At 36.8% G+C, this 72,089-nt stretch overlaps 4 protein-coding genes and 1 pseudogene across 11 annotated transcripts; all 5 read right to left on the reverse strand.

Annotated features, from left to right (window-relative positions):
- Nucleotides 1–4,008: 4,008 nt before the first annotated feature.
- LOC104600115 (uncharacterized) lies at nt 4,009–24,014 on the reverse strand. 4 transcript variants are annotated; one of them, XR_002022789.2, is made up of 7 exons: nt 23,443–24,014; nt 8,601–8,725; nt 8,116–8,430; nt 7,717–7,886; nt 5,594–5,988; nt 4,867–5,013; nt 4,009–4,766 (listed from the first exon to the last, which is right to left on the reverse strand). XR_002022789.2 is itself a non-coding variant. In XM_088888358.1 (6 exons), exons 1-6 carry the CDS (start codon nt 23,800–23,802, stop codon nt 4,752–4,754), a joined length of 1,380 nt encoding a protein of 459 aa, XP_088744484.1. In that variant the 5' UTR covers nt 23,803–24,008; the 3' UTR covers nt 4,009–4,751. The 4 variants fall into 4 exon arrangements, 3 of the variants coding, with proteins under 3 accessions (XP_088744484.1, XP_010261257.1, XP_088744483.1); XM_088888358.1 differs by lacking the exon at nt 4,867–5,013 and having other exon boundaries at nt 23,443–24,008; XM_010262955.3 differs by lacking the exons at nt 4,009–4,766; nt 4,867–5,013 and adding an exon at nt 5,230–5,377 and having other exon boundaries at nt 23,443–24,009.
- A 3,495-nt stretch (nt 24,015–27,509) lies between these two features.
- On the reverse strand, nt 27,510–31,332 carry LOC104600113 (uncharacterized). 2 transcript variants are annotated; one of them, XM_010262953.2, is made up of 5 exons: nt 31,069–31,332; nt 29,749–30,675; nt 29,490–29,543; nt 29,163–29,344; nt 27,510–27,771 (listed from the first exon to the last, which is right to left on the reverse strand). In XM_010262953.2, the coding sequence occupies exons 2-5, from the start codon at nt 30,530–30,532 to the stop codon at nt 27,685–27,687; spliced, it is 1,107 nt and encodes a 368-aa protein (XP_010261255.1). In that variant the 5' UTR covers nt 30,533–30,675; nt 31,069–31,332; the 3' UTR covers nt 27,510–27,684. The 2 variants fall into 2 exon arrangements, with proteins under 2 accessions (XP_010261255.1, XP_010261254.1); XM_010262952.2 differs by having other exon boundaries at nt 29,749–30,682.
- A 27,462-nt stretch (nt 31,333–58,794) lies between these two features.
- Nucleotides 58,795–67,100, reverse strand: LOC104600112 (bZIP transcription factor, putative (DUF630 and DUF632)). 4 transcript variants are annotated; one of them, XM_010262947.3, is made up of 5 exons: nt 66,952–67,100; nt 65,105–66,304; nt 64,294–64,505; nt 59,912–60,135; nt 58,795–59,739 (listed from the first exon to the last, which is right to left on the reverse strand). In XM_010262947.3, exons 2-5 carry the CDS (start codon nt 66,177–66,179, stop codon nt 59,091–59,093), a joined length of 2,160 nt encoding a protein of 719 aa, XP_010261249.1. In that variant the 5' UTR covers nt 66,180–66,304; nt 66,952–67,100; the 3' UTR covers nt 58,795–59,090. The 4 variants fall into 4 exon arrangements, with proteins under 4 accessions (XP_010261249.1, XP_010261250.1, XP_010261248.1 ...); XM_010262948.3 differs by having other exon boundaries at nt 66,964–67,093; XM_010262946.3 differs by having other exon boundaries at nt 66,391–67,051.
- Nucleotides 67,101–68,856: 1,756 nt separating this feature from the next.
- Nucleotides 68,857–69,816, reverse strand: LOC104600184 (uncharacterized). Its single transcript, XM_010263020.3, has 2 exons — nt 69,804–69,816; nt 68,857–69,547 (listed from the first exon to the last, which is right to left on the reverse strand). Exons 1-2 carry the CDS (start codon nt 69,814–69,816, stop codon nt 69,009–69,011), a joined length of 552 nt encoding a protein of 183 aa, XP_010261322.2. The 3' UTR covers nt 68,857–69,008.
- A 620-nt stretch (nt 69,817–70,436) lies between these two features.
- LOC104600111 (protein translation factor SUI1 homolog pseudogene) lies at nt 70,437–71,142 on the reverse strand (annotated as a pseudogene).
- Nucleotides 71,143–72,089: the final 947 nt, after the last annotated feature.

Consider the following 72,089-nt stretch of genomic DNA (forward strand, 5'->3'; position numbering starts at 1 on the left):
CTTTGCTGAGGATCGACCACCTCGTCAACGCCACCACAGGGTACGAGTTACTGAGCTTCATGGATGCCTTCTCTGGAGACAATCAGATCAAGATGCATGCCGAGGACGAGGAGAAGACCTCATTTATCATTGAGCATGGCACCTACTGCTATAAGGTCATGCCCTTCGACCTCAAAAACATCGGAGCCACCTCAGACCCATGTGGATGACATGGTGGCCAAGAGCCTGAAAGCCGATCAGCTCACCTCAGACCTAGTTGAGACCTTTGCAACATTGAGGAAGTACAACATGAAGCTAAACCCCAACAAATATGCCTTCGGCGTCACCTAAGGCAAGTTCTTGGGATTCATGATCACACAGTGGAGAATTGAGGCCAACCTAGAGAAAATTCAGGCCATCCTTGACATGGAACCACCTCGGTCAATTAAAGAAACTCAAAAACTTACTGGCTGGGTGGCTGCCCTCAGCCAATTCATGTCAAAATTGGTTGACCGTTGTCTACCTTTCTTCCGAGCCATCAAGAAACTGAAAGACTTCCAGTGGACCGAAGATTGCCAACGTGCATTTGACGAGCTGAAGTCTTACCTCGCCTCGCCCCCTCTACGCACTCAGCCGCTTCTAGGTGACGTGTTGTCCCTATACCTCTCAACCAGAGACGAGGCTATCAATTATGTTCTGGTAAGAGAAGAAGATGGAGTACAAAAGCATATACTGTCAACAAAGTCCTCTACGATGCCGAGATCCGCTACCCCGAGGTGGAGAAGTTAGCCTTCACCCTAGTGGTTTTGACCAGGAAACTCAGGCCATACTTTCAAGCCCACAGCATCACAGTCTTGACTAGTCAACCCCTCAAGTCTGTCCTCTCCAAACTTGAGACCTCAGACCAGCTGACCAAATGGGCTATTAAGCTATCCAAATTCGACCTGCAGTACCAGTCGAGGCCTGCAATCAAAGCACAAGTCTTAATGGATTTCTTGGTGGAGTGCACATTCAACAGAGCCATCAGCCCGGTTCTCGTAGAGGATGAGGGACCCCGACCGACCTGGAAATTGTTCGTGGATGGATCCTCCAATGCTAAGGGAAGTGGAGCAGGCCTTGTACTCCTCGACTAAATGACAATGAAGTAGAGTATGCGTTGAGATTTGACTTCTTGGCCTCTAACAATTAAGCTAAGTATGAGGCCTTGCTCGCCAGATTACAACTTTCCAAAAACATCGGTGCCTAACATATTGAAGTCTTCAGCGACTCCTAGCTAGTGGTGAACCAAGTGAACGTTGAATACGAGGCCAAAGAACCCAACATGGCCAAGTACTTAGCCAAAATGCAAAACCTTGCCCACCACTTTCACCGCTTTGCCTTGACACAAGTCCCACGGGCCAAGAACATGAGAGCCAACGCCCTATCTAAATTGGCAAGCACATAAGGTCTAGCCCTCAACCACACTATCTGTATTGAGAAGCTAGCGTGACCCAGCATCAAAGAAGTTCAAGTGCTCCCAGTACAAGCTGACCCTTGTTGGATAGACCCCATCCTCGCCTACCTGCAACATGAGCAATTGCCCGCTGACAAAAATGAAGCAAGACGAGTTCGATAGCAGGCAGCCTACTACACTCTACTTAAAGGGAAGTTGTATAGAAGATCTTGCACTTTGCCCTACCTCCGATGCCTTCGTCAAGAAGAGGGCGAGTATGTGCTCTAAGAGATCCAATGAAGGCATTTGTGGCAACCACCTTGGAGGCGGAACCTTGGCCCAAAAAAATCACTAAGGCAAAGGTATTTTTGGCCAATAGTTCAGAAGGATGCAGCTAAGCTAGTGTAGAAGTGTGACCGATGCTAGAGACACTCCAACATCTCTCATCGGCCAACCACAACCCTCTCAACCCTTAACAGTCCATGGCCCTTCATGAAGTGGGGAATGGATCTCCTCAGCCCCTTCCCTCAAGCCATTGGGAACAGAAAGTACCTCATCATCGCCATTGATTACCTTACTAGGTGGGTCGAAGCCAATCCCTTAGCCACTATCATAGTGAAGATGATCTAAAATTTCTTTTGGAAGAATATCATTTGTTGCTTCGACATCCTCCACATTCTCGTTACTAACAACGGCAAGCAATTCGACAACGTCAGGTTTAGAGAATGGTGTGCCAGCTTCGGCATCAAGCAGCAGTACAACTCAGTAGACTACCCCCAATCCAACAGCTTAGCCGATGTCACCAATAGGACAATTTTGGATGGGCTGAAGATGAGGCTTAACAGAGCCAAAAGCCTCTGGACCGACAAGTTATACAACGACCTATGGGTTTATCGAACGACACCTCAGACCAACACGGTGAGGCCCTGTTCAACTTAACTTATAGCACTGAGGCCGTCATTCCAGTAGAGATTGGCCATCCAATGCTTTGAATTGAGGCGTACAATGAAGTTGAAAATGATGAAGAACTGAAAATCAACTTAGACCAATGCTCTTTCACATTTTTCACCGATGAAGTAAATAAATTACAAACTATAAAGGTGTTTTAGTAATATGCAAATTATAAAATGGGTTTTAATATATATGTGAAACTATTGGAGTGTCTAAGTAAATTATCTCTAATAGATTCAACTAATATACCAAAAAGACGTGATATCGGAAAAACTTATAACCAATCAACTGGTATCATAAAAGTGATAACCAATGAGATGATTATTTATCAAATTCATAGGGATTTTGATTGATCAAAGCCCTTAGGGTATGATGTCTTTTCAGCAGCATAGATTTTTAGTAAAAGTGACATTACACTATACAGTCATGAAAACATCTGGAGGAATTTACATCTTGTTTGCATTTCCGGAGAGGTTCCAAAGAGCGCTCCGAAGAGTAAGGATTGCCCACTAAATACAAAAAATAAAATTAAAAGCGAAAATATGCTCTTGTGGTCTTTGTTGGAAAGCAAACAAATAGGGTTTCCTTGTTTATATTTGCTAAGACTCTGGAATGTTTATATTCTTGCTCTACATGGTTGCCACAATGCCACCTCACGGTTGGTGACTCTGAAAAACACTGTCAGGTTACCCAACGTTCAAGATGTCAGATTTTTTTTTCCGAAGAAAACGCTAATGGTGTTGATCGATTCCTATGAAATCTTAGGGCCTGTTTGATTTGCAGGAATAGGGGTCTGGAATCGGAATCAAAATGGGCTATTCCGATTCCAACTGTTTAGTTGGGGAAATCAGAATCTCATTCTCATTTCTACTGGAATGGCATTCTTCCATTTGAGGGAATGGCCATTCCCTGCCCCTCCCTTGGGAATGAAATCCCATTCCTGCTGATTTTAGTTCACATTCTCATTCCTGTTTGAACCAAACAGACAATGGAAATGAACCTTTCTAATTCCAATTCTAGTGAATTTCGATTCCGATTCTGACTACCAACCAAACGGACCCTTACTCTTTATACGTCAGTTCTTTTTTTTTATTATTCAAATTGCCGACATTTCCTTGGGATTAAATAATATGACTCTACAAGATAGAGGTATCAGTTGGGAGTTGAGACTTGGAAAAATTTAGAAGCTTGCATCATCAAATCAATTTTAATATACCGTACTCAAGAACTAATTAATTGTTTGTTTTCTCTTTTTTTTTTATATGGATAAGAACGAATATAGTGTTATGATACCTAACTGCCATACTGAAAAATGAAATTAAATCCAACAGATGCCAAAAAGAAAAATTAAAAAACGATTTGCCACGAGGGAAAAAGGGGGTAAAAATGGGATTCTGAATCTAGTAACTTGCCAATAAGCCGGTGACACCTGATGGATTAAATTTATATGTCAAGAATCAGCTTCAGAAAACTACTCATTTGGTTAATGACAAATATCTGATCTGATATCTAAGATTCATTTCATATAGTTTTTAGGTAAAATTATAATTATCTCTGTGTTTTGAGGGAATGTGGCATCCACTAAGTTATAACAAACGATCATTTCATTACCCTTCCATCAATACCCATATGCACGCTATCAAATCATCCAAGCCATAGAAGTGATATATCAATCTCAAGTCTCAACCATATAGATGATGTACAAAAACCCACACTATCAAACCTGATATAACCTTATAGAATGAGAACCCATCAATCATTAGATTTGAGCAAGTTCGCAACAACATGATAATACTATATATATCGAGCCTTACCTTGAATGAGAAGCATTTAAGGTAAAAATCAGTGAATTAATGTTATCGGTCTCCCCCAATCAGACATGTAACTGCAATCCACCGACTTGTAGTTGCAATTGGACTCAAGAAACCCCATAAATTTTGAAAATTCAAAAGATCGAAAACCCAGTAATTGATGTGTTCGGATCTCCTACCCACAGGAGAATGGAAACTATAGCCACACATTATGAGCATCTCCCACACTTAGTATGTTGTCATTCATAGAGAGATGTTCCAAATGTACAACTGTGGTAGAGTTCTTGTGGGTAGGACCTATAGCCTCATTGGAGGCATCTCCCATACTTGCATGTTGTCATTTATAGGGAGATATTCCAGATTTGAGGTAAACAAAAATGCCACCAAAAACACTTGTTATCAGATGGCTAATCCGTATGGAGCTAGTACAAAGGATGGTGTAATGAGCTTGATGCGTCAAAATCAAATGGGTGTATCATACATACCCCTCAGAATTAGAAAAGGATCCATATCTTATTGATACCTTGGACCTTGTTTGAATCCGCAATTCTCACCAACACAAGAAAATACTGAGATCATCATTCCTTGAAACCCTGAAATGGACGTAAATTTTGTTTAACCCACAACGGATCCTTTCAGTACGTGCACTTGTGCAGATGTGCTATATAGGGAAGAAAAGCTCAGATCTCCTACCCACAAGCTGTTCCAACTTCAATACCCACAAATACTACAAGCGCACATTGGGAATATATCCCTCGTCATTCATGAGAGATGTTCCCAATACACGGCAGTGGTGTCTTGTGGAGATCCGGAGTGATGTAAATCTAATATATTTGAACACTGCAATGCAACAACAGAAGACATTACCCCAGTCTCTACCAAAAAGAAAAAGACATTACCCAGTACATTTTGGAACCCAATACTGTACTACTGCTGAGTGCAGTCCTAGTCCCTAATAACAGTCAGAACAGGTGGAAGAACCACAACCCTCTTCATCTTAATTCCAACCCTCCAATCACATTGAAATAATTTGCAGGGTATTTACCAAAAAAAAAATTGCAGGGTATGGAACATCATCAGACAATCTGTATTAGCAATCTCAAATTTGAAAAAACAAAAAAATTCTTGCCTACCCAAAATAAAATACAGGATCAGAACAAGGAACAAACTGGGACATCCGTCACTTTCTGCATCTTTGTGATTTCTTCCAACCAAATGACAAAAAAATAAGAAAAATCAAATAATTTTAAGAAAAGGAATAACAAAGAAAAGAACTAAGAGTACAAAACAAGTATTCCACCTAAACTGGAAGAAAACAAAGATTTTTTGGTAAATTTGGAAGAGTTCACCCCAGAAACAAAACGTATGAAATAAATTAGAAACTGTAACCGGATGAAAAGTGTCAGCTCATCACAGATACCTGAATGCTTCTCTGATTTATGTTAGTCTGGGAAAGCTTCAACCTGAGGGTCTCAACATCAATTGTTTGTCTCTCTTCATTTGTCAACCAGGAGGAGAGGCATAGATCAAGTAAATCCTTGTCACAGTTTGAAGTCAAACCACCCTTAAGAAATCTGATCTCCCCAAACTTCACAATCCTCTCTAGGTTTGAATCTGATGGTTCTTCAGCGAAACTCTGCAGTGTTTCCTTGATTGAACTGCACCAAATAGGGCGAGCCACCTTAAGGAACTCATGCAAAGCTAACACAGGAAGATTCACACTTCCCAAGTCAGACTCATCTTGACCTCTTCTACCATGGAAGTCAGATCCTCCAAGCTTCAAAAGTTCATAGGAGTCTGCCAAGTCACTGAATGCTGTGAACAAGACCAAAACCAAACAATTAGGGAAAAAAAAGATCATCCATCAGAAGGATGTAATACAATATGGTATCAACAATGTATGCACTCTAGTGAAGATGCTTTATGTAACATTTTTTTCTCTTTGGAAGGGAAAGCAGAAACTCCATCAGCTTATTTGCAGATCATTGTACTAATATTGTAGTAGGTGAAAGCAATATACCAGTCCAATATTGTTGATCATTTTAAATCATGTCAATGTTTCCCTTTGGTTTTCTACTTCTACCATACTATATACTAGAACTTGCAACTTCTACACCTTCAATCACTGGTTAAACCTATTTCTTTTCAATATTTTGAGTATCAACAACAACAATTCACAACTGCAACAATTCCAGAAAAAGGTCCAACCCTGCTTCACATTTGATTTGTTTCCTTCACCATGCCAGATAATTAACTTTTTTTTAAAAAAAAAAAAAAAAAAACGGTTTAAAGTGTCATTCCAAATCATGCCATAATGCAATCATTGTGGTACTATGATGGTCAGATATTATACTGTTTCCACATACATGGTAACTAATTGTTCAATATCATAATGTGTCATAACCTATTGTAGATTAGTTAACAATACTATAAAGATGCTACATAATGCCGCATATACAACTTTCCAATCCAACTTTGAGCTTGCTTGTCAACCTCCCCCCACGCCCACTTTCTTTTTTTTCCCCTTTCAAGTGAACTCTTTGCACCTTGTATAAAAGGTTACCAACACCAGAGATTTTAAGGATCACAGTAAATAAACCATAGGTGAGAATAGACAACTTGAAAATAGTGGTCACCCTTGTAATGGATAGAGAAGAATGACCTGACTCCAAGTACAAGAAGACAGGTTGACTACCTAGATAATAGCACCATTAAGAAGCAGATTGGTCTCAATGAGAACCCAAATTGTTTATTTTTCATCAATTAAACCATATTGTTTATTTTCCATTTGATTTCTTTTTCTGCATGATATGGTTAAAAAAAGTGCAAGCTTAAATACATGAAGTGAACCAATCAGATTTTTTTTCCAAACCATTACTTCTCAGTATATTATACTTGGAAGATAAACACATTGGCATTATTTAGCACAGGTAACTCATATCAGATTGATTGGTCAGTTGAACATGACATTGTGCATCTTATTACAAAAAAAAGAACATGGCATTGTACAGACCTTACTAGAAATTGATTTTAAGTGAAGTCCATATATTGAGTTTATTTTCCAATCATATGTAGCCACTGTATGTGGATTATTTGACTTTCAAGTCAAATTTGATTATATCATCTTAGAATTATATTCTAGAAGTGGCAAACTCTATTGTTTTAGGTACATATATGGATTAGAAATAGGATAGAATTACTTTTCTATATATTTAGCATGTAATTATTATCTATATTTAATTTTTTGACAAGTTTTCAAAAAGAAGAAATAATCTTACGATTTACTATATGGTTCATGATTCAATTCGATTAAACTTTCTCTATAATTTACAATACAATTACAATTTTCAGAACATTGCTTGGAGCCCAAATCGGTTATAGATCAATCACAAGAGTTAAAATCCACTTTGTCATGCATTAGACCGGATTCCCCTTTTTTGGCTTCTTGACCTGGGAGCCAAGGATTTAATGGGCAAAAGAAAAAAGAAGCTTTCTTTTCTGGATTGTGTTTTTTATCAGTATTTTCTGGATTGTGTTTCATACTTGCCAGTTTTCCATCACTTCTGTAAACTTCTATTCCATGAAGCCCTGCATCTTTCAGCCTCCTGATAACTGCAACAGGATTCTTCAAGGCCCAGGGATGAGCTAAAGCTGCCACACCTCCTGTCCGACATATCAGTTCCACTGCTTCCTCTGCAAGTAGTTCATTACCGCTGTATAATGAACAAAACGAAGTTCATATGTTATCAAAAATTCAATTCCAGAAACAGAACCATGTCAAAAGGCAGAATCAATCACTTTTTGCACTGTTCCACATTTCATCTTTTTTTTTTCTAATAACTTCCACAACTCCTTTTGAGTGTTCATGTCCCAGATGGCCAGTAGTTAGTGAATGGAGCATTGAAACCAAACTAAGATTTAGCTAGAGGCTTTGATTCTTACGTAGAGTAGGCAGGTCCACCATCATATAGATATCGGTTAAAGGCTTGCTTCAGATTCTCCACATGCCCTGCTTCAACCATGGCACGAGCCACATGCAATCTTCCAGGAGCTACTCCATTCCCGGCAATCCTGGCAACATGCTCCCATTTAAGAGGCATCTTGAGGTTGTTCAGCTTTGAAACTATATTCTTTGCACGGATATAACGCCCATCTCTTATGTTAGCCAAACAATTCTCTAGTTCTTCTAATTTTGTGGGCCCACAGCTGCTATAATATGCAAGGATGTGAACTGGTTCCTCAGATTCAGACTCTCCTCTGTTAGTGATTCATATCCACTTGCAATATTAGAAATCGTTTCCGAGAATTAACTGTGGTATTTAATGACAGTCCTAAATATTTGAAAATAATTCCACCACAAAAATATTTGAAAGTATAACTCAATAAAAAAATCCCTGTAACTCATAAAAATCTAGAAGCTCTATGACCTTGGAGAGAATATTGTACTAATTTCAACGCCTGGAATGATCCTGATGCCAAATTTGTGAGCAGCTTCTAGGGCTTCAGGGATGCCAGACATGGTATCATGATCAGTGAGAGCAAGTACCTTCACCTGTTCTGAACAGATTGAATTTATTAAATCGGGTTCCATAGTCAGCCTAATTAAATATCAGGGGAAGCACAAAGATAAGCAACAACAGTTGTTATAATCAAGGTGCACTATTTTATTTATTTAACACAAGCTTATCATTCAGAAAATTCAGAGTTATTTGAAATTGTTTAGCATGTTACTAAAATCTGATAAATCATAATGGCAGGTATGTAAAAGTATTCTGCATGTGACTCAAGTAGGAACAAGAATCTAATTACAAAATCATAAAAAGAAAAATCCTTTGACAAAAGAGGAAGATAAGACAAAAAATAGAGGGAATGCGTTACTATGGCCAAGCTATTGAAAACCACAATCATCCATTACTTGGATGTGGCTTCATATTGCTATATTGGAATTTAGCTTTTCTAAAGTCTATAAATACCAGAAACTGGGGTGGTTAAGAGAAATGTATTGATGAAATAAATGATACGACCTTAAAAAAGTAGTTTCAGACAATTAATGAATGTCTGCAGGCTCAACTTTTTATCACAAGGTCAACAACTCAACATCTATCTGTGTCTGTGTGGATGTTGGGCTACCTTTGAAGAAGTGCTTGAATCTGGGATAATGGGCTGAACTTGGTGCATTACTGCTTTTATAAATAGATATGATGAAGAAAGAGGGTTGTGTTCAATGCATATATTTGCCACTTCTGAATGGAAAGAAATGACAGAACCCTTGACAGCAAGTTTTTTTGAGTATTAATTCTCCCAACCCTCACTCAAAATCCCAAATGTTATTTTTTATTTTCAAATGCAAAGTGGATTGGACACAAGAAGTATCTTAAAAATTTACCATTGTGAAATATAGATAGGTAACTATATTTCACAATGTGAAGAAAGATGGTTATGATTGGTTGGCAGAAAGAGAGAATCTTTTCCAAGTAGAGGTTATCATGGACCAGGCCTGGGCCAGGCTTAGCATCTGTGATAAATGCTATAGCCTAGGGCCAGGCCTGGCCTGATTCCGGGCCTATGAATTTTATATACAAAATATTGAATACATATAATATTTTATACTATATGTCATATAATATGTTCATAAAAATTATTTTATACATTTTATAATATAAAATATCATACATAACATAAAATAACACATACAAATACGTATAATTAATATAAATATAAATATGTGTGAGATGGGCAGGACATGAACACAAAACCCAGGCCCCAGCCTAGAATTTCTGGGCTGGGCTTTGTGGGCCAGGCTGAAAATGATCACCCCTATTTCCAAGTCTTCTCATGACCGTGGTCTAATGTTCCATCTCATGCTAAGGCACTTTCCATAATTAATGTTTTACAAGGGTTACATGAAAGCATGGGAATAAAGAATTTATGGAAATAAGTTTTTCCACACCTCAATTTTCTGTGCAAGGTTCCATTCTCCCTTTCTTCTTGTCTATAGATCCAAGGATCAAAATTTCACAATGTATTGGCCCATATCGGCAAGTAAATGATACTCTAAATAAGGGTCTTTTGGGTTTTTGACCAGTTTCAGTGGGTAGCAAGCCTAAGACTGCACCCCTGACCAAATTCTGAAAAAAGAAAACTAAATAAAAAAAAAAGTTATGGTCAGTCAAAACACCCAATATGCAGGTTAGTGCATATTAGGTGTATTGATACTTTGAACCTTGTGTTGTGTTGATCCAGAATGAGGTCTACTGGTCGTACAGTCTCTATTATTCCCTTCACAAACTAGTACAGTTTATGATCATGGTTCACAATATCAACAATATTTGGCGATATATCCCTGAAATATCCCCATTTGCTGGGCGGCAATACAAAATCTTCCAGGAATCTTTTTTTTTTCCAAATATCCCCGATATTTTGCCAATATGTCAGCAATATTTCAGATATCGTTGATAGACTATATATTTAAAATTTAAAATTTAAGATTTCATTCAAACCATCATAATTTTTAAAAAATGGTTTCCTAAAACAACCAACAAGGAATTGATGATTAGATAAAGTAGACGATCAAGACTACAATCAGCCTTGAACCCTAATAGATTTCAGATTAGGAAAAGTAGAAGAAAAGCAAGAGAAAGAGAGAAAAGAGAGGAGAAGAACTGGAGAACACAAAGGTTTGAAAGAAAGGACAGATTCTGATAGATCTGCCGCCAACACTCTCTTAGTATTTATAGGTCATGTCCAGTACATAGAGAAAATGACAAATCTGCCCTCAGTACTTACATGACAAATAAAGCAAATAAAAACTGAAATAAATAACAAACTGATCACCAACTGATACTACCATGACTGAAACAAATAATTACGCATACTGCTTTACGAACACAGTGGGGACCATAGTTGTGGGGCCCACATCAGTGTTCTCTACACTCCCCCTCAAGTTGGGAATAGATATTTGTCATTCCCAACTTGGATAGGTCTGACTCTAACTTCTTCCTTGGTATAGCCTTGGTGAGGATATCTGCGAGCTGCATGTTGGATGTGATATACGGGAGACACACTTCTTGTGAGGAGACCCTCTCTCGCACAAAATGTCGATCAACTTCAATATGCTTAGTTCGGTCATGTTGCACCGGATTGTGGGTTATATTAATAGCCGCCTGATTATCACAATACAGCATCAAGGGCTTCTCATAATCAATACCCAACTCTTCAAGTAGTGATCTCAGCCATAGGATCTCAGCCACTCCATTGGCCATTGATTTGTATTTAGCTTCAGCACTAGAGCGGGAAACAACACTCTGTTTCTTACTCCTCCAAGAGACAAGGTTACCTCCCACAAGGGCACAATATCCAAAGGTGGACCTCCTGTCATCAGCACTCCCAGCCCAATCGGCATCTGTATAGACCTCCACCCTCATGTGATTATTGTTCTTGAACAGTATACCTCTACCCGGGCATCTCTTCAAGTATGCTAATATTCTCTCAACCGCAAGAAGATGAGTAGCTCAAGGGGAATGCATGTACTATCTAACAACACTAACTACATAACTGATATCTGGCCGAGTGAGGCAGAGATATAGGAGCTTTCCAACCAACCGTTGGAACATAACTTTGTCTTCAAGAGGCTCCCCGCCCTCTGCACTAATCTTATGATTCTGTTCAATGGGTGTATCAGCAGGCTTAACACCTAACTTTCCAGTTTCCGCCATCAGATCCAGAACATATTTTCTCTGAGAGATAAAGATCCCTTGTTTAGATCTAGCAACCTCAATACCCAAAAAGTACCGTAGTGTACCAAGATCTTTCACCTCAAACTCTTGATGGAGTTGTTTGAGGGACTCAATCTCACTACTATTATTTCCTGTCACTACAATATCATCCACATATACAGCAAGCAGGGTCAGAGAGGAGTCACCCGTTTAATGAACAGTGTGTGATCTGGTTGGGCCTGTACATAACCGAATTTTCCAAGGGCTAGAAACTAGGCTCTAGGTGACTGCTTCAAACCATACAATGCCTTGTTTAGTTGGCAAACCTTCTTACCTGTCTCTGTATCATAAAATCCAAGAGGCAACTGCATGTAGACCTCTTCCTGTAAGTCTCCATTCAGAAAAGCATTTTTAACATCCATCTGGAACAAGGGCCAAGAATGACTTGCTGCAAGGGATAACAGAACTCGGATGGTAGTCATCTTGGCTACTGGGGCAAAGGTCTCCAAGTAGTCTATACCATAAGTCTGGGTGAACCCCTTTGCAACCAGCCGGGCTTTGTACCTTTCAATGGAGCCATCAGCATTATGCTTCACAGTAAATACCCATCTACATCCAACTGGTTTCTTTCCTTTGGGTAGGTCAACTAACGCCCAAGTATTATTTTTCAACAGGGCATCCATTTCAACTTGCATTGCATCTTTCCACTCTGGAACTGATAAGGCTTCTTGCACTGTTCTTGGAATAGGGGCATTGGCAATGGAAGTGAGATAGGACCAGTAAGAGGGAGATAGGCGATCATAGGATAAAAACTAGGAAATGCAGTGAGCTGTAGATGTGGTGCAATGTCGTTTCCCTTTACGGACGGCAATAGGGAGGTCAAGGTCATCCGCAGGAGGGGAAGTGGCAACAGTGGAAGGTGTCTCAGTGGGCCCTGGAACTGTACTACCTGGATTTGGAGCCGTAGAAGGAACTGGAGCTGGCATGGACTGCCAATGACTGGGATCAACCTGCCTACATCGCCTGTGATAGACTCTCAACTCTTGATCCCTCTAATCACCCTCACCATTACAGCCTTCATCACCCAATGGAATAGGTAAAGGAACAGCCCCACTCCCACTGCGCTCCCCCTGAGGAAAGAGACCCAAATCCCCACTCTCACTACTCTCCCCCTGAGGAGAAACCCTAGGATAATAGGGTGTCTCCTCAAAGAAGGTGACATCCATGGAGACAAACTTCTTCCCTGAAACAAGATCATAGCAGCAATAACCCTTTTGAGTTTGTGCATAACCGAGGAAAATGCATTTGGAGGCCTTAGGTTCAAACTTGGAGTGATGGGGCCCGAGAAGCTGAACAAAATAGGTACAACCAAAGGTTTTAAGGGGAACGGTAAACAACTCCTCGTCTGGACTAGACTCACATGAGAAACCCTAGATAGGCTCTGATACCAAGTAGATGATCAAGACTACAATCAACCTTGAACCCTAATAGATTTCAGATTAGGAAAAGTAGAAGAAAAGCAAGAGAGAGAGAAAAGAGAGGAGAAGAACTGGAGAACACAAAGGTTTGAAAGAAATGACAGATTCTGATAGATCTGTCGCCACCACTCTCTTAGTATTTATAGGTTATGTTCAGTACATAGTGAAAAGGACAAATCTGCCCTCAGTACTTACATGACAAATAAAGCAAATAAAAATTGAAATAAATAACTGAAATAACAAACTGATCACCAACTGATACTACCATGACCGAAACAAATAATTATACATACTGCCCTACGAACACAGTGGGGACCACAGTTGTGGGGCCCACATCGGTGTTCTCTACAGATAATTGGATTACAACTTTGATAATGATTACTTACTGAGTCGCTATAGTTTAAAAGAAAAAGAAAAATGCATATAACTACAAAAGAGTATTCTCAATCTAATCAAAACATATAATAACAATAAAGACAAAAAATGGAAACAATTGACATATACAAGGAAGAGAAGATGGCCAAAGACCAAAAGGGAGACAAAGAGAAACATACATATTCTAGTCTCTTAATTTTTCCTATTTGATTTATATAGTTCTTTGCTATGGTTTTGAGCCTTAAATGTGCAATTAGATTTCTTCTAATGACCTCTTGAAGGTTTATTAACTAATTATATGTTTCTAGAAAACTTTTCTGATTTTTTAGATTTTCCAAATATCTTAGCCAAATTAGCAAAATATCTCCAAAATTTCTCCAACTCTACATGGCAAAATGTTCATTGATATCGAAATTACAAAACATGTTTGTGATGACACTTCTAATGAAAAGATGGGGTCAAGATTCGACCCTAGATCCATAGAAAACTTGGGCCTATCTAACATTAGGAGGATGTGTCTTTCAGAAAAATGGATAATGTAATTTGGGTTTATAATTGTCCACCTAAAGATTCTAATTCCACCAAGGCCTAAGTAAAGGCTATTCTAGAGGGCCTATCTCAAAAGGCCCCAATTGGTGTTGATTAAGGAAAGCTTTCTAATATTATTAGATGAGGTGAAAATTTTTGAAGAGGCCTTTGGAGGCTTCCCCACTTAAATGAGATCAAAATGCTTTAAGCTTCATATTCTAGAGATGGATTTCAGGGGACTTAGAACCAATTTGGCTTTATGCCAAGGAGATCAACCATGGATGCTATATTTATTTTGATACAATTGATAGAAAAGTTCAAAGAGAAGAAGAAAGAACCTCATATGGTGTTCATTGATCTAGAAAAGGCTTATGATAGAGTTCCTAGAGAGATAATATGGTGGGTATTGGAAAAGAAATATGATCAAAATAGGTACATAGACCTAATTAAGGATATCTATGAGGGGGCAACAACCAATGTTAGAACACCAATGGGAGAGACTTAAGATTTTACAATTACAATGGGTCTTTCACCAAGGTTCAGCACTTAGATCCTATCTATGTGCACTGGTCATAAATGAATTGACTAAAGATAATCAAGAAGAAACTTCATGGTGCATGTTGTTTGCACATGACATTATTTTAATTGATGAAACTAATGAAGGATTATATGCAAAATTAAGCTTATGGACAAATGCCTTAAAAGTAAGAGATTTTAAAATAAGTAGGACTAAACAAAGTATAGGAGATGCAAGTTTAGTAATAATAGGAATGTAAATCAGGATATGCTTAGGATTGGCAACCAAGAGATAACTCAATGTGACCATTTCCAGTACCTTGGTTCAATAATTCATAACAAGAGAGAGATTGAGGAGGATGTCACCCAAAGAATTAGATCAAGTTGGGCAAAATGGAGGGGTGCATTTGGACTTTTGTGTGATAGGTGAATATCACTTGGATTAAAGGGGAAAATTCTATAAATAGTTGTAAGGCAAGCTATGTTGTATCAGAGTGCTTGGCAAAACAAGTCCAAAAAATGAATGTAATAGAAATGTGAATGCTAGGGTAGATGAGTGAAAAAAACTAAAAAGGATAGGATCAGGAATGAACTCATCCATAGGAACCTAGGAGTAGCTCCAATAGGTGATAAAATGAGAGAAAGTAGACTAAGATGGTTTGGTAACATGCACAGAAGACCACCAACAATTCAAATTAGAAGAAGTGATTTGTAAAAAGTGGAAGAGGCTAAAAGAGTTTGGGGTAGACCAAAAAGAACATGGGTAGTAGTAAAAAATGATTTAAGCACTAATAATTTAACAATGGATATGACTTTAAATACAATAGGTTGGCAATACAGGATTCATGTAGCCAACCCCATATAATTGGGATAAGGCATGGATGATGATGATGATGATGATGATGGATTTTAGGGGACTTAACACACTTTTCAGGACTCAATCAATAGTTTTTTTCCCTTTTCTTATTGAAGTCCTTTCAATGTTTTCTTGTACCTATTCTATACTATTAACACAACTTTTTTTTTTTTTTGTGTGTGTGTGTGTGACTGTTCCACAAGATAGACAGACGTGTATACGACATAGAGCATCCATAGTAGCAATGAGGAAAGCATTTCCAAATTATAACATCTAGAAAAGGTTATTGGGCCATCCTAAAACAATTACAACAAAAAAAGATGGACCAAGAGAGTAAAATTTAACTAGGCCTATCAATATAGGGAGTTTAACTGGAAACAATACGGAGTTATTGAATATTATAAGGAGTGTATCATTTCATACTAACTAGAAAGAGTCTAGAGAGAAATACATTAATGGTTATTATCTTTGGTACACAGGAATGCATTAACAATAATAAAAACAGGGTAACAATTACCATAGGTTTTTGAGGATAAGATGCCAAGAGAAAAAAAAAATGCCATTAGTATAGATGAACCTCAAGTAAGGTTTGTTGATTGCAGACAAATGCAATTCAAACTTTTTCCAATGGATAATTTAGGGACAAATTAATTGATGAAACAGAATTAAATTTATAAAAAAATAAATAAAACTATGACGAATCATACAGCTTAGTCTGTTAAAAGAATAGCAAAGTTTCTTGAAGAATCTAAAGGAAAAAGTGATACGAATTAATGCAACAATTGGTTACTCTACCTGTAACCATCCATTTCTATGTCAAAAGGAGTTCAATCACCTCTAATTTAGTAGTCCAGATGCCATTCAGTTACTTACCCAAAATTAGACCAAGATCACAATTCTCAGATCTGTTTTGGGAGTATTACAAGAAAAAAAAATATAGCAAATGTGAAGTTGAATTTTGAGGGAGTAATCCAGGACCTGCTGGTATAGGAGGGGTTTTGTGAGATATGGAAGGTAAACTTATAGAATTGCGTTCTGGCCCAGTGGGGTTGTGGGGTTCTCTCAAAGCAGAAGTGTTTGCAGCTTTACAAGGAGCAAAGATTGCTAATGAATTGAATATAGCCAATGTGGTGATTGAAGGGGACTTAAAATTGGTGGTGGGTTGGCTAAAGGATCAATAGGTGCTACAAGGGTGAGATGAAAAAACTCAAATGGATCACCAAGAACATGAACTTGAGAATTCAATGGGTGAGGAGATTGGCAAATAGGTTAGCAGATACTCTAGCCAAGCAAAGGGTGAATAGGTCTTGTTTGTTTTGGGCTCATTAGTAATGTTTTTGTTTTTACAGAGAGGTAGCATCCCATGCCTCTCTAAGGGATGCTTGTAATGTTTATACTTTCAGACTTAATAAAATTTGAAGTCATTTATTAAAAAAAGAAAAAAAAATATGGAGCATATATGTGTAAAAGGAAAATCAACATTGTTGGGTATTCAAATTACACCATTTCTTGGTGTAGTGGTAAAATCTCAGGCTGTCAAACATGAAAACGTGGGTTTAAGTCTGAAATCACAATTCTCAGATCTGTTTTGCGAGAGTTGCAAGAAAAAAAATATATGGAGAGCATATATGTGTCAAAAAATCAACATTGTTGGGTACTTGGGTATTTAAATTACACCTTTTTTTTTATCAATAACACCATTACTTGGTGTAATGGTAAAATCTCAGGCTGTCAAGCATGAAAACAAGGGTTCGAGTCTGAGAGCAGCCACTTTGTGCAAAAGGTGCCAAAAGTTAGGACTGCATCCAGTCCACCACTCCCAAACACCCCAGATTTCCGGGACCAACATTGGGTAATGGTCTTACCGTTAACAGCCAATATTTTATTATTGGTGAAGTAAATAATACAATATATACACTATAGAGTACAGTGTCAAACACCCCTTCTTTTGATATGCTAGACTCTACCACCTAACCCTGTTCTTAGCAATTACAGCAAGCACATGGAGAATGGAGAATGCCACCCAAAACAACAGAGCCCCGTTCACCCCAAGTTTGGCCATTGTGCCAAACTGTCAACTAAACAATTCACTGATCTCTGAACCCAATTAAGGGTGATTTACAATTCATTGCCAGGAATTTAACATCCATCATGATGTGTGGGTATTGCCACAACCTTGGTTGTTGATCTTTAGCCTCTATAGTATCCATCATGCTAGGCATTACTAGTCTACTACCTGAGAAGCTCCTTCAACCACCATATTTCTGAAATTAGAGATCCACTGAGCCTCAATCCCCTATGACAGCTAGCAATTCAGTTTTTGCTGAGTCTCCAATGTATATGGACCCTAACAATAAGACAAGTATGTAGTGTTGCATGGATCTCCTAAATGGATTATGTGTCCATGTTGGACCTATGTCAGACCATGACACTTCATAGGTTCCTTCAGGGACAATTCTACAAAATATTTTCCTTAACTGTTTTAACAGAAGTGATACTAATTTACAAAATTTGGAAACAGCCTCTCTGTATGTGCAGGGGCAAGGCTGTGTACGTCTGTCCCTCCCCAGACCCCACATTGGCAGGAACCGCGTGCACTGGGCTGCCCTTATATTAATTTAAAAAATGGATGTTTTTCCCTATGAAACATTGTCAAGTAAGAAATAACCATTTAAACCTTTTTCAGAGCTATACAAGGTTAGAATTCAAAAAGAGATAGATTACTTTAATAGTTAATGCTTTCCTATAAATGTGTCCATAAGTCCTTGTTTTTCATCTTGCAATATTAGACTCAGAAACATTGGATTTTGATTCACAAGTCCATGTCCATGCAACACTACTGGCATGACTCCATAATTCCTTTTCCTCCCAAGCTCACCATAAGGTAGCTGCTCTTGTGCACCTCCATAAGTCCATATTATCTTCCCACTTCTCTTTATAAGATGTAGAAAGAATCCTTAAAGAGACTTTCACAATCTCCTAGAGGAGCCCATCTGTAACAATAGAGAGAGAGAGAGAGAGAAGACATTCCCAAATGCTAGATATAGACAGGTAGGTTATTAATACGAAGGTTGATTCATAGCTTGCATTAAAAAGAAAGCACTTTGAGGAGACAAAAGCTATTAGGTAGCTAGGTCTTCTCTTTTAAAGGGTCTTACAAGTGTTAATTTTCAAGTGAAATATCCTCAAAAAAAAAAACCTAGTTTTAGGTGGAACTAGCCCATTCCAAATATTTACTGCAAAAGTCTATGTAGTGATAGGGTGAAAAGAGAGAAGGCCTTAAAAAGAAAACACAAAAGAACAGGATCAAGGAATATTTTCCTAAGTCGCAGTTACCTAAGTTTCAATAGTAAACTTATTATGTTTCCATCATAGTTTTCAAGGCGCCTAGGCAATGCAGGGCGACACTAGGGTGCCTAGTCGCGTAGGCGACACCTAAGCAATAAAAACTTTATAATATAAAAATCTAACTTTTGGCTAGTTCCCTAGTTTTATATACCATTCAGCATGTATATTAATTGAAAAAAAATAGCAATTCTCTTTATTAAGAACATTAAATTTCCTGTAAAAAAGTGGCAAATCATCACATCTAAAAGATAAAAAATATTTTACATATATTAATTTAATTATTTTCAAAAATAATACTGCTATAATAAGGATTTAATAGAGAATTTCATATCAATTAGCAGCTAAAGAAGGTCAACTTTATATGATAAATATTCAAGATGGAAAGTAAAATAGAAAAAATAAGGGTGGAATTTTTGTTTTATTTGATTAGAGAGAGATAATAGAAAAAAAAAGAACCTCTTTATAATTCTATTCTTTCTTTCTTTCCTCTTTCTTTCTTTCTTTTTTTCTTTCTTTTTCTCTCCTCAAAACCCTTTGATCTTTTAAATTTCAATAGTAAAACATTTTTTTTATCAGCAAAGGAGAATTTTATTTGAAATTAGAGTTAAAAAGTTTTACAACTTTGTTTATGGGGTTAGAGCTCCCACACTATTACATATTTCTGTCCCTCTTTACAATGCAGTCCAAAACAATTGGTGCCTCAAAGCCCCTTGTTTAGCAAGATAATCAGCTAACTCATTTGCACTCCTTCTAACCCATTTAAATTCAGCCTCTACCTCCCTTGTGACCTTTTCCACTTCCCTTATCACTTGTTTGAAAGTCCACGGAGTAGTTCTATTGTTTTTATCCCAAGAGATGATCACCTTGGATCCCCCTTCAACCTCAACATGCCTCATCTCTAGTTGCTTAGCAATCTTCAATCCTTGTAGCAAAGCCATTAACTCAGCTTTTAGAAAATTGCCCATGCCGATAGGTCCAGAGAACAATGCTAATATTCTCCTTTTAGAATTTCTGATTACTCCCCTGATGGTAATAGGATTAAACTGAATTCTGATGGAAGCTTCTTTGGAATTTCAATAGTAAAACATTAAAACAAAGTCTATTGATATATATAGCATATAATAAAATGTATTAACACATACATTAATAAGATACAACAATATAAATGATATTATAAAAGGCGCCCGCCTTGTCATTTTTGTCGCCTAGGCAGGCGCCTAGTTGCCAAAAGTCAAGGTGCTTGGGCAAGGCGCCCAGCCAAGGGCACCTAGTCGCCTAGGCAACGCCTTGACAACTATGGTTTCCATCTTTAAGTGCTTCAGAATTTCTTTTTATGTCAAGGGAGAAAGTAGATAGTGTATTGTTGTGAATCAAAATAGGAACCTAAGGATGCATCGTAGTTTTGTTTCTAGCATCCTATGCTTGTCTTACTTTGTGTTTTACTTTTTTCAATTTTCAGTCCTAATTGGAGTCTAATTAGGAGATGTTCAGGTTTTTTCTTATCAAATCTAGTTTCAGTCCAACTAGAGTTTTGCGCAGTTGTTAGTAGTCAAAATACAACCATAGAGTGTTTTACACCTCAGTCTTCTAGGCTTATGTGTCTGTACAATTGATAATGATGAAAGTTCAATAATAAAAAGGAAAAGCATATATATATATAGAGAGAGAGACAGAGAGTAAAAAAACACCAATGAGAAGAATAGTGACATCAATAAATCAACCCAATAGAATAACTGTCTGTACTCCTTTACATGTAAGACCTTTGCCCAAAACAGATAAGATCCATGACTCTGACCAACAAATCATAAATGAATGCCCACTACCCCAAGACACAAAAATGAATACACAACAGCACTAACATACACACACACACACATCATTGGGGCCATTGCATAATGCAACAGTAAAATCAAAGAACTTAGGTTCAAGTATGCAAGCTGCCACTTTTTGGAAACAAATGCTAGAGGTTTGGTCCATATCCACTTCGCCTCTTGCAAGAAACCAGATAGCTGGAACCAGCATTGTGAGTAATGGCCCTTTTCAAAGATAGACCTGCAATGCTCAGATCTGTGTACATATGCATACAAGTGTTGTTTTCAATGAAGACAATATGTCAGCTAGTTTCTTTTCATAATTCAAAGTTTGAGTGGATTTTTTCAGAATTGTTGGAGTATTCTAGACTGTACCAATCAGTCCAAAAGTTGCCCACTTTTCAGAAACCCAATTGGCTCAATTTTGAGGTTTAACTGTTGATTTTTTTTTTTTTTTGGGGGGGGGGGGGCTTTTTTTAATTTGGTCACATCCTTCAACTTTTATGGTTTTTTTTAGCGCAAACATTTGGGTTTTGTTTATATCTTAACTTGGATCTCAGCTGGAAGTTTAACAACTCAACTTGGATGACATTCTTGGATCACCATATAGGAGTTTTTTGGGTTATGCAACAAGAGCTCAAAGATCCTTGAAACACCTAGTTTTCATATACTAGCTAATATAGAGAATTTCTCTAAGACTGCTGAGAAATTTCATTAGTTTCTAGCCACAATTTAGGACTATTTTGATCAGTCCAAAGAATACTACTCTTTTGGAACTCAACAGGTAGCAAGTTCTGTTTGTGCCATTGATCTGAAGGCATTCTTGGGAATTTAGACAAAACACCAGAGTTTTTTGCATCTGAATATTGATCTCAGGTTGTATGTCATCCAGTCAGTCCGATTTATATTTTGGGTCAACAAGTATATACTTATTTCATGAAGACTTGTACAAGTGTTTAAAAGCAACTCAACTATAATGTTTTTTTATGGTTCCACATCACCTACCTGTTGCTTTAAAATGGCTTTAAGGATTACAACAATGAGGATGCCTTTGGTGGCCCTCATAAAGAAAATTATGAGGTTCATCTCAATATTTTATTTAACCATTTAGAGAAGTTCAGCAAAACAGCAAGGAGGAAGTCTTAACTAGAGCTCTCTTGTGGTATCTATTCAAGGTCAGGGTTGTATTTGTTTACTTTTTTTTTCTTGAGTAAACAAAACATTTTCATTAGTTATGTACAAGAAGGACCCCGGCCTAGTGCACCACCTTCTACACTGAAAAGAACATGACAGTTAAATATGAAAACCCTGATTTTAAGATTATTAAAGCCCTCCAGCTTCAAAGCCCAAAGTCCACTTATCCAAACAATTGTCCTTGGTTCTAAACCTAAGCTTTATCTCTTCGATATGCTTGAACAAAATCTTATAGTCAAAAAGTAAAACAGTGCTAATCAATGAGAGGCAGATCCACACAGCACTGGTATAAGAGGAGAAAATCCTCAAAGCAGAGGTCTCCAGGGAAAAAGGAAACAAATTATACAAGTGGTTCATCTTCTGTCTTACACATAACACATCTGTTCGGAATCAGAATGCCCCTATGGTTTAAATGATCAATCATGACTCATGAACACTTTATTCAAGACCAACCAAATGCAGCCTCATTCTTGGAGGAACACACAACCCCAAATACAATCAGCCTCAACTGAAAACTCTTCTCTATATAGGATCAGTAATTGATAACAGTATTGCAAATTATAAGGCGCTAATTCAATCTCTTCTTGCACAATCGCCCTACTACATCACAGGTCTTAATTACTAGATCAAATGTAGAACCAGTTTTTTCTTTTAAGAGGTTTAAAACCAGAGGTACTCCATCCAAAGTCCCGGTAAGTAAATTCAGACGCACAGAACCTTGTAACCCCCCCCCCAACACACAGGTCTTAATTACTAGATCAAATGTAGAACCAGTTTTTCTTTAAGAGGTTTAAAACCAGAGGTACTCCATCCAAAGTCCCGGTAAGTAAATTCAGACGCACAGAACCTTGTAACCCCCCCCCCCCAACACACACACAACCAAGAACACAAAAAAGAAACATACATCCACACACAGTACTACAAAATAAATAAACAAAGCACAAAAAAAAGAATTAAAAAAAGATCTCCACAGCCATAGCAATGAACAGCATACACTTAAGAAACAATAACAAACAGAGAAAGGAATACCTAATATGATCACCACTCAGCAACTTGAGATAACTAATAAGTAAAAACAACATAAACACCAAATCTATATATTGGAATTATCGACCAGGTATCCATTCATAACAACATAAAGAAGAAATACGAACGCAGAAAACATAGCAAAAAGCAATGAAAGCCTACTTCAAAAGCAATACTGAGAGCCCAAAGTAAAAGCAAAGAAAATGCCAAACAACAAAAATGGAGTGAACCATTTGAGATGCCAAATAAGATAGCTAAAATAACCCACAATCTTCGTGAGTAAAGAAAATCCATGTCAGATATTCATTCAACTAGACCAAAATAACAAACAAGACATAATACCAATCCGGAAGCAAAATCTACCTAGTATACTCACTCAAGGACAACAACCATAGAAAATAAAGCCAGAAAGAATAACTCACCCCATTTCTATGAGCTCTTTCAACGAGTACCGAAGGAGACAAGAACCCATCACTACAAATCGAATGAGAATGCAGTTCAAACACCACCTTATCAGAAAACTTAGTATGACTCTGCACCCCAAAATCATCAACAGAAGATGCAGTAGAAGCCGAATTAGAATCTAGAAAAACCCATTCGTTCACATATCTGGCAGCGAGAATCTGTTCCACAGTCATCTTCTTCCTTTTACCGCCACTCTTCTTCTTCTTCGTTTTCTTTTTAGTCATGCTTCCTCCAATAGCATTAATACTGCAACTCTTATTGATATTATCGTTATCGCTACCGTTATTGTTACTGTTAAGAGAGCAACCGTCGCCCATGTCCACACCCCACCCCACCTGGGGTGTCAAGTTTTCCGAGAGAAGATCAAAGCAAACCAAAGCCTGCAAAGCTATAGTGTTCTATCAATCTTCTTTGCCTTTGCATTCCTTTAGGGTATATATTATATAACAGAGCTAAACGATTACCTCGTCCGCTCGTCGAGGCCTCTCTCTCTCTCTCTTATAACTTATAAGCGCAACTTCTCCCCTATTTATCCTCTATAATATCGTCTACCGACAAATTCGATACATTATCTCTCGATTTATACAGTAAGGATCTTCTTCCATCATCACACCGACAGCTGAAAAAGGGTACTAGCAATTTGGAATTGGATAGGTGCCTGTTGCTTTTTACAAGTCTGCATTTATCATCAGGTGTTCTTTCTTTTTTCAGTAACTATTAGGTCATCCGTGGGTGAGTCAAAAGAAAAAAAAATAGTTGTCTGACGTGGACTAATGAGTATCACGTATTTGTAAACTTAGGCCCAATTGGAGGTTTATCAATCACCCAAAAGGCCAAAAACCTAGTAAGCCTGTCCTGTTTTTTGTAAAAATTTGGCCGACAGAATCATCCATATTCTTGTTACGTGGCTAACAGGATGTGCTGCTCACTGCTCAATTCTCATGTTGGGCATGATCCTCCAGCTCCAGGCTAACGGTTTGAATTTTGCCACGTCACATCACGAGTGAGGCTCTCTCGTTTTCCCTTCTTTCCTCTCCTCTTTAGCTTCCCCCCTACTTCCTTTTCTTTGGTCCTTTGCATCGGGATCTTCTTTATCTTGTCTTCTTTTGGTCTTTGGTTTAATCTGCGGTAGATCCGATTTTTGTTGACAGTAATACCGAAGTGGGTCTCTTTTTTTTCTTGATCTTTCTCGTTCTCTTTTTTTTTCACTGAGGTTGATTTGTAGAGGACAGAGAGAGACAAGGTGAATGGTTCTCGCCAGACTGACGAGTCTGAGCCCTGAGGAGGAGAGAGGGTTTCACATTTGTTGCTGCCTCTTGGAAGCATTTGAAGGGTGCAAAGGAGATGTTTCAATGGCGCATTCTCAGCCTTCGAGTAAAATGCATTTAAAGTTTTAAACCCAAAAACTTGGTTTATGAGTTATGACAGGAGAGAGGAGAGAGAGAGCATGGTGAAAATTTTTTTCATGTGTGAATAGACTACAACAGATTCACGTTTTGTTTGGTGGTGTTGTTGACATTCAGATACAATTATCCGAAGTAGACTAGTGTTGACAAACAAAGGAAAAATAAGATATGGGCAAGAGTCCATAAAGATGGCAAGCTCCAAATGGAGTCCTTGGGTGATGATGAACCAGTTTCAAACTCAGGAACATAAGTATGTCTGTCATGTAGACGACAATTGGAAGACGATTGAACAGTCACCATCTTACTGAATCTGAAAGAAAAAGAAATGAAAAACAAAACAACAGTCTTCAATCTTCAGTCCCTATCTTGTAATGTGGACAAGGAAGGCTTACAGAACCATTATTGCCGGGCGTTGCCAGGGTAAATGTAACAGTGATTAGGCACAGATAAAGTGGGGTCAGCTCAAACTGAAAATGATGTTCCCAAACTCATCTTTATGGCAATCTGTGGATAATGCAGACCCAGTCCCCACCTTACTCTTCCATGAATTTCAAAAATCCCGAGTGCAAGATGGTACTGGTACCCTAGTAGGGTAGGGCTACACCACCATTGTGCTCAGCTTGCATGAGCACACAGACTGAGTTCCATTCTGTGGCTCACTAGTCACTAGTGAGAGCCAAAAGCCCCAATCGTAAGCATTAGTTGCATCTGACTATCTGTCCAGGCTTCCCTTTTGAGAGGAAAAAAAAAAGAGAGATGCTCAGAAGTCAGACCCACATTTTGCATATAATTTTTCTTTCTGCAAAAGAAAGTTTTTATTTTCATGAAGAGGGGTAGAGCTCCCACAGATGCTCTATGATGCATCAGCTGTTTAGAATACAGAAATCGATTCTCCTGTGCCAGAGTTAATGGCTTCCCATGTAGCCGTGGCTCTTAGCAACATCGATTATTGTGTGCCATGAAAATCTCTCTCCCTCTTGTTTCAGTCTTCCACCATACTCTGAAAAGAAACAGATTGCCCATGCCTTCAAAAAACGATAATTGTTTTTTCATGTAAATAAAAAAAAAAAAAAATGATTGTGGTTGAGTTCCATACTTCCATTGTTTACTCTCTTTCCAAAGTATCAACCTGCCCAAATAAAAGCCCCCCTCCCCCCAATGTTAAACGAATTAAAGGCTTGATGCATCAAATAGGAGCATTTCTCGGTCAGTCACAAATTTGTCAGCTTCCAATCTAGGGATCAGAAACTAAAGAAATGACAAATGGCATGTGGTTGACGTAGTGTAAACCATAATTGCTAACCTATATCATGGAAAAGAGTATCCACACTGCATCTACCACAGCAGGGTAATTGATAGATCACTCTAGATACTGCATCATCCTCTATTCAATTCTTCAAGTGAATCGTCTTGGAGTTGGAGTTACAAATATTCACTTTGTCAAACTCGATCAATGAGAAACTTTATGAATATAAATAATATCTGCTCCATCTATACTTCATGCGTAAATTTGAAACTTCAACTTGTACTATAAATTTTCCAATTGATTGAGATATGTATCACCTGCCCTTCTAGAAATAAATGTTTTTTTATTGTTTGTATACAAAACTTAATACATCATCATTTACCAACTGAAACATGAACATTCAGCATACATGATGCATCGGTAGTTCAGTACACTCCTGTATGGCTTCATAGTAATAATATTGACTAGATGATCAAGGTTCGAGTACCAGTCTCAGAGTCATAAAACATAGCCACCAAGAAATGGTCGTGCAAAAAAGAAAAAAAATAGATGAGCATTACATATCAAAAAAAAAAAACATAGATGAGCATCAATCCAATAAAACTCTCATACTTTGAACCTTGCCTATGATGCCAACAGATAAACTGGTTTATCTAGACATCTGGTCATGTATTTGCAGAACTTAACACTCAGCTATTTAGCATACCAATATACTGCACCAACACCAAGTACCAACCATCCCAAGTGCTACTATATATGAAACTGCAGTATCTCACTAAATGCTACAGTTGCCTGGGTTGATGGTGTTACTTTTAGGGTTTTCTCTTTTTTTTTATTTTAGAATCATATTTGTTGACCAAGTTGTTTCACTTCCTTAAAAAGAATGTTGTCCCTACGACACTACCCATGAATGATAGGCCTAATGATTAATAGTTTATACTTCAGAATGGGATCAAACTTTTCAGTTTTGCAGACAGATAAAGACCTCGAACATAACAGGCCCCAACTACCAAGATGCTAATTTTGGTGGTTATTCAGTCCAGTCCATCCCTCCCAAGACTCCAGATGACCTTTTAAAAATTTCTAATTGGTAACTGATCAACTCAAAGAGCACAGGTACAACGGACTAAGTTACAACTATGGAAGGGAAACATCTAGCTCCTCAACCAGGTAGACCATGAGGATAATCGATGACTCGTATCTGCAAGGTACCTACCATTTCTAGCCTCCTTGGGCATGGCTCAATCTAAAGCCCAGTCCCATGGTACAGAATCCAAACTATGATCCCAAGACCCTTGTAGTTGCAGCTAGAGAACCAATATAAATATTATCACAACCCATCCAAAATACTGAATCAGAGAAGATTGTAGACTTCAACCAATCAATATCAGTTATTATTAGTACTAAACATTTGTTGCAAATGTTTCACAAAAATAAAGAAACTGGTACAACCATAAACAATCTTTTGAACTTTTAATCAGGCATCCTTGTACATTATATATCATACGATCCAACTTTCAAATCCCCACCCCAAACATCATAAGTATTCATTTCTGAGAGGGCATCCCATTAATCATCTCCAGATCTGTCTTGCAACTCCCTCTCAAATCTTTTAACGTGAGAAGACTTGATTGCTGCCATGCAAAATTGAAAGACTTCATCAAGGATAACACAAAATAACCATAATGAAAAGATAAAGAATGCAACAATTTCCAGATTTCATCCAATTAATGTGTGATCAAGCCAAGTTGAGTCAAGTATTGTGCTACTCGAGCTCAACTCAACTCAAGCTTGATCGAGTTTTAATTTTTCTACTCAAACTCAACTCCAGTTGATACTCACAAGCTACTCAAGCCTATTATAAGTAAATTAAAGGGGCAGCCAAATGCACGAGGTTCCCACTAGAGCTGCTAACAGATTGGACCGGATTCAGTAAAAGGTATATCTGATCTGATCCAATCTGTTGAGAAATCCAGCTGATCCAAATCCAATAAGAACCCATTGGATTTTCAAGAGCATGATTCAAATTCAAATATCTTATCAGATATCCGATCTGATTAGACATGTAATAGAAAAATAAAAATAAATAAAAACTGGATATACCTCAATATGATCCACCACGATCCAATCTGATCCATTAGTTATGAAATATTATATATTATTTATTATTTACATATTATATAGTGTGCGATCATGGTGGATCATATTATATTATATCAATATGTAAATAATAAATAATATATAATATTTCATAACTAACGGATCAGATCGGATTGTGGTGGATCATATCGGGGTATATCCAAATTCAATATGTTGCCTAAACAGATTGACTTTTCCGATTTGATCCAATTTGTTAGGACCAAGGGAGGTATCCAAATTCAACTCTTATCAGATCAAATTTGATCTGATCCAATCTGTTGAGAAATCCCCCTGCACAAGTGCACATATAGAGAGGTTGTTTCTAAGATTTGAACCCTAGTCACCCATGTCACAATGGAGCAACCCCACTATTGTACCAAGGCCCACCCTCAATTATAAATAAATTAATATTAAATATAAATAAAAATATATTAGGAAACTAAATTATAAATTTATTTACTTGTATTATAAATACATTAATATTTATTTATATTATAAATTAAAATATTAAAAAACTAATATTTTATTATAAGCTCAATTAGACTTGTGAGCCGGTTGAGCCAAGTATTGTGAAGCTCGAACTCAATTCAACTACTCTATTCAAGTTGAGCTCAACTTGAACTCGGTTATATTCAAGTCAAGCTCAAGTATTTACTGAGACAAGCTCAAGCAGCTTGTGAGTAGCATGGCTGCTTACATCCCTAATTACCCTCAAGCTTAGCCCACTTAGACTCCTAATTACCCACTCATACTCCAAAACAAATCAACTAGTGCAATAATTTCTATATTTATCAAATTGGACATCTGATATAAAGAATGCATCCCCACTTTGAAAAACCGTGAGAATTGAAAGCATGGAATATAGGACAGAGGGTGTGAGACTCACAAGCTGGCTGCTTTCACGAACAAGAATATTCTCCGTATGAAGAAACAAAGATCTCCACTGGCCCATGAGATCAAATTCTAATTTGTTTGATTTGTCATGGTTTCCTTCATTTTTGTCTGCTTCAAACTGATACCAACTTTTATCTACCAATAATTTAACTTCTTTCCTGGTTCTCTTCAAGGCTAGTAGAGAAATGATACAATCACTAGTCAATTTTTAATTGAACAAAAGACTAGAAAAAAAAAAAACACTCATCAATAAACCATTTATTGAAGCAAAATAAAGCAATGACCAACTTAATTTCAATAATATGTTGGGTGAGCTTACCAGCTAGCCGACCCTTGATATCCTGATAATGGAGGTCCGACAAAATATACGCAGCTGGTTACAATAATACAAAATGTCTATATCCTTTCAGATAAATTAGAAACAAGGAAGCAGACTTACTTTAAAAAATAAAATCACACATTACCTTTACTTCTTTACATGTAAACTAATAACTCCTACACTCAAGACGTGCCTAATTCAAGTATAAACATAATCAAGCATAAGAGGAAGAGATCAATTAAGAAGGAAATGAGGATACCTTTAAGACAGAAAGAACAAGCGCAAGATTTCAGTGAGTCTACATCCACGCTAGCATTAGAGCCACCATTACCATTAAAACCTGTGCGCTTCTCTGGCTCAAACTCCATAGAAGCTGATGAGCCAAAGAAACCAGAAACTTCTAATGACTCATGAGCATCAGCCATCTGTTCCTCACTGCTTTGATGATCACGAGGATCTAGTGCTTCGTTAATAGGAGTTCTTCCAACGGCAGTTTCCTTAACACCAACACTAACCAATTCTTTGCCATCTTGGCTCTCTCCTTGAAATAGTGATGCTAAGCCGCCAACATTGCCAAATTGTCCAGAGCCTGTAGGCAATGAAGCACTAGAAATACAGCCGTCTCTTGGCTCATTGTCTTTTTCCATAATTCTGTGCATCGTTGCATCACCACTTACACTGCGCAGATCACCATTGAACAGACTCGACGTATCCTTGATTTCACTGCGGATTCTTGAGTTACCAGAAGCAATGTTATCCTTTGAAGAATCATTAGCCTTCAACAAAAGCAAACCCTTCCCACGAACATCGTCAGCATATTCACGTTTGCATTTCCCTTTTACTAGATTCTCCACTCCCAGACAAACCTGTTTGGCAAACTCAGAATCCCCCATTTTGTCTTCCACCTTTCTGTGAAACCCAATTGAATTCTGGAGCCCAGAACTTCCCGAAATTGACAAGAATCCCCTTTTCCCATGCTGATTGGTTACATCAGCTAAAACGGGACGCTTTTTAATCAATCCATCAATGGTATCTCTATTCATCACCAATTCTTGGGGACTAACTCCAATCAGCTTCAAAGCGGATGCTCAAAAATACGGTTAGCTCCCAAATGCCGTATTGATGTTCCAATTCAACAACTTTTGACTCCCACCGAAAGGGGGAGGGAGGGAGAGAGAGAGAGAACCTAAACTCTAACAATAATTCACAGTAACTTCAAGCTAATAATACAGGAAAAAAAATGTGTATATATAAATAGCATCCAAAAATCGACGCTTCCACTGAATCAGGTGTATAAAATATTAAAAAGAAATTGATCGACCCTGTTTCTTCTTTTACTTCCCTAAACTAATCCCACAAAACAATGACGGGTCGATTCAAAACTTCGAATTAAAAGAACACCAAAAAAATAACAAAATCAACTAAACAAAATAATTCACAATCAAACATAAATGAAGTCCGTGAGGGGAATAGATAGGTAAAACCAGGAATGCGTGAAACCCTTGAGACAAGAAAAAAATATATATGAAACCGAAGACGTCGTAGACATTTTGAGACAAATAGTATGCAAATCACTGACCTTGAACATGAAGAAAACGAAAACTTCGGATGTTTTCCTATCTGAAGCCTCAAGTGATGGGAGAAATTGAGCTTGAATACGCGATACCATCAATCAAATACCAGGCGGGAACTACACAAATTTGGACTTTCTGAACCGCGTTTTGAATTTGTTGGCGCGAATCAGGTTATTACGCTTATCGCTTACGCTGTTACGCACAAAACTGGAGAGATAGCCCAGACGAAGAAATCAGCCCCCACAACGTCCCACAGCACATCCCCGCCGTCTATTGACAACATTTCACGATGATAATACCAACAATGATGATGTCATCATCGGAGATGCCGATGCGCTGTGGGACGTTGTGGCGGAGAATCTTGTGGGAGCTGATTCGGTCTCATCCAGTTCATGGGCCGGGTAGCCCGATGGCCCGACTCGCACCTTGGTCGGGCTTGGTCATGCAATTAGGCCCAAGGGCCTGACCTCGGGTCTAACATAGTAAGTCCGACTGTATTTCAGGCCGGGCTCGGGATTTGTCAAAAAAGCCTGGCCCGACTCAATATTATATATTTTATAAAATGCATAATATGTATTTTATATATTATATAAAATATATAAATAATATAATATTGAAATATATATATATATATTTATAATTTAAATATATATACATTTTTTTTATTTTTTTCTTTATAAATCTCTCTCTCTCTCTCTCTCTCTCTCTCTCTCTCTCTCTCTCTCTCTCTCTCTCTCTCTCTCTCTCTATATATATATATATATATATATATATATATATCTCTATTTAGCCGCTTCAGCAATAGTAACAGCATGGGCTAAATTTCGGGCTTGGGCCCAAGCCTGGGCTTCGAGCTTTTTATGAGGGTCAGGCTTGGGCTCGGGCCTTAGGAAAATTTGTTAATAGAGTGAAAGCCCGGCCCAGCCCATGAACAGGTCTACTCTCATCAGATAGAGGATGGGAATCCCTCCCCTTTCCCTCGTGAAGTATCAATCAAAGTAGACCTGGCAATTGGGTTGGTGGGTCGGGTTTGGGTTGGGTCAAGGTACTTCGGGTTGATTTTGGGTCGGATTGAATTTCGAGTTGGGTTGTCAAATGCTAGACCCTAACCTTAAATGTTCAGATTAGGGTTGACCCATGGGTCAATTTGGGTCATTCCACAAAATAATTGAAATTTAAAAAATAAAGAAAAATTACATGAAAATTGTCAAAATTAAAAGAATTAACCTTAAAATTCCAAATATAAAATAAAAAACTTGAACATTTAACAATTTAAAGAGTAAACAATAGAAAGTAAAGACTAAATAGAAAAAATTAAAGAATGGAAACTTCTAACAATGCATAAATAATCCCAATTAGACTTGACAATCGGGTCAGTGGGTTGACCCATGACCCAACCCAATTTTTTGGATTGGGTCAAGTCGGGTCATTTTCACATTCAGGTAGCTAATATATGAGACCCTAACCCTGTTTTTTCGGGTTGGGTTGGGTCGAGTTTGCGGGTTAAGTCAACTTTTTGCCAGGTCTAGATCAAAGTTATTAACAATGGGACTATGGGACATTGGTCCCGCTCAAATAGGGGTGGCAATTTTTCCCATCCCCAACGGCTGCTCGGGATCCCCAACCCAACAAGGTTGAGTATGGGGGTATTTTGGCGAGGTCAGGGTTGGGATGGGGCTATCCCTTAATCCCTAATCGGGTTCGAGGATGGGGAGGGGAATGCAATCCCCACCCCGCCCCGACCCCAATTAATATATATATATATATAATTATATAATATAATATATAATACTATATATTATTTATATAATATTTACATTATAATATTATTATATTATATATTATTCATTTTTTTTGTAAAAGATTAAAACTTAAAAACAAAAACTAATACTATTCATTCTTAAAAACACTCGCCCAGAGAGAGAACCCTAAACCCTAGTTATTCACTTCTTCTTCTTCCTTTGTCTTCGTCGTCAACGTTGTTGCCACTCGCTCATCAGACATCGGATGTCTATTGTTCGTTGCCGACTACCACTCGACAGAGGATAGAGAGACTCGAAGAAGAAAGAACTGAAAACTAAAACCCAATTCTTCAATCTTCCTTTATTTATCGTCATCGACCTCAACTTGCAACAGTCCTCCCTCTCTCTCTCTCCCCCCCCTCCCCCGACTCTCTCACTCTCTTTCTCTCATCAGTCTTCGGGCCCCCAATCCCCATCCCCAAATAGTCACATTGGGAATTCAGGTCTCCAACAAGGAGTTCATCCCTGTCGAGGTTGGGGATGGAGGAGAATTCCTTTCCCTGATGGGGATGGGGTGATTTGGGGGTCCGGTTGGGGATGGGGAATGTAATCCCCGCCCTAAACCCATCTCATTGCCACTCCTACGCTCAAAGATGGGGCCCAACATGTGATGTGTCACATCTTAAAATAATTGGGCAAAATAAAAAAAATCTCCCCTGAAGTTTCTGACAATCATAAAAACCTCCCCTATAGTTTTATTTGAACAAATACCTCCCCTAAACTTTTGAGAAACTCAACAAAAACCTCCCTTCCATCACTGTCCCAAATGGAAAATATAAAATTGATGCACCAGTTTTTTTAAATACCCATTCTACCCTTTTATAAAATATTTTACATACAAAATTACTGAAATAACCCCATTTTAACTCAGCAACCCCCCCTTTAACGATCATCTCAATGGTTTTACATACAAAATTACTAAAATATGTATTCTGTTGAGTTAAAATGGGATTATTTCAGTAATTTTGTATGTAAAACAATTTATAAAAAGGTATAATGGATATTTGAAAAAAAAAAACTGGTGCATCAATCTAACATTTTCCATCTGGGATAGTGGCAGAAGTGAGGCATGTATTGAGTTTCTGAGAAGTTCAGGGGAAGTATTTGTTAAAATAAAACTATAGGACATTTATGATTGTTAGAAACTTCAGGGGAGATTTTTTTTTATTTTACCCAAAATAATTAATAAAATGAAGTAAAAAAAGGTAAAGTCAAACGGTTCAGACTTGTCGGATTCAAACCAACGACCTAAGGATAACTAATAGGATATCCCCACTACAATCCTTCGCTCTACCAACTGAGCAGTATGAGATAAGGTTGGAGTTGGAGTAAAAGTTCACAAGATAACCCTTTAAATGAATGGAAGAGATATTTTCCCCTCGAGTAAAATCTAGAGAGCATAGCACTTCTTTTCGCCACATCTACTATTTTAAAAAGTACAAATAGCCTCGAGAATATTTCTGAAATTTTTTAAGGATAAAAGTTGCCCCTTCATATTTAAATTTATTGATGAAAAATGAGGGCAAATAAGGTAATGAGTTATTGATATTAAATGAGTTGAAAATAAGTAATTTTAAGATATTCAATGCATTCAATTACCCCTCATTAAATCCAACATTTAAGGAATTAACTTACATTCACCTTCATTAAATCATATATTTAAAACATTTTTGTTTCTTCTATCAATAAATTATATTAATTAAATCCATATATAATAAATTAATCATTCAAATAACATAAAAACTTACACTTTTAAAAACTACTTAGGAAAAAAAATAGTGTTTTCATCTAGGTGGTGGTAAGAAATTAAACCATTTTGGGTCAAATGGGTTAATTCATGTCGCCACAATTAAATAATAAAATGCAAAAATATAAAAATATAAAAATAAAAAATAATTGGGGACATTTGAGCATCATATAATTGACATATTAAACAATAATAAGTATGATAAATAATGAATATTTTTATTAATGATGGAAATTAAATGTAAAATTTAAAACTAATTGGATATATTCTCTCATTAAACCCTATATTCAATATTTTTTTTTTCATCATTAAATTCTATTGATTAAAGACACAACATTAATTTGAATAGTATAAAAATAAAAATTTTGAAACTCATGTTTATCAAATACTTTTTAACAATATGAAACTCATGTTTTTCAAGGAGTAAATTTCTAAAACCTCCCCTGAAGTTTTTGACCATTGCTGAAAACCTCCCCTAAAGTTGGGTAATTGCAGTCACCCTTCTGAACATTGTATCGCAATTGCAAGTAGACCCCTTCTCTTATAATCCTCAAACAAGAGGCACGAAAATGTTCAAAATAACCATGTAGTTAATTTGACTAAAATGCTTATTTTTCAAATTTTCCCTTCACATCAATCCCTACCCCAAACCCTTCTCATCTTTTTTCTGAAACTGATTTATTTTATAAATTTTCCCTTCATATGAATCCCTCAAAGTTGCAATTTAATTTTCTTTTGGTTCATAAAGTTTGTATTGTTTGTTATGCAAAAAACAACCTCAATAGTAACTATATGGGTATTTTGGACATTTGAATGCCTCTTGTTAGAGGATTGTAAGAGAGGGGGTCTACTTGCAACTATATTAGAAAGTTCAAGGAGGTGATTGTAATTACCAAACTTCAAGGGATATTTCAACAGTGGTCAAAAAGTTTAGGGGAGGTTTCAACAATTCATCGTCTTTTAAAATTAATCCAATTCAACCATCCCGGTTAATTAGGTGACTCCATGATATCATAATTAATAATAAAATATTTAAAATAATAACAAATTCACAAAAAAAAGATGTATAAAAATTGGCCATTTATCTGGAATTTTATTAATCATATTAAAGAAAAATAAGTGTCATAAACAATAATTGTTTTTATTGATAATGGAAATGAAATACAAATTCAAAATCAATCAAAAAAAATGAAATTGATTTTCTATTTGGTCCGGGTCAATAATTCAACTCTTAGGTCAAATGTGTCAATATTTGATGTCATAATTAAATAATAAAAAAATAAAAAATAAAAATACATAAATTTTGCAAAAAAAAACATTTGAGCACATCTCTAATAATTGTATATTCATTTTATAGAATAAAAACAAGCTCCATAAATAAGAATTACTTTTATACACATGAAAATATAAAAAATGTAATTTGGATTTAGTCCCTTTTTAACTATGAGGCCGAAACATGTAATTACAACTATTATTTTTCATCTAATTCAAATCTCTCTCATTAAGTCATATATTTAAGGTGCTAACACCCATATGATGGAACGAGATGCCGATTCCCATTCTTGAGGGAATAGCCATTCTAGGCTTCCCCTCGGGAATGGGATTGGGATTCCTATACGAGAGTCTATCGAGATACAAGAAATAAAGGACTCATGACAAAAGGCCCCCCAAACCCTAATGTTAATAAAATAATAAATTAATAGTAATCAAAATAGTATTACTATATTAATAATAAAATAATAAAATATTAATATAATATAATTAAAGTAATAATAATAAAAATAAGTACATAATTAAACAATAAAATGTTATGAAAGTAATAATAAGATGATGATGATGGTGATAATAATAACAATAATAATAATAATAATAATATATTAGTAAAACATTTATAAAACAATCATACTATAATAAAATATTAATAAATCAATAAGAAAATAAGAATAATAGATAATAATATAATAAATTATAAATAAAATGTAATAATAAAAAAATTATTCAAGTAATAATAACACAATGATATTTTAATTAAATATTCATAAATTAATGATAAATACTAATAAAGTAATAAAAACAAAGTAATAATAAAAAGTTAAAATATTATTTATTAAATAATAAGAAATTAATTATAAAACAATAATCAAAAGGATAAAAATTAATAAACTAATAAGAAAGTAATAATAAAATGTAATAAATTCATAAATTAATAATAAATACTAAGGTGTTAATTATTAAATACTGATAAAATAATAATAACAAAATGCTAATAAAATAACAATTATATATTCATAAAATATTAATAAATTAATAAGAAAATAATAAATAGACTAATAAAATTACTTCCGGTCATGTCCACAAATCAAACGGACCCTAAATCTCATTTTTCCAACATTGAACCAAAAAATGAAATTGTCATTTTGTCTAGGTAGTAGATAAGCAATTCAACCATCTGGGTCGAATGGGTCAAGCCATTATGTCATAATTAAATAATAAAAATTAAAGAAAGACAAAAGTGCAAAGTATATAAAAAATACATAACATTTGTAGAAAACATTTCGAATATCTCTAATATAGAATTATTTTATAGACATAATACTATTCTCTTTGGGACAAAATATTTGAATGTATATTATTATCTTCATCATCTAAAATTGTCACGTCCAAAGCACATGCACATTTATTAGTCACTATCAAAAGAATCTATTGGAATATATCATATTTTTCATTTATGGAATTTCTTGTTCTACCAAAAAAAAAATTATGGAATTTCTTAGATTAGTGAACAAATGACTATGGATCTATACATAAATCCAATTCCTTGATAACTTTCCACGTGTCCACTCATAACTCAATGCATGGTAATTTTGAAAATTTATGACAATTTCTATTGCCTTTAATTAAAGGATGGGAGATCACATGGGCGCCCCCAGGCACATCTCATCGTGCATTGGGAACATCTCCCATACCTATCACGGAGAGATTATCGCAAGACAAAAGTCAACCAAAAAAGTGGATTGAGCAGCTACATCGTGCTTACATGAGGATACTTTTGTCCATTTTTTATCAACTTGTTTTTATATATATAAACAAAAGCTATAATAGAGCTGCTCATACACTAACATATCTTGCATGCAAAGGTCAACTTAGGAGAATATATAATTCAGCCTTATATTCACATGTACAGTTAGCTCGAGTGACAATTTGGTCCCTAAACTTTCAAGATGTGACAATCCAGTACCCAAACTTTTAAAATGTGATAATCTAGTACCTGCCGTTAATCAATCGTTAGGTGACATTTAAAAAGTTAAAAATGCCCTAAGATTGCCATCTATTTCTCTTTATTGACCATCCAAACATTGACAATAAAATGAGCAATCCTAAATTCTAGATTATTCTAAACAGTCACCAACTTTTTTAAATAGAAGAGGTTAGGATTTGAGATTGTTCAATTTTTTTGTCAACATTTGGATGGTTGATAAAGAGAATTAGATGGCACTCAAAGGGCATTTTTGACTTTTCAAATGTCACTTAACAACTTATTAACGGACTGGTTAACGACAGGTAGTAGATTGTCGCATTTTGAAAGATTGGGTACTTGATTGTCGCATTTTAAAGTTCGAGGACCAAATTATCACTCGAGCCCAAGTATAAGGTACTAATCGGAAAATTTCCCTTATCTTTAGCTACGTAATGAAATGGCTATAAGGGTGTTAATGGACCGGTTTTGGATTGGACCCCGTCCAATCAAAAATTAATTTGGATGGATTGGACAAACCAACAAAACATATTAGATTGGACGAATCGGGTCCTAAATATTTATTAAATTGGATTGGAGTTGGTCTATTAGTAACAAATTTATATGAGAAATTATCTAAAACTCACCATGACTTTTCAGCATTTCTCTTAAACTCACTACAACTTTTCAAAACATCTAAAATTCACCATGTCATTAAGTTTTTATTTTCCAAAACTCACCTTACGTTAGTGCACCGTTAGTGTTTCTTAACATAAGTGTACACGTTAGCATAAATAACAATTTTTATGACCAATTCACCCTTGAATAGCGAGTTAGAGGAAAAAGGGTCTTTTTCATTTTTCAATTTTCTGTTTTTTTTTTTTTACATTTTTAGTGTTTTCTTATAATTTCTAATGCTTTTTTTAATTTCTGTTTTTTTTTTACATTTTTCTATTTTCTACCATCTATAAAATTTCCTGTATTTTTTGTTATTTATTTGTAATTTCTGTGTTTTTCTATAATTTTTGGTGTTTTGTCTACAATTTTATTCTCTGATTTTGTTTTTTAATTTCTATAGTTTATATAATTTGAAAATATTTTTTTTAATTTTGTGTGCAATTTCTATAATTTTTTTTTATATTTTTTTTTTGTAATTTCTGTGTTTTTATATGCATTTGATATTTGAAAATATTTTTTGAACTTTTTCCTTTTTTTTCATGTCTAAATATTAAAATATATGTATATATTTTATATTTTTTTATGAAGGTTAAAATGTTTATATATTAACAGCCGTTAGTCTCTTTAACGCCAAGTTAGTGACATGGTGAGTTTTAGAGATTTGAAAAGTTGTGGTGAGTTTAAGAGAAATATTGATAACTCGTGATGATTTTTTGACAATTTCCCAATTTATATTAGATTGAATTGGATTAAGCCAATATCTGGTCCATTGATATAAGATAAGAATATATGTGTCAATGAACCCGGTTTGGCTTGAAACCAATCTAAATCAAAATAAATTTGAACAAATTGGACGGTCCAGACATTGAATTGGACCGATCCAAATTGGTCCAAGACATTCATTGGATTGAATTGGACATGAGTCCATTCACCTAAGTGGCTGCTTTTCTTTTGATTTCCAATCTGCCCCCATCCCCTAGCCTGGCGCCCCAAATATGTCCCACACAATAGAAACCCACTATATATCCTCTCAGACGAATGCCCCCTTTAGATCGTGCGGAGTTAATGGAACAGCTGTTAACTCCAAAATTTTCACCCAGAAGACGAGGATAAATTTCTTAAACTTCAGTTATAGTTTAGTTAATTGATTAAATGTACCGTTACTGTTTGAAAATTAACTATTGTTTGTAACAATTGACTAAGGATAAATTTCTTAAATTTCATTCTCTTCGTTGAAGCTGCCAATCCGAACAACCTCCAGCAAATTGCTGACGGCTCAGAGGACAAGTATTCCTTGTGGAGATTGAAAAAACCTTGGTGACTGACGAGGGTCTATCTTAAGTCGTGTATGCTTATCCTGCACGAGGCGGCGGTGGATCGAAAGAGGAGCCATTCGTGAAGGCCAATGGTGAGCCGGTGGAGTGTTCTCATTTGACACGAGTCCACTCATGCTACGGAGACAAGCTAGAGACGAACGAGCTAATGGTGAGCCGGTGGAGTGTTCTCTCACTTTGTTCCGCCACTGCCACTGCAATACATCTCTCTCCACCACTCGCTGATCAAACACCACTGCCACTGCCGATTAGAGAGGATCAGAGAGATTTTCACCTTGTATTCAAGGCCCTGTACCTAAAACACCACCGCCTGGTATTACTAGAATGGGTGAAAATCTCTTGTCCGATGTCTCCCAATTGAACGATCATCGCATATGGGGTTACAACACAGAGAAGACCGATGTCATCACTGGCGATTCTCAGCCCTGTTCAACGTCATGAGTTGCAATCGATTCGCAGGGTCCACCAACGATTCTTAGCTTGTTCAATGTCACGAATTACAGTCATAGCAGTGGAAGCAGGGTCCACAAGGGTTGGTCATAGTTTGGGGTTTCTAGAGCCAATATAGCCGCAGCAATTGCCAACGCTTCCGCAAGACTCAATGCAGTCATGGAAGCACAACTCTTTTGGGGTTTCTAACGGCCGATGGGTTTTGCAGCAAATCGGAATATCTATATTAACCTACACACCCTCGAATGTCATCTGGTGGGCATCGTATTCCGTTGCTCAGAGACTCATCTGTGGTGGAATTCATTGCTATTTCTATAAAAAAGATGAGAAAAAACAGAGAGGGTATGGGCAGCAGCAACAGTGGCATCTTCCGACTGGATACGACGACAATAGTGGCAGTTCAGGAGGTGAGCACAGCCATGGCAGACATCAACATGGTGGAATTTCACCTCTGCCACTGGGAACGAATCTACTTCAACAGCATCCTATATCGGTCCATCAATTTGTAGCTCTCAGACATCCTTCTCCAAGCTATTCTCCTTATCACAGAAGTCCTCTGGGATTAGAAAAATTTTACCCTGTTTCATTTTAAAATTTTGAAAGAAATTTCTCTCTACTCTCTCTTTCTCTCCCCTCCTCTTTCACTACCTCTGTTCTGCCACCGCCGCTGCAAGTTACAGCAGTGGATTTGGTATTTCTCCTTCTTTCGCGCCTTTACCGTTGGTCGAGCACTTTTAAATTTTAGAATACCCACAAGGGCCCTAACACGTCAGCGATCATTCATCTTTTCCATCGTTCCAAACAACAGCCAATTCTCTGGCCACGATATCGTCTTCATCTTCACACACACCGGCGGAATCAATGGCACTTTTCAACATCTCGGCTTCGTCAACCATACCAACAGCGGCAACCGCAATACTCACTTGTTCAGCATCGAATTTGATGTGACCAAAAATCAAGAGTTCAACGATATCAATGATAATCACATCGACATTGACGATAATTCGCTCACACCGAAGACTGTCGAGCCGACCGGTTAATGGGGTGACCCGGTGAAAACAGGTCAAAGAGTATTTTTTGAAACGGAGGTGAGAAGGGTATTAATAGAACTTCGATAAATAAATTAGTCACATGATAATATGATATCATATATATCGAAAAATTAACAATATTAACGGTAAGGTAAGACTTAGTCGATTGTGAGAAACAGTTAAATCATAATGATAGTTTAAGAAATTTATCCAAAACGAAAATGTTTCCCCATTCAGCTATTCCCGCTCATACTCGCCTCTCTCGACCTGCTTTGTGACTTTGTGTAACCCTGACCCTGCACCTCTTCATCCAAGCTTGGCAAAAAATCCGGCATTGGCAATCGTTCCGGAAGATATATCGGAGATACTCCCCGTTTCTTGTTGGGCCCAGCCCATTATGCGATATTGATCCATATTATAATCCACTCTCCTTCAGCCAACTGTTTTTTTTTTCGAAAAAAAGAAAAACAAAAACTAGGGTTAGATCTTTTTTGCGCGCGGCGTGTTGAAGAGAGAGAGGAAAAGAGAGAAATCGAAATACTGTGCAGATTTTTCAGTGCGCAGAGTTCATCAAACGACTGGAACTTTTCGATCCATCGTCCGATTGAGCAGAAATTTGAACAATAAGTGGATGACGCATTTTTCTTCATTCTGAACGGTCGGATCTTTGATCGGAGCTCTGAATCGCCGGTTATTTGAGGTCGAATAGAAGCAAATCGTAGTTGTTCGGGAAAAGAAAACATATCGCGGCTGTCTTCATCAATTATTCTGATCAAGGGTCATTTGTGGTTCGATTTGGCTGAAATTTGGTGGGATTGTTCGAAATTCACAGACCTACGATCGGAACGGTGGAGATCTGATTTGGTGTAGTGAAGGTGTTCATGTTGTGGCCTGAACAGTAGCCGCGTTTGTGAGTTTTTCTGACTGTTATTTTCACCGCTTTTGGTATTCTCGTTTGTATGTTTGAGAATCTGTATTTGCTCTAAGTTTGTGAGCATATTGTGGTATTTGAGTTGCTGTAATTGTTACCTCAAGTTATTAGTGGAGATTTTTGGTTGGGTCTCCTTGGCCCCGTGGTTTTTTTATCCTTCGCATTGGAGGGGTTTTCCACGTTAAATATCCTGTGTCTCTCTTTGCTTGGCTTATGATTGTTTTTGTTGATATCTTGTTTGGAATTGTGATAGATGAATATCTACAAGTTTTTATTTTTGGGAGAGAAATAGTTTGTGGATAAACTTTGTTTCTTCCCAACAAAGTGGTATCAGAGCCAGGTTATTTGTTTGTGGATTTGTTTGATTGCATGATGGAGCCTAATTATTGTAGAATGATTAGTTTGAATGGCACCAATTACCACAAGTGGAGAGGAAAAATGAAGGATCTACTATTTGTGAAAAAGTTACATTTACCAGTTTTTTCTACTCAAAAACCTGAAAATAAATCTGATGAAGAATGGGCTTTTGAGCATGAGATGGTTTGTGGCTTTATTCAACAATGGGTAGATGATAATGTTTTGAATCATATTGCTAATGATTCACATGCCAGAACCTTGTGGGATAAGCTTGAGACTTTGTATGCCTCTAAATCTGGGAACAATAAATTATTTCTGTTGAAACAGGCTATGAATTTGAGGTACAAGGAAGGTACTCCTATTTCTGATCACATAAGTGAATTTCAGGGGTGCTTTGATCAATTGTCCGACATGGGTATAAAATTTGAAGGTGAAATTTTGGGACTTTGGTTGCTTAATACTCTACCTGACTCTTGGGAAAATTTGCACGTGACTTTGTCTAGTTCTGCTCCTGGTGGTGTAGTGACCTTGGAATATGTAAAAGCTGATGTTTTGAATGAAGAAGTCAGACGACGAACTCAACAAGCATCATCTTCTCAATCAGAGGTTTTGATTACTGAAAACAGGGGGATAAGCAATGATAAAGACCGAGGACAAGGTAACAGAGGTAAAAGTAAGGCTATAAGCAAATCAAGGTCTAAGTACAAAAACCTTGAATGCAACTATTGTGGTAAAAAGGGACATATCAAAAGATTTTGTTTTCAGCTGAAGAAGGACAATAAAGGTAACAAAGATAAGCAACAAAATAAAGATAATGACAATGATGATCGTGTTGCCACCACCACTATAGGTGATCTTGTGATTGTCTGTGATGAGAATTTGATTAATGTTGCTTGTGATGAGACAAGTTGGGTTGTTGACAGTGGTGCCTGTTTTCATGTTACATCGAGAAAGGATTTTTTCACATCTTATACTCCAGGTGATTATGGGGTTTTAAAGATGGGTAATAATGGTTTGTCAAAGGTGATTGGCATTGGCACTATTTGTCTAAAAACAAGTAATGGGACTGAATTGATTTTGAAAAATGTCAGACATGCACCAGACATTTGTTTGCATCTGATTTCTACCAGTGTTCTTGATGATGATGGTTATGTTAGTACCTTTGGTAATGGACAATGGAAACTCTCGAAAGGTTCTTTGGTTGTGGCACGTGGAAAGAAGTGTTCTAGTCTGTACTGGACCAAGACTTCAGTTTCCATTGATTGTGTGAATGCAGTTGAGTGTGATAACTCATCAGTGTTATGGCACAAAAGACTAAGCCACATCAGTGAGAAGGGACTTGATTGTTTGGCGAGGAAGAATCTACTTTCAGGTTTGAAAGGTGCAAGGTTAGAAAAGTGTGCTCATTGCTTGGCTGGGAAACAAAATAGAGTGTCTTTCAAGGGCCATCCTCCCTCTAGGAAATCAGAGTTGCTTGAGTTGGTGCATTCAGATCTCTGTGGTCCGATGAAGACAAAAACATTTGGTGGTGCATTTTATTTTGTTACTTTTATTGATGATCATTCAAGGAAACTTTGGGTTTATGTCTTGAAGAGTAAAGACCAGGTACTTGGTGTCTTTAAGCAGTTTCAGGCTTATGTTGAGAGGGAAACAGGGAAGAAACTGAAATGTATTCGCACTGATAATGGTGGTGAATATTGTGGACCATTTGATGAGTATTACAGGCAGCAGGGCATTAGACACCAGAAGACGCCCCCTAAGACTCCTCAGCTTAATGGTCTGTCAGAGAGGATGAACAGGACGTTGATGGATAGAGTTAGATGTTTGCTTTCAGAAGCAAAGTTGCCTGGATCTTTTTGGGGTGAAGCTTTATATACTGCTGCACATGTTATTAATTTATCTCCTGTTGTTGCTTTGCAAGCTGATGTTCCTGACAAGGTGTGGTACGGAAAGGATGTATCTTATGACCACTTACATATCTTTGGCTGTAAAATATTTGTGCATGTGCCAAAAGATGAAATGTCCAAATTAGATGTCAAGACAAGACAATATATCTTCATTGGCTATGGTCACGATGAATTTGGCTATAGATTGTACGATCCAAGTCATGATGTTATTTTTATGGAGGATCAGACCATTGAGGATATTGATAAGGCGGAGAAATCAAAGTCTTTAAGTACTGATGGATTGGTTGATCTTAATCCAGTTCCTGAGACATACGCCCAGTGTAGCTGAGTTTGGTAATCATGATAATGGCCAGAATCATATTAATGATGATTTGGTTGAAGATAATGATGATGATATTGATGTTTCTACCAGTGGTGCTATTGGTGAACCTGTTGCCCCACTTAGAAGGTTTTCTAGACAGCATATTCCCTTTACTCGCTATTCGCCTAATGAATATGTGTTTCTCACTGATGGGGGAGAACCTGATTGCTACAAAGAGGCTATGGAGTCTAAGCACAAGAAAGAATGGGTTGCCGCTATGAATGATGAGATGAAATCTTTGGTTGACAACCATAATTTTGAGCTGGTCAACTTGCCTAAGGACAGGAAAGCTTTGCAAAATCGGTGGGTTTACAGGTTAAAGACTGGTGAGAATACTTCTAATCCACGATACAAAGCTAGATTAGTTGTCAAAGGCTATCGTCAGAAAAAGGGAATCGACTTTGAGGAGATTTTCTCGCCTGTTGTCAAAATGTCTTCTATCCGAGTTGTTCTTGGTTTGGCAGCCAGTCTTGATTTAGAGGTTGAGCAGATGGATGTCAAAACTGCTTTCCTTCACGGTGATTTTGAGGAGGAAATTTACATGGAGCAACCAGAAGGTTTCGTGGTGAAGGGTAAAGAAGATTATGTCTGCAGATTGAAGAAAAGTCTATATGGGTTGAAACAAGCCCCGAGACAATGGTACAAGAAGTTTGAGTTTGTTATGATCCAGCAGGGATTCAAGAAGACAACCTCAGACCATTGTGTTTTTGTGCAGAAGTTTTCTGATAATGACTTCATCATTTTACTGTTCTATGTCGATGACATGATGATTGTTGGTCATAACTGTTCTAGAATTGACAGGTTGAAAAATGAGCTTAGTAAGTCTTTTGCAATGAAAGACTTGGGACCAGCAAGACATATACTTGGCATGCAGATTACTCGTGACAGAGAGGCCAAGAAGTTGTGGTTATTTCAAGAGAAATATATTGAGAAAATACTTCAGCGGTTTCATATGGATAAGGCTAAAGTGGTAAGTACACCTCTTGCTTTACACTTTAAGCTTAGTACTAGACAAGCTCCTTCTAGTGATAAAGAAAAAAGAGAAATGCAACGTATTCCTTATGCATCTGCAGTAGGAAGTTTAATGTATGCAATGGTTTGCACAAGGCCTGATATAACTCATGCAGTTGGTGTTGTTAGTCGTTTTCTATCCAATCCAGGTAGAGAACATTGGACTGCTGTGAAGTGGATATTGAGATATCTCCGTGGTACTTCTAGTTTAAAACTCTGTTTTGGAATTGGGAAACCTATTCTTTGTAGTTTTACAGATTCAGACATGGCTGGGGATGTTGATTCTAGAAAGTCTACTTTTGGTTATTTGATTACCTTTGCAGGGGGAGCTGTGGCCTGGCAGTCTAGGTTGCAGAAGTGTGTTGCATTGTCTACGACTGAGGCTGAGTTCATCGCTATTACTGAAGCATGTAAGGAGTTGCTGTGGATGAAAAAGTTTGTGCACAAACTTGGTTTCACTCAAAAGAGGTATGTCTTATATTGTGATAGTCAGAGTGCTATTCATCTTGGTAAGAATCCAACATTTCATAATAGATCGAAGCATATTGATGTAAGATATCATTGGATTCGAGATGTTTTGAACTCCAAGTTGATTGAACTTGAAAAGATTCACACTAACAAAAATGCTGCTGACATGATGACAAAAGTGGTGCCTCGAGAGAAGCTTGAACTATGTGCCGGAGTAGCCGGCCTTAAATTTGCATAGTTGCCTTTTTTGAAGTGTCTCCCTTCTCTCATGGGCTGGAGGGGGAGAATTGTTGGGCCCAGCCCATTATGGGATATTGACCCATATTATAGCCCACTCTCCTTTAGCCAACTGTTTTTTTTTCAAAAAAAAAAAGAAACAAAAACTAGGGTTAGATCTTTTTTGCGCGCGGTGTGTTGAAGAGAGAGAGGAAAAGAGAGAAATCGAAATACTGTACAGATTTCTCAGTGCGCAGAGCTCATCAAACGGCCGGAACTTTTTGATCCACCGTCCGATCGAGCAGAAATTTGGACAGTAAGTGGATGACTCATTTTTCTTCATTCTGAACGGTCGGATCTTTGATCGGAGCTCTGAATCGCCGGTTATTTTAGGTCGAATAGAAGCAACTCGTAGTTGTTTGGGAAAAGAAAACATTTCGCGGCAGTCTTCATCAATTACTCAGATCAAGGGTCATTTGTGGTTCGATTTGGCTGAAATTTGGTGGGATTGTTCGAAACTCACAGACCTATGATCGGAACGGTGGAGATCTGATTTGGTATCGTGAAGGTCTCCATGTTGTGGCCTAAACAGTAGCCGCGTTTGTGAGTTTTTTTGACTGCTATTTTCACCGCTTTTGGTATTCTCGTTTGTATGTTTGAGAATCTGTATTTGCTGTGGTGTTTGAGTTGCTGTAATTGTTATCTCAAGTTATTAGTGTAGATTTTTGGTTGGATCTCCTTGGTTCCGTGATTTTTTTACCCTTCACATTGGAGGGGTTTTCCACATTAAATATCATGTGTCTCTCTTTGCTTGGCTTATGATTGTTTTTGTTGATATCTTATTTGGAATTGTGATAACTGAATATCTACAAATTTTTATTTTTGGGAGAAAAATAGTTTGTAAATAAACTTAATTTCTTCCTAACATTCCTCTCATCTCATCTATTCTCTCACATGTTTGAATCTGATACCCCTCCTCCCATCCGAGCTCGGAATCCATGCGTTCTCCGGTGCCAATGATTATTATGGCAATCTCACCGTTTGGAGGTATCTCTCACATCTCTAATCCCCCTTCTCTCCCTTTCTCTCCATATTCGTCAACCTTTTTTTTCTGGTTGTTTTCCCCGTAACAGACTCAAAAACTTATCCCCTTGTTCCTTCCCACATCTCCATTATCGCCTCTGCAACTTCTAACAGCGGCGGCTCCTCTGCACCTCTTTTCTATCTCATTCTTTTTCCTTCTTCCATTCTTTCTCTTCAATTTCTCTCATTCTTCCTCTCCCACTCTCTCTCCCTCTCTCTCGTTCTCCCCAGCCCCTGTTTTTCCTGTTTCACCATTGAACCACCGCCTCACGACCAGCATTGGAACTGAAAGAAACCATAGAACCACCACCGCACAAGTCCACCCTTGTGGCCTTATCGTCCACAACTGTTCAGGAACTGAAAGAAACCACATAAGACATGTTGGGAATTGATGTAGGTCAGCAAACACTGTCGCTTGATTGGTTGGAATTAAAAGTCAACAATGATTTATAATCTTACAGAATCGCTGAGGACGCGCATTTTTCTGAATGCCACACCCGTGATTGCATCGTCTATGATTTCCTCCAAGAATTTACACATTTTAACTTTTAAGCCGGTCTGTCAACTACGATTTCAAAATGATTGTGGATTTTTAACGAGCAATGACGGTGCGAGACGTGAAGCACAAAATTTGCCAACTCACTGGCATTTCAGTTTAGCTGCTGAAACTCGTTCACCACAATACAGAGTTGCAGGACGATTGGACTCTATACCAAATTGGTGTTTATGAGAGTAGGCATTTGGATATCGAAATTAATATAAATTGAATAAAGTAGAGTTTTAATTAATTTCATTTTCAATCCACAGTAATATAATTTCAAACAATCAAAGTTCATTGGAACTGAGGATCATCGGTTTTGGTTCATATTAAATGTACGTACGAATGAATGTGACATTGATTTTTTTTTTCTTATTCTACTTATCAATCATGAAATGGAAAATGAAGTTAGCGGAGAGAAACGCAAGAGTGTAGATCCCATATTTTGAAAGCAAGAAAATAGATGGCAGGAAAAAAAAAACTCAAAATTGAGAGAGGAAGAAATGGGGGGAATTGGAAAGCGAAAAGCAGCTGCCCCAGACCGCCACTCCTACTCGAGCGGTGGAGAACAAAATGTATCCATCTCGGACTATTGGAAGAAGGGGAACCAGGCTGTTTGTGTGAATGGGAGTTCCACGGGGCATTAAGGGGGCATGCGTGTGAGAGGATACGCGACAGGTTTCCATTATGTGGGACATTTTTGGGGCGCCGGTCTGGGGGGAAAGATTCGAACTCTTTTCTTTTGCCAAAAAAATAACATAGAAGTATGGATACATCCGATGCATATTTATGATTTCCACCATATAGCTATAAACATTTAAAACATAAAAAAATACACCCTATGCAATCATACCCGTCAGTGAATTGGCATCAAGTTCGAGCTACAAATTCTGACACACCTTGTGTAAAAAAAACACACCCTTTGCACCCATACCTGCCCCAAATGTACTTTGAACCTACAAATTCTAACACTAGGGTTATCAGTCATTCTCCCAAAAAATAACCATTGAGAGATGTTTCAAATACATGGGTGGGAAGTGTTGTGGGGGCACTAGTGGGGTGCCTATTTAGGGGGTGTTCTTTATTGTGGATAACACTTGTGGCAGGGACTAATCTATACCACTCCACAACCCACAATTGTTTTGAATTGTGGATAAACTGTGTTGATTGGACCAATCCACACCAATGGTGGCATTATATAGGCGTAGTTTGGACCATTCCACACCACACTTTTTGATTTCATGTATCTCATATACATTTATGAATGATCTACACCAATATTTAAAAAAACGACCTGAAAATGGAACCATTTTAGTCGCCGGTTTGACGGTCCAACCATCTGGTTCTAACGGACGACCCATTTTGACAAACAAATTAAAAAAATAATTAAAAATAAAAAATGATAAAAACTGTTGAATGGGTCGACGGTTCGACTACTCAGGTTAACAGGTTGTTAACTTTTTCAACGGTTTCTAGCCAAAAACCGGGTCAACGATAGTTCAAAAACCTTGATCTACACAGTTAATCATAATTATCTAATTTTTACATTTTATATGATAAATATATTGAGAAATGCATCAATGAGTTAATATTAACCAATAAATATTAATTTTTTATAAAATAATTAATAATTTTAAAAATATCTTTTAAATATTATTTTATTGATAAAACATTAAAATTTACAAAATTAAAAAAATAAGTAAAATAATTAATATTTTATTAACAAAAATATTAAAATGTAAAACAAACAATAAGGTTTCAGCCTTTGAGGGAAAGTGTGAAGTAGGGAATCAAAAATCAAGTGTAGACGGTCCGTAACCACGAGATTTTGCTGTGGATGAGAAATTGGGGTGTGGATGGGACCGAAACACCGCCCACGAGATGAACACAGTGTCGAACACCACCCTAATCTTGAAGGATGCTGGATGTGTTTGAATATCAAGTCGTTCAGGGTTACTCCAATGTAATTTCCTTTTTTTGGTAACCTTTAATCTATATCTATACTATTTATAAAAGTGCGAATGAGTTAATGGGCTTTTGGAAATTTTTTCGCTAAACTATTAAATACATTTAAGGACCTCTCATTAATTTTTGCATTTAAGTCATTAGATAAATCATATTCTCTCATTGAATCCAACATCTATATGTTTATTTATCATCATTAAATTCCACTAATAAATTCATACACAATAATTATTAGGGTTAATTACTTAAATATACCCTATATATTTGAGAAACAACTTAAATGTACCCTAAACTTTCAAAACCTACTTATATATACCTTATAATATGGCCCCGCATAACACAAATAAACCATTTATTACAAAAAGTGTCAGAGTTGTTAGATATGCCATTATTTTTTTATAATTCTACTTTTACCCTTGTTCTTCCTTTCTCCCCTCTCTATACTGAATGAATGGAGGCGATGTGGATATGGAAATATAGAAGAAGAAAATGTTAGATTGTCAAAGACAATTAGATCTGATGAGAATAAATCAAAGGGCGTAGTCATGGATCTAGAACAAGATGAACTTAAAACAAAAAAAGTAGATGGAATGTTGAAAATATTGTTTATTCATTAAAGAAATGTTATCTGAAGAAAAATAGAAGAAAAACATAAACACTAAAGAAGAGAAGAAAAGCATAAACACTGAAGAAGGTATTTGAAAAGACAAAGGAACCAAATCTCTAATACCTTTGATTCTGCTCCGACCCAGAATGGAGATTATATGATCAAATCCCATTGCTTCATTATTTTCTTAAACACCTCACAGGAACTACGACTATTCTAACATCCATACCGGTTAATAAACTCCTTTTGCCTTTAATAAACACCTTCTCCAACCCAAACTTGTTATAACAAATAAAAATAATAAAGAAACGTTGAAGTTGTACCATTTTGTTCCCTCATAAAGACTTACAAACAGTATTGCTTGGGTGAGACCCTTGTTGACAAGTGGGAGAACCATCTATTCATTGTCAAAATCCTCTTTAGAGAGAGAGAGAGAGAGAGAGAGAGATAATGGCATATATTTGAATGAATGAATGAAATGGCATATTTTGAAATTTTAATGAATAGTTAGGGATACTTGCATCTTTTTACACTTAATCTATTAAACTTAACCCTGGAAAAGTCAACAAGGTATATATAAGTTGTTTTTAAAAGTTCAGGGTATATACAAGTAATTTCTCAAATATATAAGGTATATATAACTATATAAGTAATTAATCTTAATTATTAATAGAATGAAATTTTATATTTTTAAAATAAACCTAGAAATGAAATCATATTTTTCCATCTAGGCAATGGGTAAGTAGTTCAACCATTTGGACCAAATGGATGATTTCACGATGGCATAAAAATATAAAAAATAAAGAAAATAAAGAAATTTTGATAAAATTGGACATGTTTCTATTATTATATATTTGTCATATTAAAAAAACAAGTATGATAAAATAGACATAATTTTAGTAATGATGGACATGGAATATATAGCTTAAACCTAATGGGAAATAATTGAGAAAACAAATACAAATCTATATCTATATCTTTAATATTATTAAAAGTGTAAATTAAAGTGCAAAAATTTTGTTTGACTAACATTGGTCCCTCTCTCATTTTGAAGTTAAAAATGTAATTTCAACAACATTTAATCCTCATTCAAATCCCTCTCATTTAAGTCTTATATTTAAGGTATTAACTCCCATTAACATTCATTGATTCTTCTTATTCTTGACTAGAATGCCCTTATTTTTGTATTTGGTCCCTCTTTAATTGTGGGGGCACAAAATGTAATTTAAACTACTACATTTCTCCTCATTCAATTCCCTTTAAGTCTTATACTTATGGTATTAACCCATTTTTTATTGAATTTGATATTGATTGATCATATCTCAAAGAACAATCATTTTTATAGATAATAGAAATGAAATATAAATTTAAAACGAACCCAAAAAATGGAGTTGTTTCATGTTTGGTGGCAAGTCAACAATTCAACCTTTTGGGTCAAATGTGTAAACCCTCGATGTCAGAATTAAATTATAATAAAAATTAAAAAAAGATGAGAACACATAAAAGAATAAAAAATACAAAAAAATTATAGAAAACATTTAGGCAAATATTATTTGCTATAATCATCACAAAAAATTATCACGTGCAAAGCACGTGAACCCTTACTAAAGTTAATCCGTGTAGTTAATGGATCAAACTTGGATATACTTCAATCCAATATGATCCATTAGTTATGAAATAGTATACATTATATATGTATATTTTATATATTATTTATATAATCATATATTATATATTATTATGTTATATACATAATATTTTTTATAAGTAATGTTATGTAAATAATATAATATAATATTTATATTATATCATCAAGTTTTTTTATTACAATTCAAATTGAACCTAAAATTAGATAAGATATTCTAATCATAGGCTTAAAAATCCGATGGATTTTTATTAGATTTGGATTGATCTAATTACTTATCGGATCAAATATACCCTTTACCAAACCTGATCTGATCCATTTGCACCCCTAAGATTCAGCATGAACGATTAATAAACATGAGACTTGTTGATTGGCAACTCTAAGAACAACTCCTTACTTAGGAGTTAGGAGTCTCTAATAACACAAGCAATGGTGGCAACTTTAGTGGATGGGGCAAATGATGCATCACAAATAGAGGTGTCAATTGGACAAATTTGGTCCAAGTGTCCAACCCGATCCATTCCAATGTGAGTCCACTTATAAATGGACTCGATTCAATTCAGCCCAAATCCAATCCAATCCATTAAAATGTAAATGGTTTGGATTGGATCCAACCCAAATTGAATAAAATATAAAAAATTATATAAAAGCACTTTTAGCATTGAAAAATCACTTTTGTAAAAGTACTCTGATAAAAATATTTTCATAAAAGTACTTTTACAAAATCACTTTATTGAAAGTACTTTGCAAAAGTGCTTTTGTAAAAGTACTTTTATAAAAGCACTTTTCGAATTGTAGAAGTTTCTATATAAAAGTAATTTTGTAGAAGTGTTTTTATAAAAGTACTTTTGAAAAGTACTTCAGAAAAGTGCTTTTGTAACTTTTATAAAAGTACTTTTATGGAAGTACTTTTCAAAAAGTACTTTCATTCACAAAAGTAATTTTGTAAAAGTGCTTTCATAAAAGTTCTTTCATAAAAATGATTTCTAAAAGTGCTTTCATAAAAGTACTTCCTTAAAAGTTTTTTTTTGTAAAAGTGATTTCATAAAAGTGCTTTCGTGTAAAAGTAATTTTATAAAAGTGTTCGTAAAAGTACTACAAAAGTACTTTTATAAAACTACTTCTGTAAAAGTGTTTTCATAAAAGTAGTTTTGTGAAAATGCTTTTGTAAAAGTATTTTTATAAAAGTGTTTTCGTAAAAATACTTTTCATAAAAATACTTTTATAAAAGTGTTTTTATAAAAATATTTTTGTAAAAGTGCTTTTGTAAAAGTACTTTCATAAAAGTACTTTCATAAAAGTGATTTTATGTTGTTTTTAGTTTTGATTGATTTCAAATTGGACAAGGGTTTGGCCTCATGGTCGAATTATTAGAAATTTGGTTTATATCTAATTCAAACCCATAAGAATATGGACCAATTTATTTTGGATTGATCTAATTCAATAATTATAATGGACCGTCTAAATCCGTTTTGATAAGATTCGATCCAAATGAAAACTGATTGATTGACACCCCTAATTAGGAGTGCAAGTTGGGCGAGATTAGGTCGGATTGAGGTCAATCCTAATCTAACTTGAAAAATTGGGTTAGACTTGGATTGGCCTGACTTTTCTACTTCCTTTTGCCAAATGTTTTTATTGAGGTTAATCTTTTGATATTTTATATAAAAAATGACATAATTATCATGCTTATGAAAAACTTTATCTTTAAACTTAAATATTTTGAATACATGCATGAATACAAACGTAAATATTTATTTATAAGTTCACACATACACATAGTTGCACGTATACATCCATGCTGCATGCATGTATACATACATACATACATACAAACGTGTATATATATATATATATTTATTTATAAATACTTATATAAATAACTGTTTATATACTTTCAAATATAAAGATTAATTGGGTTCAGGTTGGCCAATCCCTCAACCCTAACCCAACCCAATACGATTTTTTTTTTCCTGGGGCTAACCCAGCCCAAGTTGCAGCCTAGTCCCCTTCTTTCTCATTAATACCTACATTGAAGTTATCAAATCAAAATAACATACCTACATTGAAGTTACCTCTCTTCCAAAAACTCACATCAACATTATCCTTTCAAATACGCTATTAAATTGTCTGTTGAAAATTTCCTTATCTTTATACTAAACCAAATAAATCTTGCAATCACAAAAAAGTACAACCAAATAGATTAAAGCCCAACCATAAGAGTTCTAACTTACATATACTCTTTGTAGTTTGTAGTGCATGTTCATCAACAAATTTTAATAAACATTTGACTATTAAATATATATATTTATAAATATTAACAAAAGTTATATTAGCTTCATAGGTGATGTAACGGTTTCTGGTCACGTATTATTTTTTTGGCTAAGTACCTTGTCAGCTCGTCTATTCCCAAGTGGCTTGTGACTCAGGGGATAAAGTGGAGCTCCCTAGCGTAGCGCAACCCAACTGCTTCCTGCTGGAGGTGATCTAGCTACCAGCAGCGACAGAAACTGAACTGACTACTCCCTGTTGGCGATGATCTACTCATCTTTGTAGGCGACGGGAGCTGAGGGACCTGCGAGAACTAAATCAGAGAACCGAGGGGTGTTTACCCGACGAGATCACTCCGATGGCTAAGTCAACACTTAGTAGCGGGCTGAAAATGATATTAGAGAATGGGAGAGCTAGAGAGCAGGGGCTACCATCATCCCTCGCCCCTGGGGGGTGAGGCCTTTATATACTGGAGTCCTCGTGGGTTTGGTGGAGCAGTTCTTGGATTCCTGATGTGACGGGACCTGTTTTCGTGTTAGGTGAGGATAAAGCCAGTTGTGTCACAATCCTGTAAAACGCAGGGTACGGTGGTGAGCTCCTCGGGGTTGTTAGGTTAGCACGTGGTCCAGGCCGCACCAGGGTCAGGTTGCCAGCTCGTGCCAAGGCCAGGTCGTGCTAGGGCCAAGCCACCAGGTCACGCCTATGCCAGGCCGCCAGCTCGCGTCAGGGCCAGGTTGCCAGCTCGTGCCAAGGCCAGGTCGCGCCAGGGTTAGGCCACCAGGTCGCGCCTGCACCAGGCCACGCCTGTGCCCGGCCGCGTTTGTGCCAAGCCGTGCCCGTGCTAGGTCGCACCTGTGCCAGACCGCGCCTGTGCCAGGCTATGCCTAGTGGGACACCATTAACTTAGCAAAGGCAAATTGTTGCCAAAGTGGTCCCGGGTGTCACCTATTTGTTTTGAGGTGCCAGGGTACATAAGGGTGAGCTGCATATGACGAGCTACCTAATTGTCAAGAGGCTGCACTTATTTGTCATGAGGTACCGGGTGTCATAATGTCATTGGAGGGCCAAATCCGCCCTCATCAATAGAGATTAAGTTATACGTGCATGTGCATATTAATTATTTTATCACTTTTCAACATTTCCCTATTGTTTCCTGATAATTTATACTTATCATAAACGATTTAAAGTATGCATTTTTTTAATGTATTACTATTGTAAATGTATGTGTAGTGCACATGTACAAGTATTGACGAAATATATAGTATAAGGTATTTGGATTTAAATTTATGACTTGCATGGAGCCCAAAAACAAATATCTACTTTATATGGCATAAATATACCTCATATATGATCATCTAAGGTGTAGATTTAGTGTCTTAATGTAACTTTTCGGATTTACTTGACTCTTCACAAATCACAACATATCCTTGTATATCTATGTGCGTGTGACATTTTTCCACCTTGCCCATATGTATTCAAAGCATATTCTAATACACATCTTAAAAATTATATTTTTGATACTCCTAATAATTTGAACATTAATAAACACCCCTTCAATATATTTTTTATTGTTCTAAAAATTGAATACTATGAGCATATCATTGATTTTCCATTCACATTAACATTTTAATTCTCATTCCCATCATATGAGGCAAGAGCCAATCATCCATAACCTGCCAACTGGTGGTCGGGATTCTATTAAGCATGGATGTTTTTTAGTTTAGAAGGAATTCCATCCATTTTCAGATCAATATGGTCACTAATGTGACCTCTATGTGATTTGAGTTTTGTAGAACCTGAATTGTTTCATTCTAGGTAAAAAGACAAGTGCTATGGGTTTCCTCAAACTTGTTTTCAATAACTCCTATTATGTATGGGTGTGAATAGATCTGTCAAATGTCAATGATACCTGAAGATCTCATATTCAAATAATGTGTTTATGCAATCGGATTGGATTCAGATTCGACTCCATCCCATCCGATTAAAATCCAACTATATTATAATATTTATTAATTTTAATGTATAAATTTTCTATAATTTTATTTAAAACTAAAAATATGTTTTTATATATCATGTTATATATGAATTTATATTATATATATATATATATAAATTCAGCATGTTATATTTATATTAATTTATTATCTATAAAATTTGAAAAATAATTAACTTTTTTGGTATTTAAAAAAATTAAAGTGGGGTCAGATTAAATGGTCGTTTTAGTGACAAGAAACCTATTTGATTAATGTATATTCACTTAAATCCCATTTAAAAATAATTGGAAAAAAAACTTAAATCTCCCCTGATATACTGAAACACCCCCTCATTTTTCAAATTGGACTTACACCTTCCCTCTCAGATTTATAAACCATCATCTCTAATAGTGAAAACTTAACTACCAACGAAGCTGCATCTATCCACTAAACCACCTATCTTCATAGTTTCAAAAGAAAAATCTGAAATTAGAAATTTAATAGCAAAAGGGTACATTTCCCGTTCACATTTGGTTGTGTATATTTAGGAAAGAAAATAGTTCATAAGAACTACCAAGAAACAATACCTTTTCATAAACAAGGTCCTTTGTTCAAGGTTGCCTTTTGTTGGTGAAGAGAAGTTTGTGTCTATCTAAGATACAATCAACGTAAAGAAATAATAAAGGGCATCATTGGGATTTTAAGTAAACCTAAACCGCGCTAACAGAGATGGAGAGTTTAACGATGGGAGAATTTTGTCCGCTAATGTCATCTAAGAGGGGAGGCTTAAGTTCAATCTGAAAACTGGGGACGTTTCCGTATTTAGATGAAATATCAAGGGGGTTTAATTCTTTTACCAAATATAATTACATTAATAAAATTTTAAATCAATTAAAATTATTTTTAAAATAAACAAGTTCTAAATATAAATATAATTCAAGTTAATAAATAATAAAAATTTACAAACCCCATCCAAGCCAAAAATTAACAAAGTTCATACATTGACGAGCACCGACCAGTGTATCGCATAAAACACTGATCTGAAAAAATGAAAATAAAAAAGAGTAATGTGATTTGGAATTTGTGCATCAGTATTGATATTTTGATTTTTGAGCCATGGACTCAAATTTGGATTTGCTCCTCACAGAGTGTGCTTCACAGCACATTGCGATAGTGTATTGCTCATGAATGACAATATACAAGTATGGAAGACATTCCTAATGTGCAGTTGCAAATGTTGTGAATTTGGTGTGAGGCATGCTTCTTCAGGAGCAAATTTGGTCTCCATGGACTCTGATGCATACATCCTATTCTACAAATTTCCCTTGTAATTGTAACTTGTGATGGTGATAACTCTTCCTCTTTTTCTCTTTCTCTCTCTCTCTCTCACACACACACAAACAAACTTCCCTTCTACCTGCAAGTAGCCATTTGCAGAGAATTTTCATTCATTGAGCTACTGGTGCTATTTTATTTTGATTTAAAAAACACCTTGTTTTGTTTATAGGAAACCACGTATAAAGGTTTGGATGATGTTAGCGAGTTCAGATCTGCTAACAAAGAAGGTTCACAACACTGTTCCAACTAGCCATGACAATGGCACATTGGGAAGTGGGAACATCTCCCCATGAATGACAATTGAGATGTTCCCAATGTGCGGCTGCAGTGGCTTGTTGGGACAATGATGGGAACGTTTTATTGGTAGTAGATCCCTGCCCAATGTTTGAATGGTTTAAGGATAAAAGCACTTTCAAAATTGCTAAAACCTCCCCTAAAGTTTCTGATCATTGTTGAAATCTTCCATGAACTTTGATATCATTGCAAGTAGACCTCTTCTGTTAGAATCCTCTAACAAGATACATGAAAATGTCCAACATACCTATGCAGTTATTTTTGACCAATCGCTACCCCAAACCCTTGAAATCTCTTTTCCAAAATTGATTTATTTCCCAAGTTTTTCCTTCACATCAATCCTCAAAGGTAAACCTGCAATATTAATTTCACAACCAAGGATGATCCATGAAAACTATTTGACTTTTAATTTCACTATTTTTTAATTACATTTACCGGTGTTATTTGTGAAGAGGTGAGAGAGATGAGTAGAGTGAAGAGAAAGGAAAGTAAATGCTTAAACTAAATTTCCTCGCGTCAAATAAATAAAGATATCATATTAGTCAATGAATAATACTAGAAAATGGTAAATTTTGGAGTATTGACCAATTGACCGTTGAGAAGGGAAAAAAAAGGTACAAATTGGAACCGCCCAGCAGAGGGCCTCTATTAGTCAACATTTTACAGCTTCACACTATTTTTTTAATCTACTCCCTCAATCTGCAAGAAAAATCGAAGGCTTTTATTTAGCTTCTCACTTCTTAGAGGTTTTCAGCTTATATGGTTTATTACAATCTCCTCACAATCTAAGTAGTCCTGCCATTTATGTAAGCAAGCCGAGCACTCTCACTTCCCTGTCGGATATCTTCATACGTTTTTACAGAAGCCTCAGCAAACTTGGTTAGCTGATGAAGTACCCTCGTCAAGCTTTTACATATGCTGCTGAGGTTTGAGCACTTCTCATCCGTTTCATCTTTGGTCCCTGATTCTCCATTATCGTCCAATTCTGAGGGTCCTTGTTTTTTCTGTTGTTCCTCTACCTTCTGTCCCATGGAACTGTGCAGATCAGATGCGAAGGTTTTGATGGCACCAGCAAGCTCCTCAGATGGCAAGGCTTTGATCCCAGCCAACCATTCAAGACAGAGAACAAAAATAGGAGGGGCAAGGGCCCTGCGAGGGCAGAATGCCCTCCTTCCTTTGGAGCGTTCTTGGGGCAGTCTGATACAGTTTTGGAGCCAACCATTTAGAGCTTCCACGTATGATCTCTGAGCACTATTCCAATCTGCAAAGCTTGAGCCAAAGCATTCAACCTCATGCTGGAGCTGAGCCAAAACCTGCCTGTAAGACTCGCCCTGAGGAGGTCCCGCTGTAGAGCCCTTGGCATGGTATGCTAATGAGATGGTGATGTATTGTGCATGATGGCATTCAAGCATGGCCTTCCACATACGGATCAATCTGCGGAGGGCCGACCAGACATGAATCTGATGTTTTCTATAATTAGAAACACCTCATGGGTATCTAATCCACAGATGATATAGAGCAAAAATATTAAGCAAAAATACAGCAATGATCTAGGTCATCAAGATCAAATTTTATCTACAAAGAGAAATGAAATAAAAAAGATTACCCTTGTATCAGTTCAACAAGCTGCGGTTGCAATTCCTCATCCCTCAATTTCTCGATTCGCTTTGATATTGAATCAACAGCATGAATTGCTACTCCTATTCGTGAATGGAGATCCTTTATAACTGCTCGAGTTTTGTCCATTACTTTAGGGTTCACATCCTTGGCAAATTGGTGCCTGAGCTGGTCACATTTCTGATCATACTCCTTCCTGATGGATTCACTAGCCTACAAGAGATATTTAGTGATTAAATAGCCTTGACAAATTTTTTAAGCATCAAATAATGCAGATGATGAGTAAAAGGATGGAACCATGACAGTTGTTAACACTATCTACAGAGTTTCTTCTTACAATAACAGGGTAAAAAGTTTCTTTGGAAAAAAAGACAAGGTCAAAGCCCAAAAGCTAGTTCTGCTGTAAAGGAATCTTGAGCTTCATGCTAAAAAATTTGTATAGTCATTAACCTTGAATCATACTAATATGAAAATTTGAGAAAACTTCTCAGCATCCAAAAGGATAGAAAGGCCATACAATCAGCTCAAGGCTGCCATGAACATGCAAAATTTAAACTAAGATGAAAGTACATCCATCATGGCCCTGGTGTTCCCTAAAGAAACTGATTCCCAGTTACTCCATTTCTTGCAAGGGTATTAGCTAATCAAGGTATCCATTTGAACAAGAAATTCAAATTGGATGCCAAAAATATAACTTCCCTGGTCATCTGTCAGATCACCCAAGGACGCCAATTCTTTTTTTTTTTTTTTTCCATCTAGTTTAGCACCACTCTATAAACTCCTACAATCAGATTTGACCACTCCAGTGAACAAGCTATTCTCAGACCTTGAAGAAGAGCACGAATCTTGGCTCTTGATGAATTCCCAATCTCAACATGTCTCTGAAACTCATGAATATGTTCCAGAGAGATCTCTAACTGCACACCCTATTCCTGAGGGCCCTGGGTTGCCCAGTTCATAATTCAATTTTAACTGTACTCCCTATTCCAACATGATCTTGTCTTTGCGAAAAACTTGCCATGGAAGCCCATCCCCTTGGGATACCAACCACTGGTAGGCCTATGAAATTAGCACTAAGATGGAAAATTACCAATGTCATTGATAATAGAAAAAGGTCCCCCACATACCGGTTGTAGCAACTCAGAATACTTTTTCCCCATCAAAATCTAATAATAGCCAAAATGATTTTTGAATCTTTAGTAGAAACTCTGTTGGGAGAAAAAGATATTTAGTTTTATATCTACTTAACTTTCTGTGGCTTCATGACTCCAAAAATGAATGTCATGATTTTTATTTGAATGTTACAATTGAAAAAAATGGCACAGATGCTGAATCATTACATCTTTCCACTAATAAAGAAGAGAACATGAACCAGGAAAAAGAAAAGTAATCAACAAGCCAAAGTTTATTTAGTAATTGTTATCAAGTAGGACCTTTTAAGTAAGCTCTGGATCTGAACAAGGATTTATTTAGAAAAAAATGTTTTTGTTTTAAAATTACTAGTCCTTTTCATATAGGTTTCTCTATTGAGTAGAGGCAGGAATATCAGTTTTGGTTTCTGTTTGCCAAGAAATGCAAGCCTTTTGTAATCCTTCTTACATAAGAGTTGGAAATATTTAGGAATTAGTAGTTGGTGAGTCATAATTTGATTAGCAAAAGGAGTAAGAGTTAATAATATAGGGAACTCCTTTAGGTCTAAGCGATAAGACTTTTAGGAACCAAACCAACAATGAATGGGTCTGGGTGGTGACTAAGTTTGAAAACGGCAGGAAGGTCACCGATCAAGAAGAGCAGCAGGAGAAGGTGATACAATCTAGTCCAGAAGAAGAAGCAACAGCAAACCAAGAACTGTGAGGAGGAAGAGGATTTGATTCCAAACGAGTGAAGTTTTAAAGATTCAAATCCATTTGGAGGTCCTTCCTCTCAGAATATTGTAGAGGAAACGTCTCAGTGGATTTGCAGTGGAGATAGGAAGGGTGATGGAATTTTTGAGGAATCTTCACAGATAGGAAGAGACAAAGTGGGCACTCTGGTTGACAGGCAGGTGGAAGTTGGGAAATCACTTGGACTTTTCTTTCTGGGGGTGGGGGGGGGGCAGTGAGAAAAGCGATTGAACAGTTTGAGAGAAACAGAAGGGAAGAATATAGTAAAAGAAAAACTATAGGGGAAGTGGGAAGAAGAAGGAATTCTTGACAAAGAATAGAGGGGGACATTAGCAAAAATCAGGAGAGGGGGTGGAAGCAGAGTCTAAAGATGAATTTGGAATCACGGAATGTTAGGGGATCAAGAGAAGAAAGAAGAAGAATCGGAGAAATCTCGACCCAGATGTCGTGATGCTGCAAGAACAAAGCCAGAGACATTTGACTTGAGAATGAAAAATGAAATTTGGGGCCTATGGGGAATGGGTATAGGTGAATGCTTTGGGTTTATTGGGTGGCTTAGTGGTTATTTGGGATCCAAGGTTCTCAGGAAGATTGGAGAGAAGAGAGAAATGTTGGGGTTTCAAGTGGGTAATTTGGAAAATTTTGTATGATTAGATTAGCAATTTTATGATTTTTTTCTTGTTTGTGATGATTCCTTGTCACCCATCTGGGTGTATCTATTTTTTCTTTTAAAAAAATTTTATTTTTGCCATCAGAAAAAAATTACTAAATTACACAATGAATGAATTTACAATTTAAGTATGTCTTTGAAGCTATCAATTGCTTCAATCCTTTGCTAAGTGCTGACTCCCAGGTTGATGCCTAGAGTCTAGATAATTCTAGGTTCTGATTGTTAGGTTAATCCATCTTTCTAACTTTGTTTATTTTACAGATTTGCTTAGACTGTATTTGGCATTTATCCTGCATCTCAGGGATCCTGTTCAACATGAGTGGATTTGTACTACATCACACACAAACAGGGTTACAGTTTTATGTTTGAGATCTCAATAATCCAATCACATGCTAAGCTTACTCAAAACAACATAATACAATATGAATATTGAAACTAGATGTTACATGAATACTTCTAGAGTCTATATTACAAGTTTCTCCAATCCAAATATGCTTCCTATTACAGCAATAAAAAATTGCTTCTGATTATTGTTTAATGCCCCTTTTTTTATATCATTTGAAGGGAGGGGGGGTAGCCCATCCCCCAAACCATAACCCCCTCCCCCCTGTTTAATGCCCCATTAATTCACATAATTGTTGACAGAATTACAGGAATGACATCCTAACAAGCCTTGTTATATGAAATTGTGTATACACACCAAATTTGGCAAGACATAAATATTAAAAATAAGTATCTCAAAGGGAAAAAAAAACAAAATCATGATGTCAACACATTGTGTGGGATATTCATGTTCTAAATTTTAATTCTGCCAGTATGAGCTTGTCTTACACTGCTGGTCTCAATCCTGGATAAAAGAGGAGGGTTGCATCAGGTTAGCAGATGGCACTAAAACTTGCCAAAACTCCCATGACATAGATCCTGATTTGTATTCACACGATCATCCTGGATATGGCCTTAAATAGAATGGAACGGCGAAACAAGATTCATGTAGCTGACGCCATATAGTTGGGATAAGGCTTGGATGATGATGACGATGGTTGATGTTCTAAATTTTCAGAAGCGAAGAACATGTCTAAAATTATGTGATTTCAATTCTAGGCAACTTAAGTTGAAACCATGAATCTTATATACATGTACACATACATGCATATAGGCAAATGATTGTCGCCTTGAATCTTCTTTACATTCAAGAGGTATTTAAGATAGGTTACGCTACTATCAACACTTTCTATTACAGAAACTTTGGAAAACCTGAAATAGGTTTCTCATTGTAGTAAATGCGGACATGTATATCTGATCTGAATACAGAAAACTATGCAACATTGCCAACTCTGGAGAACAAATCAATAGACTGAACACTTATAGACCTGGATGGCATTCCTTTAAAAAAACTACTGCTTTGGTCCCACCAAATAAGAAAAGAAATTATGTAATTGTATACTTGGATATCTTCAACTGATTCTCCAAACCAGTGGTATTGATACTAGTAAAGATTAAAAATATAAAATGCAAATATGGCATTACCTAATGATGGCCTTGGCTGGCTGTCCAGGATGGATAGACTGGATATGTACCTAAGTGTTATGGACACGTGCGGGCCCATAACACTAAGACCTAACATATGATAATGCACAATGCATCTTTAAACATTTCAACATTCTAAATTTCCGGACATGATACTTAGCTAGAAGTTGTGTGTATGTGTGTGTTATTGAAGTTCAGAATATGAAATATTAGTTACAAATGAATGTCAAAGCAAATTGCCAATCAACCAAGAAGATGACTGATTTGGATTAACAATATCAAATCAAGTACCTTAATTTCATCATAGAGTTTTCTCTCCCATGCATATAGTCTGTCTAAAGTGGAGGAATGACTGCCTGCAATCATGCAAAACTCTTCTACAAAATCACTCCCGCTGTCATCAATGTCATCCTTTGACATTGTTGCAAGAGGATTCTTGGATGAAGAAGATCTTGAAGATGTTGAGCGGTTCCAGGTAATTATCTTTGTCATTTGTTGTAGATCTACATAGATATTGGAAGATTAGGTAAGACAACAAACAAGAATAAATGTTCTCTTGATGTAGAAACAAAATATTTATGTTTCACCATACAAAATTCAATTAGGAGCCATCTATTGGGTAACAGACAAGAATACCTCCTTTAAACTCTTCAGATAGTTCAACTAGTTATGGAAGTATATGTTTTAGCTGGTTTTGCTTTTGGTAACCCAGGAAACCATAACTCAAATGGCAGGATTCTCCTATTCTATGTGAAAAAAGCCAACCACAAACACAGTAAATGCATGAGCACTGACATTAATTTTAATGGACATCTCCTGTATACTTGTAGGTAAAAACCTACCATAAGAAGTACTAACACTGGAACAGATTAGATGGAAAGATGCTAGAAAAGCCAAGGTAGGTGATGTCCCTGCATGTCTAGGATGGTGAGAATTCTAAAAGGATCTTGCAACAGCAAAAGAATAAACCCAAATGAGTAGCATTTGTATTGGGAAGGATGTAAAAAAAAAATTGTAACTCTCAATCAACAAAATGAGTTAATATCTTAATGCCTGGTCTAGATTCTAATCAATAGATGCATATAAGAGCCAATTAAAATACCTCTACTCTCAGAAAAGTTGAGGCGGATTTTATTTGCCTCAAGCATTCTTGAAACCTCTTTTCCAGATTCAGAGGCTCTGAAGAATCGATGCTCAATATCCTTTATGCTAGAGAGAAAATCTTTAGCCCTGTGAGTGATGAACTCAGAAGGATCTTCCCTTTCTTCACAGAAATCTTTCTGTGATCCTGTCTTCTCCCTCTGTGAAATGGACTTCTCCAAAACAGCACTGCTGGACAAAGTTTCTGCTGGACCATTTGCATTATAGTCGGGCTTATGTAGCTTAGTTTCGTAAACAGGTGTATTTTTCTCCAAGATAGTAGCATTTAAAGAATGTCCATTAGTGATTGCCAATCCTCCACTACCTTTACTTTCAATTGCTGAATTGCCAGAACTTTGACCAGGCCTCTGTTCACATTCTAGCTGTAGGGATCCTGCAAATGTATTCCTTCTTAAACCAATCTTTGTCTGTTTCTTCCCTGACTCTTCTGAAAACGGAACGATCTCGTCTTCCCTAAACTGCCTTAACCCGTTCACAAAATCGAACCCATTATCCTCCATGAACCTGAAGCTCTGCATCTCATCAGAAGGATCGAAGAAGTCCCATGATGAGTCCGTCTCAGGAGGTGGTGGTGGTGGTGGTAGAGGAAATGCCGAAGATTCATCGTCTACAAAACTAGTATTATTAAAAGATGGGTTGATAGTGACAGTGACTGCAGCAGTTCCTCCTGATCTCATGTAACTCAAGTTGGAGGGTGGAGGTGAAAGGGGGCTTTCGTTGTGCATCGGCGAACCAGTTGCCTCAGCATTATGAGAAGGAGATGGCGAGGGATATGAGAAGTGAGAAGGGGATTTGTCCAGCTCTGTTGCAGAGGTCGACAGAGACGATTCCGCCAATACCTCTGTCTCGGCAAATCGACGAAGAGCAACACCAATGTTTCGGAGAGATTGAACATAACAGAGATGAGCAACAGCAAGAGCATACCTTGAATCGATTGCTTGTTTGATGAATCTCTTTCTCTCCTTGCAGAGACGCAGAGCTTCGTCCTTTTCAGCTCTAGAGATAGCACAACCCATTTCGCGCTAAAGAAACGGAAAGTCCACTTCAAGAAACGAACTCCATTCTTCTCAAAACTCCATTGCCACCCAGTAGGAAACAATTACCTTCACGCGTTTTCTGCTGTGCTGTAAGAACCAACACTCTGAGAGAAGGGAAAGCAAGCAAGCAAATACAGGTATTAGTATATTACCACTTGAAATAACTGAAAACCCACTTCATGTAACCAACCTCAAAAAAACTTGTTACTTGTTCAAACCCTAGTTTTTTTTTTTTCTTTTTTTCTCTCTCTAGAAGGAACAGAGCAACCCTTTGTCTCGCTGAAAAACCAGCAGAGTTCTCCACGGAAAACCCAGTTGGAGAAACCTTCGTCTATTCAGAATCCCAACAAGACCCAGAAGAAAAAAAAAAAGGACAGCAACCTCACGTTCCCTTATAAATCCTCGTGTTGTGTTGTTATAACAGTAGTTGGGGATTCACAAAATCTTCCCCTCAAATAGAAACCTGAATCCGATGAGGAAAACGAAGTGGGTATCTGAAATGTATTCTCTTTTCAGGTTGGAAACAAAGGTATGCAGAGCGAGAAGAAACGAAATGATGAAAGAGAAGTTGTAAAGAGAAAAAGCCAAATGGGGAAGAAAGACAGGGAGGGGGCGGGAGGGAGGAATCTGCAACAGTGGATTCTGAGTAGGAGCTGGCCTCGTAATGTGTGACAGGTATCAGAGTTCCACTCTATGCCCGTGGAAAGCAAGATTTTAATTTGTGTGAAAGGAAAAAGAGTAGCAGTAGTACAGTATCAGTCACCATTTCTCCGTCTGAGCTCGGTTCTCCTCTGTGTTGGTGTAATTTGTTCCGCAGAGAGCATTAAAACAAACGAGACGGGGAGGAAATTCTTCAGTGTATCCGTCAGAAGAGGCACCTGCCGTTTTTCAGTGGAAAAGTATTTGACTGAATTGCCCCTCCTAAGTTCTAACGTCTCCTTTCCCAAATCCGGTTTTTGGGGGGAATCAGCATTCAGGAATCAGGAATCAGGTATGGTGACCACTGACCACCACCACTGATTAAAATAAATTAATAATAATTATTATTAATCAAGAGTCAAGGACTCAAGACAATACTTCAATAATCCCCCCTGGGCTCTGGCCCCACCTCCTTTTGTTTTGTTTACGGTTTACACCGCAGTGGGGCCTATACACCCATCGGGGGTATGTTACGACAACCTTGGCCCATGAAATATACGTTTCTCAATCTGAAACGTTCATTCGGTGAAACCTGAAATACCTTTTCAATCAAATGATGTGGAGAAAAAGTGAATCTTCCGATTAGGATCCATGACCATGGGTTAAGTTGAGTTGAATACGTGGGATTGACAAAGAATACCAATATTTTGTATCTGCAGCTAGATTAAACAAATCTTCTTTTTTGGAGGGAAATCAGAGCAACTGCTTGCTATCCGGCGTTAGTGCATTTAGTGCGTGGTGGTGGGTCACCACTTGCCACACTACCTGTGAGATTCGTGGTTTATCCCACCACTCACTTATTTTTTTTTGGGTAAAATACAAAAACCTTCCCTAAATTTTTTGACAATCATAAAAATCACTCTCAGTATTTTACCGGTAAAAACCTCTCCTATTCCCTTCTAATCAATATCTAAGATGGAAAACACTAAACAGAAGAATTATTTTGTATCTATTTTTATTGAAATAATACCCTTATTGACACGTTATACTCTTTCCTCGAGTTTGCATCCGCCCCCCCACATAGTTGCCCCCTAAATACATCCCACATCCCACGCATTGTAGGCACGCCGCGTGTCTGCCTACACACGAATTAAAAAAACTTGTGCGGAGCTAATAGGACGGCCGTTAGCTCCGCCCTACTAACTCCCTCTTGCACAAAAGGGCATCATCCCCGTTAACTCCCTCTGTGTTCGTATCCTCTTTCTCTAGATTCTAATCTCAGAGCTTAAACCTCCACCTTCCGTAACCCATCGGAGATTGCCCTCCTTCGAGTCCCGCCGGTAGATGCTGTAAGTTTTTCTCATTTTTTACATTTTTTTTTATTTTTTCTCATTTTCTACCGTTCTCAGATCTGAAACTCGCCAGAGTGGGAGCCCCCTTCGAGTTTGTTTGTTTTGACTTTGTTTTGCTTCACTGTAACAAAACCAACTGATTTCTCCGTATAGATGGTTCCCCTAAAAAGCTTCTCACCTGCAATCTTTACAACTTTTTCCTTCTTTTTCACAAAAAAATTAACTACTTCCATTGGTGATGTAGGCCATGAACGCGAATCAAACATTACCAGTTTACCACCACTAGAGACTGTGATTCCTTTTTTTTTCTCCTAAAAGGAACCACTGAAATCTTTTCGAGATCCCCAAAAGCTCATTTTGGGGTTTGGGCGGCTTTTCCTTTTATCCTTTTCTTGTTGTTTGCTTCTCATGGCGACCATACCAAATGCCACTACCAGTGCTGTTAGTGTTGTTATAGTTACACTAAATAAAATTCTTTCCTTCGAGAATCTAAATTGATGTGTCCACTTCCTCCCATGGAAAACGGGAAAAGATAAAAACTTGTGGGTCAGAAACTTAGAATTCAGATAGAAAAAGAAAGAAAGAGATGAAAAGAAACAACTCCAAGTATGATCAAAACCAACCAATTTCAAGTTCTATCAATACACATGTCTGCAACTCAAAAACCAAAATGTCATCACCAAGTATTTTCTGTTTTTTTTTTCTTTCCTATAATCATCATCAAATGAATTAACTACATTCACTCTCCTCAGAAGAAGGAGAATTGAAAGAGTGAGAGAAAATAAAATTGAAAAAAAAATGGAAACAAGAAATTTCTTTATGGGCTCTTATAGGCATAGATCAACAAAGAAAAATCAACTCTCTCTTGGTCCTTCTGCGTTGTCTTCTCCTCCAACCACAACTGGCTGTCCAACCCGCTTCTTGTCCTAAACATAAAAACAACATATCTAGAGTCTGGATTGAAGAACCAGTCATGAACATTCCACATCATATCAACCAACAACCCATCAACAAAGATGGTCTGGTTCCCTTTGAAATTCCACTGCAACCTCTTCACTCGAATTACCTTCATTTTATCGATACAGACTGATAGCACTAGATACTTCAACCCTTCGTCTTCTCCGCTGCATTTGATCAAAATGTCGTGGGTCATCCCAATATCGCAGAATTGCGCCTTGGTCGAATACAAAGGGTTCCCTGACAAATGCTCTGTTTGGGAGACCAAAAAGAATTGGGCAACTGAGACAACAACCTTGAACTTCTTGCAAACCACTTCTTCACCCATGTCTCCAAGGACCAGTCCAAGCTCGGAGTTAGCCAGGACCACAATATAGAATCCGTCAACTAGTTCAGGACCTGAGTTTTAGCTCTGAGATTAGAGTCTGGAGAAAGAGGATACGAACACAGAGGGAGTTAATGGGGATGATGCCCTTTTGGGCAAGAGGGAGTTAATGGGGCGGAGCTAACGGCCGTCCAGTTAGCTCTGCACAAGTTTCTTTAATCCATGTGTAGGCGGACACGCGACGCACCCACAATGCGTGGGATGTATTTGGGGGGCAACTCTGTGGGGGGCTGATGCAAACCCTCTTTCCTCTCCCGTTGACCTTTTTACCCCTGAACTCCATTGTCTGAAGAATAGGAACACAACATTGATTTCACCAATCCAAACCCATTATTCAGCTCTCTTTTCTTCTCCTCCCTCCTCACCGTCCCTACACAATACATCAAACTACCATTGGAACCACCTCTCTGTGGGGCGGTTCGGTGTTGTATTCCAACGCATGAAATTAATCTAGCTCTCTCTTTTAATCTCAAGAACATGAAATTAATCCAGCCGTATTCCAACTAAATAGAACATGGAATCTGATTAATCTTTGATTGAGATTTGAGGGACCATACACTGCTATACTGGAAAAGCGGAGGTTGCAAGTTAACCATCAACTATCCTGTAAAATGTAATGAAAATTGAAGAATGATCATAACTCATAACATAACATGACCTCTCTCTTTCCAAATCTCCGTTTGGTGTTTGAATCTGACCAACAGTCGTCACCATCGATTTGAGTGCAAATTTAACAGCCTGTCTTCTTCTTTAGACGATGCTTGGTTGGGGATGGCGACCACCGTGGTTCCAACGGTGGTGTTGTATTTGTGATGGAGATTCGGGCTGTGTGGGGGCAGCTCGATGTTGTGTATGGACAGTGATGAAGGAGGAGAAAAAAAGAGAGATAAATAATGGGTTTGGATTGCTGAAATCAATGTTGTGTCCCTCCTCTTCGGACAATGGAGTTCTTTGCTGACATGCGTAAAGTATGATAATGCAGGGACAAGTCTGTTGCTTGCTACTCAAAAACCATGAATCTTGATATGTTCCTTCTTCACAATTCAGGCCTGAACGAGGAATGTCGACACATTCTTCTATTGATCACCTTGAAGTTGAATAACTTGGCCTAGCTTTGGGTCCCGGACAATAGTACAACTGCAACAAAATTCCTTCTTTAGATCCTTGAGTATTTTGAAGTAACTGAATTCCTTCCTCAAACCTTGCACTGTTAGGATTTTTCGACCATTTCTTTGTTGTATATGCACATGCACATACTCCTTTGCCCCAATGCCTGAGTCCTTATCATTTGCCTTTATAAAGGGATGGAAGGCTGCAAGAATTTGGATGTCGAGTTCAGACATGAACCTTGGATGTTGAAAGTGGAGGACTACAAATGGAGTTGGGAAGGTATGGCCAGTTGAAGAAGAAAGAGATCAGCGAGAGAGGAAAAGGGGATAACATGCTGATAAGGGTAAAATAGGTATTTAAAAAATGATTAAGCGATTTAACATTTTTCGTCTTGGTCATTGACAAAAGGAAGGTTTTTGTCAAATTCTTTGAAAATCTAAGGGAGGTGTTTGCTAAAGTGAAACCATAAAAGAGGTTTTTATGATTGTCAGAAACTTCAGGGGAGGTTTTTGTATTTTGCCCTATTTTTCTTTTGGATCATCATTCTTATTGTGTTTTATCATCTATGTATGATGGATAACTTTAAAACTCTCAGAGTTATACTTTTAAAGGTTCACTAAAGCATCCTAAATTCCTAATATAGCTAAAATTCTCTTAAATTCTTAAATTCTTTAAGCTAAACTCCTCTGTAATTTATCAAAAACATGTAGTTACCTCCTTTCCATATTTCCATATTTGTTCCAGTAATGAATATTTTAAAGTTACAAAATTATCCTTACAAGGTAGTAGGGAATCTTTCAATATAATTTAAAATGCCATATTTGACTTTTTAAACTTCACTAGACCTAACGTTTTTATAGAGTAAAATTACTTTATTCTTTTGGGAAAGTTATAGTTAGAACGAGCTGTACATTTAAATTTATAGTGTAGGATGGTTCAAAAACCAATACAACTCTAATAGCTAGTTGTACATTTTAAATTATAAAAATCCCTGCCATGTCATTAGAGGTTTATGTGGTTGTTGCCAACATGGGACTTTGGGAGGGGTTGGTCAATGGAAAATTGTTCCTATGATCAATAATCTCAAGTTGCTTTTTTGCTAACAATGAGTCCTATGGATAAGTGTTTTACCCATAAGGCCTCATTTGTTTTCCAAGAGATAAGAGGGGGAAAGTTGATCACCAAGAAAGTGTCTCCTGTTAACCAATTTTCTTGTATTCGCTTTTCAATAAGTTGTGGGTCTTAGGCTTGGTTTGCTTTTCATGAAGTTACTTACCTAAGGAAACACTTACCCATGTAAGTGCATTTACCCATTTTCTTTTATTTCCGAAGTAAACAAGAAAATGACTTTCAATCATAAAAATCCATTATTAAATAGGGCAATTATGCCCCATTCCAAGTGCTGGCAGCTTTCCTCCCAGGTGGGAAAGTTAATTACCCACCTGG

This window comes from Nelumbo nucifera, chromosome 5 (genome assembly GCF_055504915.1).
Source record: "Nelumbo nucifera cultivar China Antique chromosome 5, China Antique-T2T, whole genome shotgun sequence".
Lineage (NCBI taxonomy): Eukaryota > Viridiplantae > Streptophyta > Magnoliopsida > Proteales > Nelumbonaceae > Nelumbo > Nelumbo nucifera.

Coding starts and splice junctions, on each gene's coding strand:
- LOC104600113 (XM_010262953.2), bottom strand. CDS start 30,532: ATGAATAGAGATACCATTGATGGATTGATTAAAAAGCGTCCCGTTTTA. Junction 29,544..29,748: donor TTGTTCTTTCTGTCTTAAAG/GTATCCTCATTT, acceptor TATTGTAACCAG/CTGCGTATATTTTGTCGGAC. Junction 29,345..29,489: donor TATCAAGGGTCGGCTAGCTG/GTAAGCTCACCC, acceptor TTTCTCTACTAG/CCTTGAAGAGAACCAGGAAA.
- LOC104600115 (XM_010262955.3), bottom strand. CDS start 23,802: ATGGGCGACGGTTGCTCTCTTAACAGTAACAATAACGGTAGCGATAAC. Junction 7,887..8,115: donor GGTGGACCTGCCTACTCTAC/GTAAGAATCAAA, acceptor TTCATTATACAG/CGGTAATGAACTACTTGCAG. Junction 5,378..5,593: donor TAAATCAGAGAAGCATTCAG/GTATCTGTGATG, acceptor TTTGGTTGGAAG/AAATCACAAAGATGCAGAAA.
- LOC104600112 (XM_010262947.3), bottom strand. CDS start 66,179: ATGGGTTGTGCTATCTCTAGAGCTGAAAAGGACGAAGCTCTGCGTCTC. Junction 60,136..64,293: donor AACTCTATGATGAAATTAAG/GTACTTGATTTG, acceptor TATCTCTTGTAG/GCTAGTGAATCCATCAGGAA. Junction 59,740..59,911: donor CTTGTTGAACTGATACAAGG/GTAATCTTTTTT, acceptor GGCCCTCCGCAG/ATTGATCCGTATGTGGAAGG.